The 72,089-nt window shown below is 41.5% G+C and overlaps 4 protein-coding genes across 4 annotated transcripts in view; 2 read left to right on the top strand and 2 right to left on the bottom strand.

The window, feature by feature from the left end:
• The window catches only part of atp8b3 (ATPase phospholipid transporting 8B3), a 21,200-nt gene extending 9,049 nt beyond the window's left edge, over positions 1-12,151 (bottom strand). Inside the window, exons 1-14 of the mRNA XM_047342988.1 lie at positions 12,018-12,151; positions 11,693-11,784; positions 11,415-11,528; positions 9,413-9,511; positions 8,719-8,780; positions 7,563-7,635; positions 7,391-7,461; positions 6,572-6,663; positions 6,326-6,484; positions 4,618-4,706; positions 4,340-4,524; positions 3,615-3,823; positions 2,090-2,121; positions 1,834-1,990 (exon numbers count right to left, since the gene is read on the bottom strand). Of these exons, the coding sequence (XP_047198944.1) occupies positions 1,834-1,990; positions 2,090-2,121; positions 3,615-3,823; positions 4,340-4,524; positions 4,618-4,706; positions 6,326-6,484; positions 6,572-6,663; positions 7,391-7,461; positions 7,563-7,635; positions 8,719-8,780; positions 9,413-9,511; positions 11,415-11,528; positions 11,693-11,784; positions 12,018-12,129 (1,546 nt within the window). The 5' untranslated portion in view covers positions 12,130-12,151. The remainder of the gene's footprint in view (positions 1-1,833; positions 1,991-2,089; positions 2,122-3,614; positions 3,824-4,339; positions 4,525-4,617; positions 4,707-6,325; positions 6,485-6,571; positions 6,664-7,390; positions 7,462-7,562; positions 7,636-8,718; positions 8,781-9,412; positions 9,512-11,414; positions 11,529-11,692; positions 11,785-12,017) is intronic.
• Positions 12,152-20,002: 7,851 nt separating this feature from the next.
• si:dkey-172o19.2 (NFIL3 like protein) lies at positions 20,003-22,020 on the top strand. Its single transcript, XM_047343170.1, has 2 exons — positions 20,003-20,105; positions 20,720-22,020. The coding sequence occupies exon 2, from the start codon at positions 20,724-20,726 to the stop codon at positions 21,687-21,689; it is 966 nt and encodes a 321-aa protein (XP_047199126.1). The 5' UTR covers positions 20,003-20,105; positions 20,720-20,723; the 3' UTR covers positions 21,690-22,020.
• A 1,935-nt stretch (positions 22,021-23,955) lies between these two features.
• On the top strand, positions 23,956-29,935 carry nfil3-4 (nuclear factor, interleukin 3 regulated, member 4). Its single transcript, XM_047343142.1, has 2 exons — positions 23,956-24,048; positions 27,685-29,935. The coding sequence occupies exon 2, from the start codon at positions 27,719-27,721 to the stop codon at positions 28,403-28,405; it is 687 nt and encodes a 228-aa protein (XP_047199098.1). The 5' UTR covers positions 23,956-24,048; positions 27,685-27,718; the 3' UTR covers positions 28,406-29,935.
• Positions 29,936-36,132: 6,197 nt separating this feature from the next.
• Positions 36,133-71,880, bottom strand: lingo3a (leucine rich repeat and Ig domain containing 3a). The gene is made up of 2 exons (XM_047343217.1): positions 71,263-71,880; positions 36,133-40,462 (listed from the first exon to the last, which is right to left on the bottom strand). The coding sequence occupies exon 2, from the start codon at positions 40,399-40,401 to the stop codon at positions 38,575-38,577; it is 1,827 nt and encodes a 608-aa protein (XP_047199173.1). The 5' UTR covers positions 40,402-40,462; positions 71,263-71,880; the 3' UTR covers positions 36,133-38,574.
• Between the last annotated feature and the right edge of the window lie 209 nt (positions 71,881-72,089).

The raw sequence follows: 72,089 nt of genomic DNA, 5'->3' as shown, positions 1-72,089 counted from the left end.
AAGAGTCACATACAATAGAGATTTCATGAATTATCCGACCAGTGGTGTCGGCTATCGCCTGAGTTTTGACTATTTCATCGAATGAGGACAACAACTCAGTGACCTCCACGGGGGATTCTATGTTTTTGTCTGCATTTGTTAGTTAGTTAGCAGGATTATTCAAAAACTACTGGACGGATTTATCACAAAACTTGAAGGAAGGATGCTAGAGATGAAACGGTATGTAAATTTTGTGTCAGGATAATAGTGAACAAAATTATCATCAGTTATCGCAGTATTATGGCAGTGTTGTTAAAATGTGCTGTACATGTTTAACCTAATTACTGATACACAATATAGTTTTATATTGACAATATAATATATATCATCAAACAAATGATGATAGTATTTTCATTATTTATCGAAGGTCCACAACTTTTTTATTTAAAGGGGACATATCATGCAAATTCCACTTTGTTAGTGCTTCTACAGGTTAATGTGGGTATCTGGCATGTCTACCAACCCCAAAACTCTGGGAAAAAAACACTTGCGCGTTTTGTTATGGTTCCTCTAAGTCAGAAACGTCATGCTTGAGCGACTCGATTGAGCTTCCTGGGTTTTGTGTCGTAACAAGGCACTGGAAGTCTCCTACATGGCCCCCTGGCCCCGTTCAGCGCTCGCGCTCACTTGTGTTTGACGGCGGTTGCCGCTCCGCTGTTTTCAACGCCACACAGCCAGCAGTGTGGAAGACTTCCGCAGTGTTCAGCGCTACTGTAACACTGGTCAAACACACAGAGCCCCCAACTCGTTACGCCGGGTTTACACGGACGCGGAAGCGCCGCTGCGAGGCAGCGCAGCGCCGTTCTCAGCGCGGCAGCCGCCTGGCTGTTCAGCCGGGACGCGCATTTCTCCGCGCTGGTCAGCCCCATAGACTGTATATATAAGGTCAGCCCGCGATTCTGCTTTCTCCGCTTGTTGTTGTACCCGTTGAATGTCGGGGTTGGGGGTAAATGATGGTCTTCATAGCCCCCCACGCCTCTCTTTCTCTCTCTGTCTGTCTGCTTGTGTGCTTGTAGTGGATGGGCAGAGGGGACATTTAATGTGATTGGGAAAATTAAAACTCCAGGACAACAGAAGGGGAATACAAAGTATGGGATGCATATTTGATAATTTATATCATATAAAATATGTAATTTATATCGTTTAAAATCATGGGGGGAGAGGGGGAGGGGGAGCTGGCTCATTAGCATTTAAAGGAACAGGCACTCAAAACAGGTCACTCTGTGGAGGGCTGTTTTAGACAGGGTAAAAAGGGTGCTGTTTTATATGATCCTTGTGGTATTTTGACCAAAGTATGTTACAGACATTTCATTAAGACCCCAAGGAACCATATCAACTTGTGGTAAAATGGGCATGCTATGTCCCCTTTAATTCAGACGTCGACCCCAAATGTCAGAGTCTGGGAAAAAATATGCAATGTGGCAACAGTGGATGTTAGCATTTGTTAGCTATTGTCAAAGATTACTAACAGTTGTCCTGCTGTTACAGCCCCCACCTGCCTGCTGCTCCTTCTGCCATGTTTTTATAACACACAACACAACACTTGCTTGTACTTCCAACATTGTGAGGACCTTCATTGGCATAATGTGTTCCATAGCCCCTGACCTCTAACCTTAACCATCACAACTAAATGCCCAACCATAACCGTTAACCTAACCCAAAATGTCCTCGATCTGTACAATACACACACACACACACACACACACACACACACACACACACACACACACACACACACACACACACACACACACACACACACACACACACACACACACACACACACTAACTCACCTTCCTTCCACTCTGTCATGACAGTGTGACACAGAGACAGTGCAGTGAGGAACTGTCTGCTGAGCGGACACTGCTCTCCTCTGAGCTTCTCCACCAGGCTCGGAGCGGACATGTGCAGACCACCGCACGAGAACGGGTTCCAGCTCAAGTCCATGGGCTGCAAAAGAATGACAACAAGCATATACGCATGAAAATCGAAAATCTGAAGGAAGATTAGATGAAGAAATGCACAAATTTGAAAGGAATAATATTGTACCTCCACCTCCTCTGCTCTGATTGATGCATCACCTGTGAACGTAAGGAAATTATTGTACTGGTGAAAAAGGATTTAAAATGGACGCAAAGAAAAGAAAGACAGACTGACAGAATGACAGACAGACAGACATGGGGTCTAAAGCAGGAAATGGCTCAGACATACGACATATGGTTGATGTGATTCAGACATGGTTTCAGTTACAGTTGGTCTTCTGTGGGCTGCTGTTAAATATTTAGTAGACAGACTCGTGTCTGTTGAATCTGAACACGTTAAGTGTCTCCTGTTGTCCCTCTCTTGAGAAAAGACTTTCATCTGTGGTTTGTGTCAGGCCGCAACCCCAGAGGGATCCTTGCTCCACTGTCAGCCGGTGAGGAAACTCTGCATATGCTTCATGAATTAATACACACATTCTTGATTAGACACAATCAGTTGCCAAACAAACACTTCATTTAACAAATATCTGAGCGTCTCATTGACACTTGTGTTGTTTTTAAAAAGGACACATTAGTTAGAGCTTTTAATCTTTTGTTGTTATCACAGTAAAGGATTTCTCTTTTATTTATCACTGGAGCAAAGTGTTCAGCCTCTGTCATTCTGTCAAGTATAATAACTGTTATATTATTATATATCTCTGATTAATAATGACTGTTTTAAACATACATATATATAACTTCTTATTTGATTACATCTGGCCTGGGACCACAGAGGAAAATTTGCATATTGGCTTACTGGCATATTTACAGTGTTGTTATTGATATACACTGTCCCTGAAATATAAACCTAATAAATAAATAGAAATAAATGTTATAATAACTGTTACAGGGTTTCTAATTTGAGGGTTTTCACCTCGGCCAAGGTGGTTATGTTTTAATTGCTGTTTGTTCATTTGCTTGCAGGAGGGTTAGGGTCAGATTTTCTTGAAACTCAGTGGAAGGTTGGGCAAACAATGGAAAGGATTCCCTTAAGGGGTCAGAATATTTTTTTTCTCTTCTCAACATGCTTGTGAATTTCTCATGAAATAACACAGAGATCTTTATGAAAACATTTCAGCCACATGAGCATTGCTAAAATCTGCGAACAGGTGTAATTTGGTGCAGATCCGGATAGTGATCCTGATGTTCTCATACTTGTTTATTTAACGTGGTAATAAAGTGGCCAATCAGCCTTGGCGGAGGTATGCGCTCTCTGAGTGCCCTTATAGTTTCAAAGTAGGAAGAATGAAGTCTTGTTATCCATCTCAACTTTATAACTTGCAAACAGACAGACAAACAGCAATGAAAACATGATCTTGTTGGCGGATGTAATAAAAGAGCAGGGGGACGAGGAGAAAACAGGGATTTGATTTTTTATTACAGGGTGAGGTTGTTTAAAAACCTTGGTGGTTGAAACTTTTATCTCTGCCAGCCTGTACTGTGAGGTCAGGCACTTTGTTTTGAGCTGATTATGGGTTGGTGTTTTCTTCAATTGAAATTTCTCATAGAAAATTAACTAATGTTAATTATAACCACTATTTCGTCGTTGTTACCGTAGATCTCCCCTGCTACGCAGCACTGTCTGAAGAGCAGACGGTTCTGAGTTAGCGTCCCGGTTTTGTCACTCAGCAGGTATTCCACTTGGCCGAGCTCCTCGTTCAGCGAGGTGTTCCTGGCCTGGGCCGGTCTGTCCGCCTGCTGCCAATACATCTCTATATCCCAGCCAATAAACAGGCTGTGGAACGTGTGGATCAGCTCAAACCTGTGGACACACGGGCATGGAAGACAAGGCAGTGAACAACGCAAACACAAGTGCGTGCATTAGGTTTAGTACAAAATATCGATACAGCAATATATCATCATCCTAACCCTGACTCATACGATTATCGATATGCCACCACCAAATTTTTATATTTACTAATTATTTGTATATTTTTATATACATATATTGTATGTGTTTTGCCAGTTTATGGTTATTTTACATTGGAATGATGGCAAATGTGGACATTGACAAGTAACAGTGTGTTTGTGTTTGTGATTGTGAAACTGACACCAAATTGCAATGAACAGATTCACAAATCCTGCACTAAACACTTAGACAGATGTTGTGATGTATCGTTATACGATATCGATTATCGCAGAATGGCTGTTTCGAGATTTGATCATAATCGTAATAAGTATCCTATCGTAATGTATTGGGTATCGTATCATAAGTTACACTGCGATCCCCACCCCTGGCATGCATAGTAGATTGTGGAGTATTGCAGATGTAACTAACGAGATGTAGAGGGCTATGGGCATAGCTGGGCTGAGCAGGATGATGTAGCTCCAGTAGGTGAGGAAGCCGGTGTAGACTGGATTGCCGTGAGCCACCAGAACATTTGAGTGGCTCGTGACCCGACTGGAAAACACACCACTGCCGATGGCGAGAAGCAGAGCTGTCAGCAGCACACTCACGACTATCTGGAAACCCAGAATAAAGACAAACACAGTGTATATGAACAGCACACAGCAGCGCTTCACGGTCGTCATCCCTCTCGTCTTTCACTCACTCACCCCGATCACCACGTAGTTGAAAACTTTCTCAGTTTGCGTCGTCTTCACCCTCAGTTTTCCGCAGTTCTTCAGGATCTTGGTGTCCGCGCCTGGTACAGAACAAGGTTGCTATTAGATGTGGGGAGGCCATCCTGCAGCCAGAGGGCGAGAGTTCGTGTTCCAGTGTCAGCGAACATCTGCTGATGTGCCCTTGAGCAGGATGCTGAATCCCTATATCAGCTCTGGGGGTGTGTGACCCCGCTGCTGAGAGGTCAGAGGAAAGAGAGAGTCTCCCTTGCGGGGATCAATAAAGTATTACACTAGGTTTTCTAGTGGTGTTGTCTCAGTATCTCGTAGGCTGCTAGAAGAAAATAAGCTGAACGTGTGAAAATGACAAAACTGAGAATGTGTCACATCGTCAAACTGCTCAAGGACTGAAAACGGACTCAAACTGATGATAACGTGTCAACCTTGTTCAAGCTTCATTTAAAGTAAGCTCAGTCAAGTGTGTGTGTGTGTGTGTGTGTGTGTGTGTGTGTGTGTGTGTGTGTGTGTGTGTGTGTGTGTGTGTGTGTGTGTGTGTGTGTGTGTGTGTGTGTGTGTGTGTGTGTGTGTGTGTGTGTGTGTGAGGAAGGTGAAGAGTTATAATAAGGCTAAACTGGGGTCAGACGTTCTCTTTTGAATGGTAAAACCCATCTCTGGAAGAATTTGATCTATTGATCTGCTTCACCAGAACTGAAAGGGTCACAGCAGTGACACCTCAGCCTGGTTCGGTAATATCCGATCAATGATCACTTAAAGGAGGGGAGGGGCCTGTATCAGCCAGATGTAAGCATGTCCACTCCTGCAAGAGTGAAGTACTGTCCATAATTAGCAGTATAATGTATTCCACATAATAAAATGTGTCATTGAAGGGAGTGGAGGCCACAGTAGGAGGTGAAATGAGGGTGGAAACAGAGCATTTTATTTCTTTAATACACACGTCTCTGGAGCTTTGGGCGGTCAGAGGGATTATGTTTTGGGGTTGTAGGTCCGTTCGTCCAATTCTTTTGAACACGATAGCTCAAGAACGGCTTGAGGGAATTTCTTCAAATTTGATCAAAAATGTTCAATTGGACTCAAAGATGAACTGATTATATTTTAGTGGTCAAAAGTCAAGTTCACAGTGACCTCATGATGTTGTAAACATTATATTTTTGGAACACCCACGGAAGTCTGGCAGAAAAATTCACCCAGACCCAAGGATGACCAGATTATAATTTGATGGTCAAAGGTCAAGGTAACTGTGACCTCACAAAAACATGTTTTTCCTCATGTTAACTTTACCGTGACCCAAGAGTCTTGAATCCCTTCAAATCTTGCACAAATGTTCATGAAGACTCAGAGGTCACAGTGGCCCCAGAAGACATGTTTTTGGCCTCTTGAACATGAAATCTCAAGTCTGCTTGTAGGGAATTTTGACCAGTTGTCACTTGGACTCAAAGATTAATTGATAAGATTACGGTGGTCAAAGGTCACGCTGCCCCCATATGTGTGTAGAAATATTTTTTATGTTGAGAGACTGCAGTAGTTGGTGGAGGCCTATAACCACAGAGTTGTCTTAGTCTTGAACCAAACAGGCCAGATCGAGTGTGGCTCGTATTCACTTTATGAACAAAAATGGTCTCATCCTTCCACTATCTACCATTTCTCGAGCATATTTACACAGAATAAATGATTCTATATGTACCAGTGTATATGGTCAGGCCATAAGCGACCTCTGTGTTGCGTAGGACTGTTCCCCTCAGGAGGATGTGCTCGCTGTCCAGCAGATGACACTCTCCCCGCCAGTGCAGCTCTCCTCTGAAGGTGTACAGGCGATTGTTGGGCTCCTCACACTGCACAACACCTGTGAAATCAGAGGTTATTTCTTCTATTTCTATTGTACTTTAAAATGAGCATATGTGGAATCTGCATTCTTGATAGAAAACACCACCATCGAACGCAGCAAGGGTCTCCTCTACGGGGTGAGAGGTCAGCTCAGAGTGTGTGGCACTGGCCGCCTGCCGGTACTTGAGGTTGGTCTCACTGTGCAGGAAAGAAACAACTGTCAGTTCAATCAACCGGTCAACACTAAAGAGCTGACCCACAAAACTGATATAGCACTGAAAAGTCAAGGCAAGTTAATAATCACACTAAGAGTCTTGTATTCTTAATTTATTGTTTAAGAAGCAAATGAGTAGTTTTCCATCAAGTTAAACAATCCAGAGAAATAATTAATTAGACCCTTTACCTCCTAAAATAAAGGCTTGTATAACTTTCTTTACCGTGCAAAAAAACCAAATCACTCTTTAACATCTCTGACCATTAGGGCAAAAAGAGAAAATCCCATTGAACAAACTGACAGCATTCTTTCACTGATCACGTTTGTTCCTTTGAGGATTACACTGATCAAGTTTTTGCATTGAGACCCAAGAACTACAGACCTCAGGCAGCTAACATAGTATCACCATTATAATCAATTCTTAAAACGTATTCATTATTTGTGCTATTATTTTTAACTATAATATATTTTAATTGTATGAAATATCAAATCGAGAATAAAATTAAGACTGTATTTAGTTTTATTGTATAATCGTTTTTTTTATCTGTTTTATTGCCCAAATGACATGTAATATATCGTTAATACAATCATATAAATAACTTATAGTTATTATCAGATGAATCAAATTCAAAATTGATTGTCAAACAATTTTCAGCAGAATGAGGCATTAATCAGAGTGAACAGATTGATACAGCTGACTGTGATGCTTACCCGTCGATGTCCGCCGTCTCCACATAACACAAACTGTGAGGCTCCGAGCTGTACAGGAGGAGAAGGTCTGCCTGTGAGGAAAGAAAGAAAACACAGCCGAGTAAGACAAACTAACAGTTAATTGATCAGACACTTTGTTTTCCTTCTTGTCTTTGTAAATTAAGCGTCTTACTGGGATGACTTGGTCCTTGTGGATTCGCAGAACGTCTCCCACACACAGGTCCTTCCACTGTGCCGAGTGGAAACTGATGCATAGAACACATGAGCCGTATTTACATTTGAAAATAAAAGGTAATATTTGCTTGTCTCTAAAAGCATAACTACTCTACAAGCACAACACTCGACTTGAAATTGATCAGATTTATCAATTTATTAGAGACAAAGAGACAAATAAAATATCTCCACCACCAGAATTTAAAATGGTGGACTAAACGTTCCCTAAAATGGACAAACACTATTCAATGTCTATGTACATCACAAGTTATAAATAAGATGATGTGATGTGGAAGGTTTGATTTTATCAGTAATGACAGAGGCATTACAACCATAAGAAATCCTGGTTGTAATGACAGAGGCAAAGCAGACCTATATTTACCTATATTCAAAGAGCTGATGTTTTCGCCCCTGTCTGTTGGTTAGTTTGTTTGATTTTCAGTAGAAGTAAGAAAAACCTCCAGAGCAGATTTACATAAAACTTGGAGGAAGGATGGGACAAGGGCCAAGAGAGAACCCATCAAATTTTGGCCTGGATCGGATCCAGGAATTTTTTTATCACAATTCTTTTTATCACTTTCTTTAACTTTGTGAGACCGGGCGTTTTATTTTCAACTTTTCACTAATTCACTGACAGGGAATAATTCATGGATCTGGATGAAAAAACAGGCCCATTAAGACGACTGATTTGTGTTGGCAAAAGTATGTGATTTACTGAGTTAAAATGATGAAAAGTTCAGAAACACATATGAGCTTCTTTTCAATATAAAAGCAAACTCTCTTTGTCTAATATTATGAAAACAATGCACTTCCCCTGCAGTTACGGCACAGTGGAGGTTAGCGTGTAAATTCCTCTCTGTAAATGACAGCTCACAGGAAAACATCAGAAATCAAGCTCAGTCAGAAACATAATGGAGTAAATATATGTAAATATGTCATCAAGAAACTGGTCACCGTGCAGACAATCCTAAACAGTGTGTTATTGTCCTGCTTTATTGCACAAAGGGACCATCTAGGGATTCACTCATTCACACTTCATTAGAGCTTCATTAGAGGGCCGTTTCAAACGGAAACTGCAGCGAGTCCTGAGAGAATAACACTGTCTTTGTCCTCACCTCTGGTAGATGAGTATGTCACAGGGTCGGGAGTTAATCTTAGAGTCACTGCGTCTCCTTGCCTGGACCAGAGATGGAGGGAGAAGAGAGGGAGAAAGACAGACGGAAAGAGGGAGAAGGAGAGAAGGAGATGGATTAAGCAGTGTGTCGAGGATGGAGGAGGAATAAGAGTGATAGACAGGGAGTGTGTGAGAGGAGGAGAGAGGGTGGCCGTGAAAGGTTGGACAGGAGAGAGGAGAGAGGAGTAACGCCATTACGGGGCTCTACAGTGACACCAGCTGGGAGATTTACACCCTCACCTAAATGATTAGTCAATAGAGAGGGGTCAAGCAAGCGTTTCACCCAGAGCTGTTAACGACCGTAACTCAGTGATGCACTTAACCAGAGAATTCTCCATGCAAAACATCACGCCTGCATTTAAAAGGAAAAGCTTTAATGATAGCAGGGAAAATTAATGCTGCTGGGATGACTGGTTTTGTCAATGTGGAGAGGACAAGGAGTCAATGAGGACAATGAAGGAGAGAAAAGAGTGCACGTAAGTGCCAGGTGCATAAATGCCTGCTTGTGGCCGGTCGTATGTGTTTAAGATCATGCATTTGTGTGTGTGTGAGCATGTGCATTCATCGTGGAGGGATAGTCCATCTCCCAGACCCCCCCCCCCTGAAAAACAAGTGTGAGTGAGTGGCGTGCTCACCATGTCATTGCTGAGGTCTTTGATGCCTCGCACGGTCAGCACGAGGAGCAGCGGTATGATGGTGATGTACCACGGCACGGATGCTATGGCAGGGATACACTGCAAACGAGGTGTAGGCACAAACACACAGAGGAGGAGAAAGAAAAAAGTAACCATACACATTGTATAAACCACACACACACACACACACACACACACACACACACACACACACACACACACACACACACACACACTTTCAATTACAAAATTAGTTTTAACATCAGCTGTGATTATAAATACCAAATATTAATTTATTTCCAGTATAACCCTTTAAATGTAATTCAACCATTTTTTAATATTAAAAAACACAAAAATTTATTTTGTTCCATATCCTACATGATAATGAGGTGATGGGAGGGTTGACACAGAACCGGGATTTGTCACTGATAAGCAACATTGTAACATTTCATTACATTAATGTATTTGTGTCGTTTACAAAAATGGATTCCAGTTTTTAAACATAATTCCACAGTTTATGTTTAAAAAACAACACAAAAAAATGAATAGTTTTCCATTTACTACAGGATAATGAGAGTTACTGAACACAGCCTGGGATATGTCACTGATTAGCAATAACATTTTTTTGCTTTATTATTGTGTCTTCTTTATTTTTTTTAAGCACCTTACAGAACTCCCTGAAACTGGTATGAAACATTATATTTCAATTTAACTCAAAAAAACGTTTTATTTTTCAAACTTCATCAAACAAATGTTATGTGTAATGTGGTCTCTTAACAGTTGTCCGGTTTAAGTGACTATAGCAGGCTGGTAAATCCATCCTGTGGGAGACATGTATTGGGTTAAGAAGGTTTTTCCTTCAAGATGAAGCCCTGAGGCTGCGGCACAGAGACTTAATGTGGGCTGTGGATGAGCAGCTTTTGATGGTCTGTGCGTGCAAAACAAAACTCATCGTCTTTATCTCAGCTTACATTTTATGAATTAACTTTATGATCTTATTATATTATATAAATATAATAGAGGCCCCCGTCTTGGCTGATCGCTGCAGTTATTTGTTTAGGTGTTGCTCTGTCTTACTGCCATCATATTTCATCAATTTAAATTTTTTTACTTTTTTCTTGTAAGGCTGTTCTTGCACCGAGGATGATTTTCATATGTAACTGTTTTTTCTCTTTATACGGATTTGTTCTAATGGTCTTTTGATGTGGTCTCCTTGCACTTTGTTCCCTGAATCAGTATTATGCCAGCTACTAGTATCACATCATAATTTAATCTAAACGAACAGAGCATGTGGAAGGATGAGGTCACAGCATTACTCCTGTGACATCAGATTGTCTGTGAAGTCAGAGAAAATCCTGTTTTCTATAAAAAATCCAGACACGGTACAACTTAGATTGGCTTTTCATTTTTTTCTTTTACCTCCACCAAGGAGTATGTTTTCTTCTGTGTTTGTTTGTTTGTTACCAGGATTACACACAAATTACTTGATTGCCAGGAAACTTGGTGGAAGGATGTGATATGGGTCAGTGGAGAACCCTCTATGTTTGGTGCGAATCCAGATCAGGGGGCTGATTCAGGGTTTATTCCAATTTCTTCAATTTTTTTTGTGAATTTATCAAGAAACAATAATTTATCAAGAAATAATGCAGAGTTAGTTCAGAAAATAATCCAACATCTGGTGCTTATATTTATGCACAGGATTGATCTGGAGATTGATCTGGATTTTGTGAATGTAGATATGTATTTTTTGGTTACTGTACAGTAACAAATTATTTCAACTATATCAGAGAATGGATGTGTTGCCCATGTTTAATGTAAACATTTTGAAGAAAATTTCTGTGTACATATATGTATATATGTATCTGATGCAATACATGTGCCCTTCTAGTTCGAATAGAGTCAGCATCAGACAGTAAATGTTGCAACTTTGCTCATTAGACCACGGGTCAGATTTTTGAGTGCCAACATGAACAGAGAGAGAACAACTGAGACCTTATCTGACCTGTATCACCACCATGAGAAGGAAATAGAGATTGGCCGCCCGCTGGAACTGTTCAAACAGCGTCAGGGGCAGAAAGGTCAGGGGGGAGTACTTGTAGCTGCGCAGTACATTGTCCTGACGACCAACGATAGAGCAACCGAAAGAGAGAGAGAGAGAGAAGCACAAGGGAAACACAACATACGCATCAACACATTAACCTGCATCTCGATGCACCATCCTGTCAACAGGTGTTAGGGTGGCATGTGGAGGAGAGGAAGGCTCGTGCAGCTCTGACTCACCGCGTATCGCCCCCAACGGAAGCCCAACAAGGATTTCTTCTGGTTGTGTTTGTGAAAGTGGCGGCTGTTTGCCCTCACCTCCCATGAGAGGCCTGTTAGTCACACGGCAGTCAGAATATCAGTCCATCTCCAATTGCACACAGTGATTTCATGTATCATTTTCCTCAGCAGACAACAGATGGATGTTCGTTTCATATAAAAAATATTGAACTTCTTTCTCTCTTACACGTACATCTCAGTAGATTCAGTGAGATAGAGAGACAGTGTGAAACAGCAGATGAAGAAATAAAGGGAATATAAATGATTAACATAAAAAGTGACGTACCAGATTCAAAACTCTCCTTGGCCATGACGACGGGCGAACGTTTGCAGACTCTTATTTCACTACTAGAGGGAGACGGCACAGTAAAACAGCTGCTTAGGTCCCATTCTAACATGTCCTAAACACTCTTGTAACTCATTACACTGTGTTACCATGCTCACCTGCGGCATCGTTCAACACAGACAGGAGGTTACAAAACACTGCTGATCTAAACAGACCCCCCCCTGCCTCAGCCATCCTCCACTGACCACGTTATTACACTTGTCGGATGTTACAAAAGTTATTTATACGAAATTCTAAGTCAACTCTAGCCTTTTTTTGTGTATATGATGAAATACAGAGAAATATTGTACCGACTTCTCCGGATGAATCTCTGCTGTGGGCTGGAGGAGGGATCCTGGTGAAAGGGAACTGAGGCTGCTCTGATCCGAGTGTCGGCATCAAACCTGCGACACAACACACAAGCACACACACACAGCCACCTGTTTCATCCATCACCCTCCTCTCTCTTTGTCCAGACCGGCCCCGCCTCGCTCCTCCTCCTCCTCCTCCTCCTCCCAGGTAAAGGCTCCGGTGTCACAGCCTACTCCCCATGCACCTTACCTGAGGAGAGACAGAGGAATGGAGGAGGGGCGACAGACCCATTAGAGTACAGACATATCAAATCACTGTTTGGTTTGACTGGTTCTTGCAGCTGTTTAAACAGTGAGAATGTAAATGATTTTAGTATTTGGGGATAAACTACCACAATCCAGACCCAGAAATATTGTATATATAATAACTGGATGATTTAGGAAGTAACCTAAACAGGAAGTCTCTGTGACTGTATGGTAATGGTGCTTTTGTACCATGACAACAGTGGGAGTATTGGTTTACAGGAATGTGAAGGCAGTAAGACTTTGCATTCACACTGGGCCAACACCCCCAGTACTCCAGTACTCATTCACTGCACTTCTTCTTGTTTGGTTTCTCACATAATCTCGTTACATATACAGAAATATAAATCATTATTTGTGTTTTGTCCTAAATAGAAATAACATTAGATTACATGCATGCGTTTTTACATCATAGTTAATATAATACAATTGTTTTTGCATTTATATTTATATTTGTATGTTTATATATATATATTATAGTATTATATGTAATATAATAATAAAGTAGTAGAATAGAGTCTTGACCTATTATGATAAATAAATCACATATATACTGATTAAAATTAAATATTTAACACAATTTCTTTTAAATCACAGCAGTGTTCTTTTATATGTTATCAGTGTTTCTATAAAGAGGAAATGAATGTGCAGAAGTTAGTTAAAAGAAAAACACTAATCTCTATGTATAGATTTGGGATTAACATCAGTCGATCTCTGCATCATTTATTTAAAAGTCTTCAAGATAATCATTGTGTCTTTTTATGTATCTCATGCCACCTGGTGGAGGTAAGCTCCCACTGCAGTTAATCCTCCTGAGGAGGGTCAATAAGGGTGAGATTGTAAACAATGGCACCTCTGAACAAAAGCCAGTTCCCTGCATTTATATCCCCACTCAGTGTCAGTTACATGTACATGTGTGGTTTCATATCTCTTTGTCCCATATCTCTTCCCCTGTGTACGAGAGTTCGTCCCCACAGAGGCCACACGCCAGCGCCTGAACGTGTATTAATCTTACGTCTTACATGTGTGGATATGAGAGTGTGTGTGTGTGTGTGATTCCTATCTATTTTCACAGCTGGGCTAAACTTGAGAGTGGTTAGGCTGATGTGGCATAGACGCTCCTCAAGGCCTCCACCAACGATGACAGTCCACAGGCCAGGCTCCTTTCTCCACCACAGTTTAACCGTTGCTCGGCCGCCTCGCAACCAGAAAGACACGGACGAGTAGAATTCTCATTCTTCAAATATGTAGGTAAGAGCAGCGGGCTATAGAAAGATGGTAGGATGTCACAAATTATAGTCAAAGTTACCAAACTGTCTAAAATCATCTAAATATTACACAAAACTAAAGGTACCATTAAATCAAAATGCATAACATATACCTCCAAACATTATCTATTGTGTGCAAGTATGGGCAAACACAAACAGGAGTAAGCCCTAAGTCAGTCCATCTGGTTTTCTGGTCCAACTAACACTTTTTTTTACTGTTTTAAGTTGTATAGCCTAAGATTTTATGATTTATTCGTGCCAACTTCTGCTTAGTAAATTACAAAGCATATCATAACTTACTCCCACATGGTATTCGGAATTTGAAAAAAAAATCTAATAACTAACTAAGGTGACAATTTGCATGGTTCCAAATTGTTGAGTAAATCCCAAGATACATTTATTGTTAGACTAACACAATTATTTTTGTACAACAAACAGGATTACATTTTTCCTTTAAAAACTCAATTAAGGTGAATCAAATACATTTTGATGAAAGAGGTTTGGTAATATTAAGTGGTCAAATTATTTAATTTAATCTATTCTACCTTCTTTACATTACTTGATTTCTACTCTGGAATGTCCTTCAGATGTAGCAAGTTATTTAGGGGAATAGGAATAAGAAAACAAGGGTAAGGACAAATATAAGAAAATAGATTTGTAAAAGTAAACGTTTGGAATAAATATAATGAGGAACTAAAAACATATAGCTAACTTTGCAAGTTAACATTTTTTTTAATATAATTATTTTAATTATATTTATATAAAAACTATTGACTTCATCACAGTCACATCAATGTGTCCACTCCTCGAGAGATGATGGTCATGTCTTCTTTGCTGATATATGATCAGGCTGTTAAATACAGTATCTCTGCACATTTCACTGATGTCATGTTGATGCCACGTGTATTTTTATTGTAAGCTTCGAAGTATTTATGCCAATAGTAGTTTTATAAAAATGCTTTATTCTTGTTTTATTAAATCTGTTCTTACTTTCACTTGTATCTGCTGGTACAGGTCATGCTCAGCAAAAACATTCATCACCTACAAGGTGAAGATTTTAAAGAAGGGCTGAACAATCCAATAATTGTTAATCTGTGGTTTGACCATATGTGCTTACTGCTGGCTACTCAACTACTTGTACTGAAACCTGGAACATTGTTTGTTGTATTGGTTTTTGCTCTATTTATATGTATTTATTTATTTTATTCTATTGCTCTATTGTTTCCTACTAAATTTATTGCCGACATTAAATATGCAGACCAAAATAAACAGAATGAATGAATATTTGAAAGTAACATTTCAAAAATTCAATAAATACATAAATCGCCCCCTGCTAGAGATACAAAAATATGTAAATAACTTAACAACGTGAATTCATGTAGCTTCACAAAATCAAAAGAAAAGAAACCAAAGCCTGCCATCATTATTGCAACTTGTAATTTACTTTTACAGCTTTAGTGTTGTAGGAACTGAACAGCTGACAAATGTGTCATTTATTAAATGTATCAAAGATTTAGAGCTTAGATTACATGACATAACATTCTCACCACAGAGTGAAGAAGTGAAGAGGAGAAATGGCACTTCCTTTTTTTTTGTCGATAGAAAATGGAACAAACTCTGCAGAAACAAAGATGCTACATGTCGGAAAAGATTTATAAAAGAAAAAGGTCACTGTGTCGAATCACTCTGCTGTGTGTGTGTGTGTGTGTGTGTGTGTGTGTGTGTGTGTGTGTGTGTGTGTGTGTGTGTGTGTGTGCATACTCTATGCTGCTTTGTTATTGTCGCTATTACTATGCCTGTGTGTGGCATATGCTGTATGTTTTCATAAGGCACACTGTTTGTAATGAAATGTGCTGTATAAATGAAGTTGCCTTACCTTCATGTTTAATGTGAGCATGTTCTCATCCTACTCTGTATCTCTGAATGTGTTTTCTGTCTCCTGTGAGGAAACCCTGGGCTGAGGGGAGCTTCTCATTGCTTTCTGCCTGTGCCTAATATATCACCTCATACATTACGACTGTAAACTCTTCATGTAAGTCTGTACAAAAGTCATACAGCAGCAATGAAGAGGTGATGTGTCCTCCGAGCTCGCTGGGGCTCAGCTTCCTGTAAAAAGTGGTTAGCAGCTCAGCCATGAGGCGAGGAGAAGGAGTCAGGCCAGCAGACAACAATAGATCACACGAAAGGCCTCCATGTGAGAGAAATCATGTTTGACAGGACTCACACGCAGGTGATCAACAGGCTGAGGAGATGCCAAAAACAAAGCGGAGGTGTTTCCAGTGAGACAGGGCTTTCAGTGCACAGAGGTCAGCAGCCTGTTGAGGAAGATTGTGGTGGGGGAGTGGGGTGGGGGGTTTACAGGAATATATTCATTAGATTAAATCCCCAAATAATGAGTCACCTGTTTGGCGTCAGAGACATGTGTGGGTGCAGACTCAAACTCGTCAGTGTTTACAAAAACTGTGGTTTAGAGGGTAAACAGTAGCTTTACCTGAAATGCAACATTATTGGGCCAAATGTGAAGAATATATTAGCGCCCCAGTTTTAGATCTGAGAACAGTGTTTGCTTTAATACTATATGATAGAAAAATGTACATATTATCTTTAATTGTTGACACACTGTAGTTTGGATTTACTACAGAACCGTGAGCGAGACCAGACCAAACAAAACGCGCACCCCGATCACAGGTTGCAACTAGAAGTGCACTCAGTGACATTTATACCTCCACCAAGGCCAACTAGTCCCCTAAACCCCTATACAACCATATTTAAATCCACACAAAGTTGCACACACTCATCGATACCAGATTTTTTCATCAAGATTCACACATAATTCTCTGACCAATCAAATGGTGAAAATCACCCTTACCTCGCAATGTTAAGGAATCTGAAAAATCGGGATCTGCACCAAAACTTAATGGGTTCTGGCCTGGGCCATTAAAGATCGTTCCACCAAGTTTTGAGATAATCCATGCAGTATTTTTACGTAATCCTGCTAACTAACCAACAATAAGTACAGATGAAAACAACCTCCATGGCGGAGTACTAGTACAACTGATCACATGTAACAACTTCAGCTTCATTCAAAGACTTGCTGCAGACAATGCCTAGAAAACCATTAAAATGAACTAATGACATCAGAATGAAAGCAGCTTGTTTGTGGTCACCTTAAGTAAAGGCGAGTAAGAACAAAAAACGCAAATACGAAACTCAAAGAAACTCCTGATTTATTGCTGAACAGTTTGTTGGGTTTTGCGCAAAAAAAACAAAAAACAACCTTCAACACAAACACATAGGATTTACACTAGGTGCTGACAGTACAATAGATTAAGATTAAATGCTGGTTTAAAAAGCAGATAACTGTCATTGTTTAAATTACACAAAAGTGTCAATGGAACAAAATCTTATCATCGACGTTTTCGCCTACACCGAGTGAGAGGAGTCAACACATTTACATCTACGACTTGTGAAAGTAGTAGTTTGCTGTTTCTGTGTGTTTTTGTTGAAATTGAATAACATCAACCTCATCCTGTTACGGCGAGGAAGGTCCACTGTCTCCATATTATGGGAAACAGGCACAGCTACAAACAGCGCTGCGCTACAATCAGCTGGTCGTGGCTTTTATGTGATTGTCAGAACTGTATCGCTGTCAAACACATTCAAGAGATATTCTGTTGCAAACAGATCGTTGACGTGAAGAGAAATCATCTGCAGCTCTGCAGTCAGGATGTGGGTGTTACCACACAATGAGAAAGTGGCAGTACTGACGATCAAGGCCCACTACGATGTATCTGCTTTCGGAGCGTGTTCGTCATCTGTGCTGTACAATAACTTCTGTCTAAAAAAAACTCAAATATCAGTTATGAATGTATTGGATTTACTAATGTACATTGACTTGAATTTTACATTTATACTGGACTGGACGGCATTCAGAAACATTTTAACATTTGGTGCTACAACAGGGTGTTAAGTTGGGGGCCGTCATTTGTGAGCGTGTGTGCGTGTATGTGCACATGCCCATGTCTAATTGCTAATCAAAGCTATCAGATTGAGCAGCAGAAATCAATACTTTCTCTAACCCTTATTACATCATTATCATTTACATAATTCTAACTGCTTTATGTTTTATTCTGTGTATTCTCATTATCTGGGGACCATCTTCTTACCGAAAGAATAACCTCACTGTTGGAACATGGCAGACTGTGGCCTCTGTGGTCACCGTGAGTCAGAAACAAACATCTTTCTGAGTTCTATACAAGCAGAGCTGTTAGCTCAGAGGACCAGGGATCGCAGGTGATATGCATTGCAGTCGAAAGCCAGAGATGATACTGTGAGAAAACAAAACTTTAAACTTTCATGTAGCTTCATCTGTAGGCCCACTGCCTTGTGAGGACAAGCAACCTGCTAAAATGTAACATGTTGGCATGAAGGTGGCAGCTTTCTGCAAAATAACTACCGATGCCTAAAAAGTTTCAGCTTCACCCAAAACCTCTCCAACATTGGCTGTGAGGGGCTGCGTCCATAAACACGCCCGTCAGACACTGGTTTAGTGCATCTATCCCTTTCCAATACCAACATACACACCCACTCTGACAGTGACTGACCATTTGTGTGCAGAGACTCAGTTTATAGATCACATCGCAGAATGAACTCTTTCCAAGCAAGCCACAGATATGCACTGATCAGTTTTCCACAAGAGACTGTCTGAAAATGTGCTCCATTATCCCTGTGTCAAAATGATAAAGTGACTGTTGGCTTTTCACGCTGCCTTCGATTTTGGCCTTTCAGAAAACAATACATCTTTTGATGTGGTCAGATCACACTTCATACAAACACAGCAGCATTTCAAGGGACTTTGGGGGCCTCAGGCAAAAGGGACCTGGGGGCCCTACATTCTAGTCTTCAACCAAATCTGTCAAATTACATATCTTTTGGCAGAAATGTGGCATGGGGTCTCATTAGGGGGTCTCTAACCATGGTGTTGTTTCAGTCTCCTGTAAGTAGTCAATTTAAGGAGTTTCGTTGCTGTGGACTAATGTAATCAGCTGTTCTCAGTCTCAGCTCGGGGCCTTTACTATGTTGCAATGTTTATGTATAAACTTATTATTTTTCTACTTTCAAAATGTTGGTGTAGCTGACTGTAAGTACCAAAAAACTAAAAGTACGGGTCATGTGAAGTACCTATAATCCATTTGAACATGTGTTTTTCCAAATGCCCTGAGGGTCTTTCACAAAACTGGGAAAGTGTCACCAAAAACCTAGTGGTGTCAACCTAGTAGGTCAAACAGTGACCTACGTGGGATTTGACTAATGTTCATAATGTTGAAAAAACCAAGAGCACAACACATAGTGAACTCGATAAAGTTTTTAGGGACTTCAGAGTTTGGATTCTCATCTCGCAATACCCTCACAGAGGTTGTTCTCAAATTCATTCTGAAGCATCATAACAACCCTAAACACACAGCCAGAGTCCTAAAGAAGGAACTTCCGTGACAAGAAGAACAGAGAGTCCTGCAACAGGTGGTCTGATCTCAACATCATGGAGTCAGTCTGGGGGTCACATAAAATGAAGAGAAGACATGGAGACAGCTTCAGTTGACTGCAGAGAGTTCACCGGGAGATTTGGGACAACCTACCTGCAGAGTACCTTAGATAGGATCCACTGTATATTGAGGGGGTGTCAGTGTTATGGTGCAAAAGGTTCATTCCTCTTTAAGGTCACATTACAAATCAAACACCAATGCAAACTTGAAAACAGCCTCTTTGTGTGATGTATCTATCTTATTGCAATCATTTCCCACCAATACATTTTATTACTCACATTTCCACGTGCATATTTCATTTTTTATGGCTTAGTTTATCTGTACATCTATACGTCTGTGTATGATGCCTTTTTCGGGTAAGTGTACTTGCCACAACAGAAAAAGACATATCAGTGCCTCGCTCCCCACGTGAAGTTGGCTCATCAGTCTCTATACGCAGACAAGAGGAAGCGACGTGATCGGCTGTGATTGACAGGTCAGAGCAGCAGATGTGTAACTTCCACAGACCTGAGAGAGAAACTCACTGAGTGAAGATCTGAGCTGTGTGACGGAGCCCGGGCGCTGCTGCGAGTTCACTGCTCAACTGAAGCCGATCATCTCACAGGTGTCAACTTTTCACTGCAGGTCAGTTTCACTTTGTAATCTTCGGGTTTGAATACGTTTGTAGACAATGGAAAACATTGGATCTATTAATTCATTCACTCTTAACGTTCATTTTCATCGAAAACAAATCTTAAAATACTTCAAAGACAAATGTCAAAGACAAACGCAACACTTCACTGTTGTTAGCTGTTATAGAATGATGATGTTCAGATCCAGTACATCTTACCACCGCGTAAAACATTTCATCACGAGCAGCCAAGAAGTCCTGGGTTCAAAACTGTCAGCAAAATGGGGTAATTTGGGTTTAAAAAGTGCCTGCAGAATCGCAAATATATTATTATTATTATTATTGTTGCGTCAATTTAACGCTGTGGCTGAGACACATTTTGCATTCGTTAAGTACGTTACTATTGACTTATTTTCACCATCACATATATTAAATATCTGTCACTCCACTACATTGTACGAACCATTACGTTACATTGTTTTTTTTTAGGCAATCAAAAACTAAAGTGGAATCGGTCAACTGAAACCAGTTGTACTTTTACATAGGACATTGTTTGATACTTCCTGCACCACTAAGAGAGGTAGAAGATCAACTTTGAGATTGACTGATTGATTATTCACCACTATAGTGCCATGTCCACATTATGGAGCCCTGGTGTTGCAGGGGCAGGTTCTTCCTCATGCTCGCCCTCCTCCTCCTCGTCCTCCTCCACGGACCCTGCTGCAGAAGACCCTGGTCACCAGCACCTGTTCTCGGTGTCCAGCTCCTCTTCCCGTCAGGCTCGACATCTCCTGCAGCGACCTCTCCTGCGCTTACGGACCTTCAGCAGCTCCGTGAGACGCCGCCGGAGGGAGATGACCCCCGACGACATGAAGGACTCCAACTACTGGGACAAGCGACGAAAGAACAACGAGGCGGCGAAGCGGTCCAGGGAGAGGAGGAGGCTGAGCGACCTGGTGCTGGAGGGCCGGCTGCTGGCCCTGAGCCGGGAGAACGCACAGCTGCGCGCCCATGTGCTCAGTCTGCAGTACCAGAGTCTGAGAGCAGGGGAGGCCGAAGCTGCGGCTGCTGCAGCCTCCACCTGGTCCTCTTCACCCGCTCTCACCCCTGCTCACCTCCCGCCAGGACTTTGCATGAGCACCCCTGGGTTTCCTGTCCTGGGTGCGAGGCATCAGGAAACAGCCAGTCACCCCTTCCCTTGTTTCGGCTCCAATAAAGGTGCTGCTGCTTTTAGTCCACCGGGGTCAGCTGAGGCAGAGATGGATGCCCGGCGTCAGGGCCAGGTCTCCTCCAGCGAGGACATCCCCACCTCCAGCCACGACTCCGCCACCCGCGCGCATGGCGCCCTGCACCGAGCCTCCACCCCGTCACACACACCTGTCGACAGGCTACTGCCCCACCCGAGTCCCTCTGCCAAGTGTGATTGTCTGCTGCTGCCCTGGTGGTCCTACTACGGACCACGGCCCCCCCTCTACCACCAGCAGAGACAGGGCCAGGGCGCCGGGGTGGAGGCGGACTTTAGGAGCCGGGTCAGCAGCGCTGCAGCGGGGCTGTCTCAAGTCGTAATGCACCTCAGTCCTGATGGACGCTATTATTGATGTCGAAGTAATATTTAGTATTATCAACTAAAATCAAAGAGGATTTCTAATTTGATACGAACGGATGCAAACCTGTTCACTTGCCATAATGAAAACAAGTAAAGAAAACAACACGAGTATATTACATTGTAAATTTACTCCATTTAACTTTATAACAACAAGACTGTCATAATGATATTTTGACAATAAATGATAAAAAATATATTTTCCTGATCTGTCCTTGTCATGATTGTCAAGGGACTTTGAGGAGATAAATCTAATCACAGCTGGATTTCTACCATTTATCTGAGCCCTGCGGTGAAACTGGCTGTTTGTTGGTATTTCCCTTTATTCCCCCTGTGTGATTCTCCAGCACATCTCCACTGAATGGAAAATAAAGGGTTGAAGTCTTTTTAGACATCTCGCTCTACTGCATCTTGTTGTTGTGCTCATTTTTTGTTAAAGGCAGCAATATTAAACAAACAAGAGCAAAGTGCGTGGATCTGGAGGAGCCTGTTTCTACTTTTGAAATAAAAACGTGCATGTTAGGTATTTTTCCCCTTTGATGGGAAATGTATCTGGTCACTGATCATATATCAGGAGGCTCAACAACCTTCATATCAAACCGGAAAAATAAAGGGGTGAAAGTAAATAGAAAGACAAATGCAGAATAAAGGGATAGCGTGATCCTACGTAAAAAATGGTTTCAATAACATGGAAAAATAAAGTTTAAGGCCCCACAGGATAATACATTAAATGAAATAATAATAATAATAATAATAATAATAATAATAATAATAGACACAATTTTTACATTTTATGTCTTTTTAGTAGAATTTACAACAATAACATAATTGTATAATATATCTAGTTATGAATCATAATCTCTAGTTATGACTCTAAAAAGGCTTCTGAAAATAATCAAGTAAAACCGGTGGTAGTTAAATTAAATTAAGGAAAGCCACAATCATCCATAACTATACACTGACAAAAGCATGACAGCAGCAGTGGATGTACCCGAAGACACCGACAGAGGGCGCTAGAAGATAAACAATGTGGCAGATGTAAAACGTTGGATGCTCAATTCAAATCAGCAGCAAAACTGTTTCCTGAAAAATATGTTTTTAAATGATTTCTGCCTCTAGTGTGAGGCAAACAATTGATTTGTAATCATCATTTACACTGATTTTAAATAAAAGAAAATGTCTTAGAACCGAGGTATTATTTTATAGGTGCATTGATGAGACTTCCGTATATTTCTGACCAGTTTTAAAACTAAGTCAACGTCTTTCAAAAAAGTCTTTTACATCACAATTGATATGTTTTGTGCACAAGCATTGTTTTACTGTTAAAATCGAGAATCCAATAAATCAACAACTCTGGGTCAAGCTCACAAACATAGTAAAAAAAATCATCGTCTAAAAACTGGAACCTAACAATTTAAGTTCTAGATGTGCCTCGGCTGAAATGTATGACGACAGTAACATGATCTCATGGGCCTCTGGTGGATATTAACGTCCTAAGTGCATCACAACAGGAAGCAAAAATCGTACTTGTCTTCATGTGACAGCTTCTATACAAAGAAATGGGGGTTGGAGTAAAATGACCAAAGCAAATGTTGAAACTCCAAAGTTGGTTTTAATTAGTTTGGTTATGATAAATTGTGGTTCTGTAGTGAGCACAGTCTCAGATTTATGAGAGAATATTACGATATTAAACGTGGGAACAAATCGTCGGCACTTTGACACGGATGACAAACACTCTCTTTTTTCTGTGAATCTGAGGTTCTGATGATTTATTTATCACCCAGAGGGAAACACTTCAGTCACTTCACTTTTCTGCTCCGTACACTCAGATCATATCTGGGGGTTGTGGCTTTGTCTCTTATACTACTGCTTCTACTGCTATTACTAGGCTACTATGGCTATTACCTCTAGTACTGCTGTTACTAGATCCATTTTTTTCCTGGAAAGACTATTTGTAAAATGTCTAAACTGTGACATGTTTGTGCCGTTGCAACAGGTAAAAAACTACACATAATGATTCGGCACATATCACACACCAAACACAACGAAACAGCAAATACAATTAAATTCAACAGCACTGATTTACTTACATTGACAAAAGAGATGGACCGCCAGAGTAACAGAAAACAACACAGAAAAGAGTGAGATAGAAAAGAAGAGAGAGAAGAGAGAGAAGAGAGAGAAGGTAGGACTGAAAGGTGAGGAGCCACCTTCTGCTTTCAAGTGCATCAATCGCATGACACACAGTTCAGTGTATATCAGTTGTATATGAGTAGTGGATGAGGGCGTCATATCTCTGCATTAGTTCCCAGGCACCTCAGCAGCAGTGGACTTTCTGCACGCAGCAGTTGAAGGTAAGGCCACCGGCTCTTTTTGAACTGATTTGGGACAGTATGTGTGTCTAGGCAGGTTTAACCCCAGGTTTATGACTGAAGGCTTTTATACATGCACTATCAGTATGTATGTGTATATATCGACACATAAATATATACTATCAAGTAAAATGAATTTATTTGTAGCCTATTACCTGAAAATGTTGCCGTGTTATCTGGCAAGAAACCGTTTGAGAAAGAGGAAGAGTTGCTTGTGAAAAGTCAAATTTGACAGACTACAGATTTGTCTGTTTGTATTTCTGTCGGGTTTCTTTTGTGAGTCCACCTTACAATAGGATGTTGGTCATTTTTCATGAACTCACTTAGGCTCCATGTAATTAATCGAACCTTTCAATAGTTTCAATGTTACTTGAAAAATAATCTCACGGTCATATTCATAAGAAATAAAAAACTCAAGTGTTATTGTTATTATTATTATGTGAAGAGGAAACATTTTCTAAAGTTGTAAATATATGTGAAATAAGTCAGAGTGTCATCAGTGTACAGTGGGATTAGATGGTGTTTAATGGATGATTGTTTTAAATTAGATAGTTTACACATTACTTTGAAACATGATCTCAAGTCACCTCAATCCATTTGGAGATGACTGTACGTCCGGATGATCCAAAACAAAGCTAATTGGAATAAACAGTTTGTGTCGTTGTAAGTGCACCATCAATATCTGACTTTGCTGTTTTAACACAGAGCGAAAACCGAGAACTATAAGTTTCTGTTCCATATGAAACCTTTCAGCCCTTTACGAAAAAGTTCATATCAAGGGTTTTCATTGTATCATGTCTCATCTGTATTTTTTAAATACAAATCTAGAGGTTTAGGTTTATGTTGTATGTGCTCTCAAAAGTAAAACACCATATCTTTTTTATCATGGTAAAAGACAGAATTTATCTAAATATTGCTCATTTATCTTGTGTTCATCTATTACACCACCTCTGTTGCTCTGCAAGAACAGTGAGAATATTGTGGTCAATGCCATACATACCTTTATTGAATGGCACTATGAGTTATTTACACTGTCCTTCGGGGATGCATTAACAGAGAACTGTGCCAGTTTCCCCAAGAGGGCATTCATTCACTTGAATTACCCCGATGGCAGTTTGGGAAAGACCACTATTTTTACAATGGGTGGCAGAGTGCACAGCAGTGAGTGTGAGAAAAGAAGAAGTTTGAGAGTTCATTACTAAAAGGCTAACAGGCTAAAATTAGTCAGTGTGAAACAGGTGCATATGTGCAGCAGCAGAGTAGTGAGCAGTGTCCCTGTATAATTATTGTTCTCTCTTCCTGCTGTGCTGCATATACCAGTGCATCACACACTGGTACATGCAGTGTGCACGTTCTCACACAGAGATACAAATATGTGGTCTTACAGGAGTTTTGTTCTCGCTGGGCACAGGCCTGAATATTTTTAACCTTGTGTACGTCCGCACCACAGCACACAGGGCGCACGGTCTCTTTGAATCTTCTGTTTTGATGCCTATGGCTCAGTCTCACTGGCACATCAAAGTATGACAGTAGATGATCAGCGAGGGGAAAGATGCTTTAAGAAGATTACACAGGAAACTATGTGATCATTAATGAGGTAATGGCCTGTGAGGTTCTGGTTTGTGCTAAAGTTCTAAATGTGTGAAATCCTAAGTGACACTTTATTTTGCAGCTCATTCACGAGGTGTGACATGCATCAAGTATTTTGTTATGTCTGATTAGAAATGAACACATCCGCTATCACCTATTCTGCATGATATAAGGAGCGAGGGGCACATGACGTGTGGGTCAGTCTGTGTGCGTTTCTGTCAGGTGGCCGCTGGGGTTTTATTACAATGTTCAAGCAAACAACCCACAAACCCAAGTGAAATAATCAATTTTAAGCTGCATTTATTTCTCTGTCTGGTTTTTCAAAACTGGTTTTGTCAGGATTACAAAATGGACAAACCCTGTATGGTTGCCTTTACGTCCCCAGAATGCATATGAAGTGAAACAAGTCGATAGAAGAGGTGGAAAGGGGAAGTGATGACAGGGTGGATACTTAGATCAGAGACGAGGGTGGGGGAGACAGAAACGCACAACACTGTCAGTCTCACAGTCGAACAAAGAGATGGCTGTTTTTAAATCTGGGTCCATGCGTGGTTGAGAGTTGAATTTATATAATTTATATATAACGAGCACAATTAACTGCATCTCCACTCAACTGGAACAAATTTCTGCACAACAAAACCTTGTCGAAAAGAAATTTCTCTGTTGGAACAAAAAGGTTTGTGCATCATTATCAGTTAATATTATGTTTTGCTTGTTTGAATACGACACAATATCATTAATATGTAATTTAGCAAACATCTAATATGTCAGATTATCTGTACAAACTATAGCGAACTCTCAACAATGTGTGAATCAGACCAGTGGCTGATGTTGGAAATATAAATGATATCATTGCTGCTGTATGCACACTGATGCTCAGACGCATTAGTTGTTGTTCTTCAGTCGAACAGATGTTTCCTGACACCTCATCTCATGTGGTCGAGTTAGGTGGGAGGTGACGTTGGGTGGTGGGTTTGAATGTTGGAGTGAGACAGAGTTGCATGCAAAAGAGTCATGTTGTCAGTAATTGTGTTCATAAACACTGAATATGAAAAGCAACATTTATGCCAGCTGAATCATAGACAATACGATGCTATAATCTTAGGCATTGTTTATCTGAGGCCACATTAAATTCTCAGACACACATTGGTGCTAGTTACTCCTTTCTAGCTCTATTTGTTACCATAAAGTGGCTGAGAAAAGCCTTCACATGTACAAAGCTACATTTAAATCCACCAAGTCGCGACTTTCAGTTTCAGAGTTCTTTCATAATCAGTTTTTTGTATAATCTTGCTCACAAACCAACCAACAAACAGACAGTAGTGAAAACATAACCTCCTTGGTGGACATGACAAGTCAATGTCAATGTTGTGGTTTTTCTCTCAAGCTGGCGAACCTGCAAGATTTTCAAAAATGCTTCTCCACCTCAACATATCTATACAACAGATTTTTGTTTTCTTTGGGAGTGAAGACTGTATCACAGTGAAACCAACCAATTAAATTCACAGCAGGTCACAGGTCTACATTAGATATTTCTGCCACTTGTAGTAATCTATGTCAAACTACTCATGTAGTGTTATGTTGTCGCATTTTTCAAAGAAACAAGTCCATGAAAACAGTAACTGAAGGTCAAGGGGCCCTTCGACGGGGACCAGACAGACAACACTTCAGAAATACTGTGAGAGGTCTAAGGAAAACCGTAGAATTTGATATGCTGAGACAATACAACTGTGATAGTGAAATGACATTCATTTGAAAAGAAAAAGAAAAGAATTGGGTTATGGGCTCCCTCCTGGGTGAGTACAGAGCCTAGTTCCGCCCCCCTACCTGTGGTTTTGTGTTGTTCTCATAATGAATAAACCTCAACATCAGACTAATCTATTCTACTATTAAACTTCAGTGATGAACAAACCAACATACAGCAGGATGAGGTAAAACATTAGATAAGGTTACACAAGAATGAAGTGGCTGTATCACTCAGGCTCCGACACCAGACTAAAAAGCTTCCTCTGTTCTTTTTGATTTCAGGTCACTGTTGTTTGTTACTAATATTTCGACGACCATGGAGCATCTCTCGGTAGCTTTTCACAGAGGCCATGACAGCCATGTTTCACAAGTGGAAAATGAGCTGGTGAATAAAGGACCCCGTCGCAAAAGGGAGTTCATACCTGAGGAGAAGAAGGATGCCCTCTACTGGGAGAAACGTCAAAAGAACAACGAGGCAGCCAAACGGTCCCGGGTGAAGAGAAGGATACACGACTACGTGCTGGAGACTCATTTCATGGCCCTGAAAGAAGAAAATGCCAGACTCAGTGCTGAATTAATGGCCATCAAGCTCCACTTTGGCCTGGTTCGCCCTGCAGCACACACTGTTCACCAGAACAACCCACTGCAACACCACGTCAACAGCAGTAGCCACCACGTGCCCCTGCAGAGGGACTACTACAGGGGTGTCAGAGACTCTTCCTTTGTGCCTTCTCACCCCCTTTTCATTCCTGCATATGCCCTCCATACCATGAGAGGTTATCCATACTTAAACACATGTGGCGGTAGTAGCAGCTCTGGCCTTGTCGCTCCCCTCGTTCTCTCGCCCACCCATTCAACCCAGCTGGGAGCTTCTCTGCTGAAACCCATCGCCAGGAGAGTCACCTCAGATGAAGAGGAGCAGCAGGTCCCTGGGGTGCTGTCCACGTCATGCTCCACTCCACCTCAAAAAATCGCCAGCAAACATATAAACACCTCTGACTGACTGTCCAATCTGCTGCTTGTTGGATTGATGGATTGAGAGATGTAAAGTTAATTTCTCTTCATTTCCCGTTAAATATTCCTGTGGATGCAGAAAGTTTAAGAGGTTTATTTTTGTAAATTGATGGCACATGTATGCTGTTTTTAAAGAAGCACTGCACAAAGCGATTCAACCTCCACACAATCCTTGTTTTGTGTCGTAGCAAACATATACAACTGGCATTAAAACACATTTTGGATGATTCGACTGCAGTCGGACAGGAGTACATGCACCCAAGATGCATTGAGGCCATATTGTGATCTGATTGACCTCTGAAGTTCACAGTTCTACATTCGGATCATTCACACTACAACCAAACAAACAACATATTGCCGTCCCAAAAAGTCAGTAAGCATTTACAGCACGCTGTGCTACGTCCCGAAAACAGAGCTTTGTTAAAGCAGGTGTGGAGATGTGGATTTTGAATGAGGTCACAGTAACCACAGATCTCAGCTCAACATTCTCACTTTGGAGGACTGCAAATAATCAAGCCACATCAAGCAGCAAAACAAGCCTCACGCCCAGTTGTGGAGGAACTACTCAACTTAACTTTTCTACTTGAGTAATAATTAAGTACTTAGTCTTAAATATAATAAATTATTAAAAGTGAAAGTACTTAAAATACTAGCAGTCTACTAGATCATTTTGAGGCTCAGTCTCTTCTGAATCCATTTCAGGTGTTTCTTCTTCACCAGTGATGCTGCTGCGGCAGGAGGCGGGGTCTAATGTTATGTGTCTGATCTGATTGGGTCAGTGGATCAATTCATCTCTCTTTATCAATTACTTATTTATATATATATATAAAAGAATCTGAACATGAAACATTCTACTGCATCTTACAGTGTAGTGAATAGAACAGATATTTGCTGATATATGTTGTGGAATATAAGTGACAGTTACTTGAAAATAAATCTCCTTAAGTAAAGTACAGATACATGAAAAACTTAATTACAGTAATGAAGTAAAAGTACAGTGTTACATTCCACCACTGCTCAGGCCTTTTCTTTGTTTTTACATATGTAGATCAGAACTGTCAGTTTAATCAGGATTGACTTTTTTTTTTTTGATGGACCTACGTGCTAATGTGAACCAGCAGTGATATGAGAGACGTTCTTATATGTACTTTGTGACTTTATGTATAAAGCTTTCTGACACAATAAGTGGGGTTGATCTGCTTTTCTGATGTGAAGCCCCCCCACAGACACATTCTGACCAACAGGATTGTTGCAACAAGGTTGGCAATTGTTCTGAGCTCTCAGCTCTGAGCTGAGCCCAAAGAACGTCTGGTTACATTAGTCCACAGTAATTGTGTATGGCTCCCCCGGGTCCCTTTTACCGGGGGTCCCCAAAATACCTTGAAACACCCCTGCTGACCAGTATGTTATGTGTGAGAGGCTGCTATAGATGCCTTTACCGTCTGACCTCTCATCTCACTCTGTCACCCAACACAGATCCATGTAGATATGTAATGTGTACAATAAACGTTCAAAGAGATATTGTGTCTTAGCGTCTGGAATCATTTAACACCTGACCAGTAAGATGATTTTACCATGAATTAACAAAACTTTAGTTTTGACTGGGTTATTGTAGAATGAAGTATTTCTCTTTCATAGACTGAAAAGCAATATTGAAAACATGTCGCTCAATTATTTTAACATTTTTATATATTGACATTTATAAGGCTTCACCTGGGAAGTGGTTGCAACCCTCCTCTAAATGGAAACACTGAAGCATGATGTCGTTTTCCTGTGTGGGCAGATATAGTCAGCTTCTACCGTAATGTGACAACAGTGTGTTAAATCTTTTAATAGGCTAGAGGCACAGAATGGCCCCTTAGATTTAGGCTCCACACAGTTACCTAAATGCATCTGATTTTTGTATTTATTTAATGGCTTCATCCCTGACTTTTACTGCAGCCTCCCACCAAGTTTCATGGAAACATATTCATTGTTTTTGTGTAATCTTGCTAACAAAAAAAAAAACACCCCAACCAACAAACAGATAGGGTTGTGTAAAGTTATTCATACACAAAAAGCTGTGCCCAGATACAGAGACCAACTCCTACAGAGCTGAAGCTTCAGACTACAGAGAGACCCAAAGTAAAACATGACAGAAACAGCAGCCAACTAGTCTATTTGTCTAGTTAACATTTTTTTAACTCGACAGTGCCAGTCCTCCTGGGTCAAAGCCAAAGCCTCAGGGCCAAACACTACACTAATGATGACTACTGAGTACTAACTACTTTTTTTCTAACACTACTTTTTACAGAAATGCAATAACTTATCAGCTGCTGAGGGTTTGACTATGAAGCATAGCCAAGAAAGCTTTAACAGCAGTTTTTTTTAAAGTGTCCATAAGCCAATCAATGCCAAATTTAAGTCTAACTAAATAATTAGATTTTATGAATTATGGCACATTTGAATACAAAAGGAGTCAATTAAATATATGCATATGTTTCCTTATATGCTAATCTAGGCATTGAGCATTAAAAAATTATTAATCTGAACATTTGAGCCGATACATCATTTATTTGTGTCATGTAGCTGCAATTTTCTTAAGTGGATTTATTTACTTTTCACTTTTACTCAGCTACATATGTCAGCAAATATCTGTCGGACAACTTTCTGTACTGATGACTGGACAACGGAGGAATCAGGCAAAACTCATACAGAGGTCACACATGGGAAGAAGAAGATTACAGGGAATCCAACAAGTCAAAAACCAGAACAAGGCACCAAAACTTACAGGGTAATGGTCATACACAGGAGGGCTACACAAGGAAGTACAAGTACAGTACACCGAGAATCTGGCAGGGAAGAGATGTGTGAGCAGGTGTGTGTATACTGGGTGAGTGATTGGCGATGAGGTGCAGGTCGTCACAGGAATTTCCCATTAGGATCCAATCAGAGTGGGAAGGTAACATTAGAATAAGATTCAATTAGATTTAGAAGAGGGTCAGGGTTAGGGTTATAAATCATCATAAATCATGAATAGTAATAATGAATAGTCTTTTCAGCAGCATAATCTGCAGCATTCTTCATTAATATAATAAACTCTGTACTATTTGTGTATGACAGCATTAGGGAGGAGGCTATACTTAGCAAGAGCTTTGACTTTTAATACTTTAAATACATTTAAAAGCAAGTACTAAGTTACTTTTAAGTGGGACTTCAACTCGTACTTGAGCAAATTACTTTCTATTTATTTGCATTTTCACTGAAGTTAAATGTTTGAGTTTTCAGTTTACAGCTCTCAGCTGCTGTAACAACTTCAAAATGATCATCAGAGCTCAAGGGGTTGAAATTATCGGCCAGTTCAAAGTTAGCTGTTTTACAAACAGCAGAACAGAAACTGACTTTACAGTAATGTTACTATATTTTTCCTAGTGACTCAAGAAACCTAAATTCTTGGTAAATGTTTTATTTCAGCTTATCTTCTGATCTGCAGGTCAATTGTTTGTTCAACACCTACTAACCACTATAATTCCAAATAGACACCACGTCTCAACACCGGTGCGACACGAAATGTGTCATCACACACACACTGTTTGTACGTCTATCTTAGTGAGGACACTAAATGCGTAACCAAAGCCCTAACCCAAACCCTTACATAAACTTAATTCTAAACCTAACCCTAAAACCAAGTCTTAACCCCCAGACAGTCCATTAAAGGTGGGTCAGAAAGTGAGGACCGGCCAAAATGTCCTCATTCGTAGGTTGTAGGCTCAAATTGGTCCTCACAAAGATATGAGTACAAGAGTAAACACACACACACACCCCATTGCAGTCACCTATCAGACTTAACATCATGTAGATGGAAATACCTTTGTTAAAGAAGAAGTTAAGTGTCAGTACATTTAGTCTCTTAAGCAAATATAAGAGCTCCTTGAAGGGAGGGTTTCAGAGCACTGTGCATTTTACCACTGCTATATATAGTGTTAAAGTACAAATAAATTAAAATAAATTAAATGAATAACATGTAGGGCAGACCCATGTGATTAATATCCTAATTTCACAGTCTGACAGTGTCTGTCAGTGTGTTATGCTTGGTTGATGACACCTCATGTGAAATGCATAGGTCACAGTCAACTCTTGATACACAGAACAAAGAAAAAGGGAATAGAGAGTCATTTCCCAGTAACATGTGTTTTGCTAAAGGTCTAATTTGAATTTCACAGGAAGAACCTGGTGTCAATTTCAGTAAGTAAAGTTTAATGAGGGTAACATTAACATTATTGTTTGATAAACATGTTTATGCAAAGCTATTTATAAATCTTTACTCTTGCTACTCGTGTTTTGATGAATGCATACAAATGAAAAATAATAACCTTATATGGAGTAAATATGCTTTTCATTAACTTAAGTGAAACATTAAGAGGAAAAGCTGTGAGCAGGGTAATTCAAAAAAAAAAGTATCTGTCTGAGTCACATCATGTTGTTTCAAAGCAGCTTTCAAGACATTCTTGTCACTATCCTTTTCTTCTCCGATTACCAGAAATTTTAATGAGTAAAATATGAGAAGGACATGACACAGTAAAGAGTTAGAGCTGTGAAAAGGAGAAGAAAACCTGAAGGAATGAGTGGAGACACATGAACGCAGACGCCTCATCTTATCATTCCATCAGATAAAAATGCTGAGCAGGGGCGAGTGATTTAGATTTTGGATCAAGACAACAAGAAGGGAAACAGCTTAGCGACTTATTACGAAACCAACATGTGTATTTAAAAGCCATCAGCCATAAGTACAGTACATAGCAACAGAGGTTTGGAGCCCATTTCATATCAAGGGCCACTATAATATTCTTCAAAGACACAAGTCACACAAACCTCTTCAATGTTATGGTTGGAATGGCTTCTCTTTGGTGTGGCTTCTGGTGTCACATGGTAGTGATGGCGATGCTACTTCCAGATGGTTTTCTGCATTGCGATCAGTCAGTCGTGAAAGTCTTGAAGATAATTTTAAAAGCTCTACTTAAACAAACCTGAAAACACATTTCACATGACCATTCCGCCTGCAGGTATCAATAGTAAGCAGAGCGTCTACTTTTATTTGCTGAGTTGCAGAAAATACCGGCTTTGCAAGAGTCCTGCTCACAGTTGTAGGCTGTTCCAAACAATTTCTAACCTCAGGTTAGTGTTGTAGCACATCCACTAGTTTTATTTGAACTCGCTCAAACAAATATGTGCAGCTCTTTTTGTTTGCTTTTCACGTCGTCAAATTATTCATTAAGTTCCTGGAGGAGTCCCAGGAGGTCACACTTGCTCTTGTCATTGCATGCTTGTTAGCACAGACAATTTCTCCCACGTCAAAAGTGATCCATGCATAAAAATGATGAGTCCGGATGTGTTCTGTATAATCACAGACCAGAGAGGAAATTTGAATTTTTTTTTGCAGTGTCTTGAAGTGTCCTTTCAATACCTCATTCTATATCAATAATCTGCTCAGTGATAGTTCTTCAAAACAAAATGATGTGATAAATCGGGGAAGACGAGGTTGTGACTGAAAAGACCCAATCAGCAAGCGATCGTGAGTGTCCATGTCTCCAAACATTTCAGTGTTTCCAGCTGTAAGGACGCTCGTCTTTTTCATCAACCCACAAGCCCATTTGCTGGTTTTTAATATTTCTTCTTCCAAATCTTGGTTCATGTGTTTTGTTCACCTTGAGTGTGACCTCACAGGCAATGACACCACCCTGAAGTCCACTATTTTCTTATAATACAGTATTTGCTTTCAGGAGAATTTTGTGTGTGTTTGAGTTTCTGAGTTGCATATATGTATTTGTCTCCTGGGCCAGATCAGACTGTCTTGTGGTCCTCCTCCAGTCTGGAAGCCCCCCACCCCTGATGTAGTCAGATGAGTCAGACATGTTTTTAACAGGTGTAAATCCTTGAGCCCTGTTACTTTGGTACTCTTAGTTATTCATCATTCAACTCATATGATTAAACATGAACTTTTTTGTTTTTGCATTTATAGGAATGGTGTTCATGTCATTTCCTGATCTGTGTTATAGGAGCACTGACGCTGTATTGAAGACTCGTGGGATTCAAACAAGCTACATGTTTAGGTCATGTTTTTCTTGGTCTTAATAAAGAAGATGATTATTCTTCCTTTTATAACTAGGTTTGCTAGTTAGCGTGGATGTGTTAATGTCTTCTTGTGTCTTTAATGTGCTGTATAGATCTGTATCTCCCAGGCCTATATTGGTCTTGACTTCAGGTTAGTCACCCTGATGAGGGCCAGGGGCATTTTTTTTAATATCTTTGCCATGCTTTCGCCACACTAACATAGACTTTTTTATTTTTCCACAGCAGGAGTGCCTTTCTTTTTTCTATCAAAATGTATTCCCCCAGCACCAGAGGACCTTATGGTATTTCTTCACACACCTTTTTTACCTTTCTGTACTAACATGTCTTTTTAGAGTGCAGGACTTCATGGCCTGTTTGAACAATAGAAAATATTTCAAAGATCTAATGCAGACATGTTTTAAGACATATAAGAATACTCTGTACTTTCACAGAAAAGTTTGGTGCACAAAAACTTATATATCACAAACCATGAATATCTGTTAATGTGCTCAACTCACCAGGTCACATATTTCACGGTCTACGGGAATGTCTGTTCTTAGCTTATGTAAACTAGAGGTTTCAAGTGTCTAATTCACACGTTGATTTTTGCATAACCCTAGAGATTATTTTGTGTGTGTGTATATATACATATAAATAAATCAAACTCCAATTTCAGCACATATTTAAAAAAAATAATATAAAACAGCCTCCTGGAGTCAAACAAAAAAACAGTGTGACAAGTAACACTTTTGAATAGAAGGGGCTAATGAAGAAGATATTTTGATAAATATACATAAATATACTGGGTGCTGAACATCTTCCTGCCGCATGCTCTACTTCCTCCTTAAGGCGTCCCTGAAGTGCACACCACTTCTTATTTATCTTTGACTTCAGCAGTTACAAGTCATAAGTTAAGTATGAATTCAGTTACCCAGTGATGAGGCTCAGTTTAGTTTAACAAGTTACAATGTATTAAAACACTCAATGACACTCTTCTAATATCCAGGGGACCCCCCTATACATGTCCCTTGGGATAACTAGAAATAGCCTCTTTTTTTTACATTTCTTCTGAGTTATGTGAAAAAACAAAACTGGATAAATAGTTTAGAAAGATATTAGAACTGTATTGAAAATATTCTCACCATGTCAGCACAGAATACCTATATCATGATCATTTTAATGAGTGAAGGTGGAAACTTTGAGACATTTGAATATCACTGAATATAGTCATAACAGCAAAATGGTTAAATGGTTGTGATGTAGAAAGCCAACAACAAATACATGCAACTTAATTGTAAATATTTGTACCAGTTTACAGAAATGTTATATATTTTTTTATCTTGTGTTTTGATGAATACACAAAATGAGCAATAACTCTTCTCAATCATTGTTGTGTATCAGGGCAGGAACTTGTTATTTTGAGCACTTAATATTTATGTGTAGTGTAGATAACACATCCTTCATTCATCTGAATCAACTGTTTTTTAAAAAATGTTTTAAATATGACAAACCTGGGGAAAAACATACCATAAAAATCTGCAACACAGAATCTCACAGTGAGAGGTTTACCATGAGGGTGGGGAGATCAGACAGCAGCTGTAAAAGAAATGGGACAGGACATCATCATAGCATATAATATAGCATGCTTTATAAACAGTGTGCTTCCTTTTTATAAAACAGTACAATACAAAACAGTCTAGCACTTCCAGACACAATGGCTTCCATATTTACAGGAGGAGTTCATCATTAGAAGAATTAAAAATACATCAGAGTTGTTAATCACAGAGAGGAAGCTTAACTGATGTCAGATCAGTCCAGGAACATATTCACAGTTGGTTAATAATAACTTCTTGTGCAGTATATGTGAGCGAACATGGAATCACGCTCCACCACTCTGTTTCCAGTTTCTACGCTTTGTTTGCTGCGTGAGGAATGTTACTTAGGTTATTCCACAAAATGAGTTTTCACTTTCAATACTGCACAAATATACAGGTTGAGAAAGTCATTATTCAGTCTTTTGCTGATGATTGTATGACTAGTATGTTTGATTTGATGAGATTGTAAAGCAATTTGTAACGTAAAGTTTGAAAATGGTTACGAAAATCTAATTATTATTATTGCCATTTTTTGCCAACAGAGGGCAGCAGAGTAACAGTTTTAAAAGTTGAATGGCAGAACCTAAGCAGCTGATCTCACAACTGGTGCTATTGGTTTATAGGACAAAAGATCAAGAGCATTTTTGAATTATATATGCAGCTGATCTGTGTTCTCACGCTCTCAAAATAATGTCTGAGGTGATGAGGAAAAGTGGATTTAATGACTCCAGTTTCTGGGTTTCTACATATACTGAAGTGTGGTATAGAAAGTACTACACATTTTCATTGTCCATGGACATGACTGCAAATTCATGTGAAACGACAATGTATCATATTCTCAAATACAAACTGTATTCCTCAAGTATAAATATTACCTCTGATTTCTATGTGAGGGCAACTAGCAATTAATAATGACATCTTATTGAATTTCACCTTTAGAACCGAATCTATTCAAACTCCTACAAAAACGTTGCACACCTCCCTTTTGTGGCCTGTTGTTGTGACCCCAGCACCGAGCCCTTTGTTGTTAGTGTCTGTGTCTTCCTAAAATACCCAAACTCCCCCTCCTCACTGCCTCTGTTTCATTATGACCTCTGTTCCAGTTTGCTAGGTCTATACCGCATTAGCATTTTTCTCTACGCGTCTAAAAACAGATCGAGATCCCGATCAGAGTCCACTTAACTCCTTCCCCTGGTGGTCAGCCAAACGCCTCCCGTATCACACTGGACAGGAATAGGCCGACGAACGAAAACCCGATATGGACGCCCCCTGTGATTTGTGTTGTGAGCTCAAGGAGCGAGCAGATCTGATGATGTGATACAATGAGAGAGTACAATTTCTGTTTATGACCGGACTAGATATCAATGATTTTGAAAAAGAGACGTTAACAGTACAATTACAGTAGGACAGTAAAATCTGATCAGTCAACATTACTATAAACAACGACAGGGATGTCAGTGATTACAAAATATATAATACAATCTCATACAGTATCATCTATTCAACATTGGGATAAACGCATCCCGGCAAATGTTCAATTTACAAATAATTCACATTATTCAAAGAAAGAAGCCAACGTTCATCTTTACACAGGAGTTTCAGATTAACAGGGCAAGAGTCTTGTACAGTGTGACAGTGGACAAACAAAATTGTGCATGTTTTGATTTACAAGTGCACATGACCTGTCTGAGTCCCACTTTTGTATTAAATCACCCTCGACCAACTTACATCCAATGAAAACGTCTCTCTCCCCCATCTTTGCACTGACAGTGATATTAGATGGTGCTTTATGGTCAAATTGGCAGTGTTGCAGAGTAGTAGTCGTTTCGTATAATTCGTATTTTCTGTACGAACCCATCAGCGGCTCAGAAAGCAGAGCCTCTACATATTAATGCTCTAAAGTTCTGATTGTAGTGTAAATATGCAGTATTATAGCTCAAACTAGTCAAATACATGTTGGCAAGTCCTTGGCAATCATTGAGCACCACCCAGCTGTTATGTATTCATGAGTTCAGAGACAGAGAGCTCGAGTCACCACAGACGGAGCAGAGAGGTGAGGTCCTTTACAGATGAAGAGAGACAGGGATCCTGGTGGGGAAGAGAGCTGGAGTTGGCAAAGAGCTCTGTGGAGGTTAAAGACTGCTGGGACTCTGAGTGCTATTGTTGCTTAGTCTGTTTTTAACAGTCTATTGAAGACATCTTTAAATATAATCCAGATTTCCTCTGCACAATAACAAGGACACGCAATAAAGAGCAGTAGAAATACATTATCTCAAATCCATACCGATTGCCTTTTTTCCCCCCCATACGTCTTTTTTCAAAAACAAAACCTTGTCTCGATAAAACGTCCCATAAATAATTCTAATGTTTTGCAAGCAGGCGCCCACTCCAGTGTTTTTATGTCCCAGCTTGCTACTGCTTGTAAACAGCATCACGGACAGAATACTAAAAAGAAAAAATCGGTCCCACATGATCAAATCATCTTCATGTTGAACTTGCGCGCCCCGCCCTGTCCTCCGCTCGCAGCAGGTCCCTCCACTTTCCTGAAGGAGTATTCCACCGAGAAATTGTTCTTGTGCTGCCCCTTCCCTCGACTCCACACAAACAGCAGGATGAAGCAGAACAGGACCACACCCAGGAACATGATGCAGCCCATAGCTGTGGATATGAGGATGGTCTTGAGGTCCAGGGTAAACTTCAAGAAGACTCTGGTGTCGTTTAGATTAGTGTCATTAAGATCCCCGGCATAGTAAGTGCGGTTGGCCATGAGGGCTGCGTCTAGCGGCAGCCCGCTCACTGTCAGAGTGGCAAAATAGGTGTCATTTCCACCAGCGTTACTGGCTATGCAGATGTAGGTTCCACTGTCTGTCACCTGGGCGTACCGTATTTCTAGCGTGCCTTCTGGTAACACAGTTAAGCGCCCGCTGCTCTTTGTGGTGATGCGGCGGCGCTGAGGGGAGATCCAGAATACCACTGGTATAGGCTCGCCTTCAGCTCTGCATATGAACGACACCACCTGTCCCTCGCGGGCAGTTATCTGCTGCAGTTTCCTGTTGCGGATTTTGGGCTTCTGGCAAGTGAAGTGGTCAAAGAGGGCCGAGTCAGAGAAGGCGTTGAGTGCCCGTCCTTGCACCTCGACAGGCGTCATACACACCGGGGAGGCACCGTCAAAATTAAGGGTCTTCCTGCGCTGGAGGATCCAGAGCAGGCGGCAGTCACAGGCGAGAGGGTTTCCATCCAGACGCAGTGTCTCCAGAGTGTTGACAGATTGAAACGCTCCCTCCTCCAGGGTCACCAGGCTGTTAGTGGAGAGGTTAAGAAGGCGGATCTGCCTTAGACCGCCCAGTGCGTATGGCTGCACTACTACCAGGTTCGTGTTGACCATATGCAGCTCCTTCAGCCTGACAAGGTCCCGCAGCGCCCAGGACTCCAACACAGAGATGGGGTTGTAGGAGAGGTTGAGGCTGGTGAGGTGGGCCAGACTGCGCAGGGCGGAGGTCGGCACAGACGTGATGTTAGTGTGTGTGATAGACAACCAGGACAAGTTAAGCCCCTGCAGGCTGTGAGGGGAAATGTGCTCCAGAAAGGGCCAGTGGTTGATCTCGAGCCCCCTCAGGTTTCCCAGCTTGCGGAAGTTCTGGTCTTCTAAGGCAGAGATGCTGAGGTAGCGGAGCCGCAGAGTCACCAGGTTATGCAGATAAGAGAGAGACTGGCTGGACACAGACGTCAGGTTGCACCTCTCGATGGTCAGCTCCTTCAGCCCCACGAGACCCAGGAAGGCCTTGTTGGAGATATAAACCAGATCATTGTCTCCAACTTCTAAGTTTTTTAGGCTTTTCAGGTCCTGGAAAGTAAAGTCCAAAAGAATCACGATCTTATTCCCACTGAGGTCCAGTGACGTCAGGTTGGAGAGACGTGAGAAAGCCCCCATTGGGACCAGTTTCAGCTGGTTGCCCCTCAGCGACAGCGACTGCAGGTTCTGGAGAGTAGAAAAAGCATTCGGTTCTAGGGCACTAATCATGTTGTCACTCAAGTCCAGCTTTTCAAGGCGGGGATACGAAAGCAGGTCTCCGTGCTCCACCCAGCGGAGTTTGTTTCCACTTAGATCCAGGATCTTGGAGTCCTGTGGGATGCCTTCTGGCAGTGCGGACAGGCGTTTGCCGAAACACGACACGGTCTTGAGCTTCGGGATGCAGTCGCAACGTTGTGGACATCCCTGGCTGTGAATCGGTGACACAGTGATCATCAGCAGCAAGAATAGGAAAGGCAGGAGCCAGTCCTGGTTCAGGTTCAGCCCCATGTCCCTCTTCTCCACTGCTTCCTCCTGCTCCTGTCTGGGGTTGAATCACTGGGCCAGACACCTAAGGGGTAGAATGGGAGGAAGAAAAGGAGAAGAGGATGGTGAATGGAGGGGCGGGAGGTGGGGATGTGAATGAGAGGGAGGGACAAAGAGAGAGACAGTGAGACAAATTAATTACACTCCATTCCCGTTCAACAGCAGCGATCAAACACTCTAAATGAGTGGAATTACAATTACAAACTCTAATTGACCCGGCACAGCAGTGAAATTAAAGCCAGAGCGCAGAGATAATCCTCAAAGGAGCGAGTCCTGTGTTCAGCCGAAAGCAGTTCGGTTCACAATGTTCCACTGTGCTCTGCAGGCACTCCGGCTTTTTAAAATCATATGTCACAATAACTCAGTCAATAACATCATCTGTGTAAGTCTCCGAGGCGTGAGGCTTATCATGAGAGGAGCTCGCTACAGCCTGACCTGCGTACGGCTTTATGGCTTTTATATGAAACACACACACACACACACACACACAAAATTCCCCTCTCCCTCATCCACCCGATGTTTGCAGCAGACTGGTAATCCCTTTGTAAACCCAACGTGAAATACCAACCAGTGGGACAGGTGGCGCTGGATAACATGATCCATAATAATGCAACGTTGCTGCTGATAGTGTGTTAAAACATATCGAAAGGCCAGTGCTGCTTCACTCTCAGTGGTTCACACACTATGAGGGTCCCATCCTGTAATATGTGCTGGTTGTGCTGCTACAATGACACAAACATATTCAGAAAAAAACTGAAAAATCATTGTCCTTAACCCCCTGGAAATAGATATAAGACACATCCATAGCTATACGGACACTCGGAGAGGACATACCTCCACAAGGTTAAAGAATCGGCCTGTTTGAGTAGTTTTTGCAAAGTCTTGCTGACAAAGAAATGCAGACAAAACATAAGCTTTCTTTTGGTGAGCAAAACTAGGGAAAAACTTCTGATCGGATAACCACCCAAAATTCTGTTAAAACTCAAATATCGATCAATCAATCATTTGATCAGTGTTGATAATGTGGCGGATCATAGATGGTGTGTCTGCATGACAGCGCAAATAAAGAGAGAGAGAGAGAGAAGAGAGCAGGTGGAGCAAGGTTGGACTGGATATAAATAATTCAATATAATATATAATAGGTGCAAGTTCATGGGTTTATTTATATAGTTGAGGCGTAGAGACGTATAAAGTGACGTATGTGGGGACACAATGACGTGGCTCTAAGGCGACTCCAGTCCCTGGAAAAGTAAACTGGTTATTAAAAGGTTCCCACGTTGAACCAGCTCCGAACCAGCACTAGCACACTGTTTAGTTTGGTGGAAAAGGGGTATCGAACCCAGGTGGAGGTGCTCTACTGTGTGCAATTCTTGTTCATTTTGTGGGAAACACTGCAAAGACAATTAAAATAAAAATCCTACATCTGCCCATTTATTTAGAATCGCTCCAAAATGTAATGGGTTCTTTATTGAACCATGTCCGACCCCTTCACAAAACTGAATGTAAATCGGTTTGGTAGTTTATGCATAATCCTGCTATCTGACAAACGACCACTGATGAAAACATAACCTCCTTGACAGAGGAAAATGTGACTGTTAAATGCTAATGTTTGGCAAAGTTAGAGAATTTACCAGTCCATAGAAACTAAAGTGAAACACCCAAAAATGCACCTGAGTCACAAGACAGGAGGCGTTTTGGCATTTGGACGAGAACTAACACCGCTGAATGGGTTTTAAATTCCCTCCTGCTGCTGTTGCAGACGGCTTAATAACTCCTTTCATGTCCCTCACCTCTACACATGTTCTCATTTACAATTCACCCAGGTTCAGACATGAATATTGAGTATCAGCCAACCTGCCACTGAATAAATGTAACTGTCTGAAAATGCCAGCAGGACTGTCTGACGGCAGACAGGCTTAAATGAGCAGAACATTGTTTTAAAAAATCATCTAAACCAACTAAATATGAAGATTTCAGACATCTGAGAAGCCATGAGTGGAATTAAAAAAGGAGACGATGGAAGCTGCTGACACCCCAGATATGCATTAATCAGACACAGCGGCCTGACACAGTCCACAGCCCACAAAGTGTGTGTCATTCGCTGTGATCTAAGAAGACACTGAAGCTAAAAGTCTTTTCTGCAGCCAAGGATGGAGCACGACAGCTGATCTGGATCCCTCGACAGATTTCACCTTGAATATCATGGAAATTTATAGATTAATAAATCTGTTGGAAGGACTTTATCCTTTCAAATTTACACTTTCATTACCAACTTAAGATTAAAAGGTTCAGGGGTTGAGAGATGGAGAGTAAGATAGTCTACATGTTAAATACAGAACTGCTCAACATCATTATCTCAACCCCTTTTCTTCACTTCCTGTTCCTAGCAGCTGGATTTAATGGATTCAAACTGGAATCCAGGTTAGTTTTGTGAGCTGATGGTCAAAGTCTAGAGCAGACTTTAAATTTTTTGTGTGTGTTTTTTCTGTTCACGGAAATTATTTGCATTATATTTGTTGATGCTGCAAACAGAATGCACTTCTCTCTCAGTGTATAAACTGTGATTGTGAGGTCACCGTGACCTTGACCTCTGACCACCAGAATCTGATCAGTTCATCCTTGAGTCCGAGTGAATATTTGTACCTAATTTGAAGAAATTCCCTCTACGCATTCTCAATATATCACGTTCACAGGAATGGGACAGGCCACCCGAAAACAGAAGTGATTTTTATGCCTCTGACCACTGGCTGTCGCCGGTGCAGAGGCATAAAAATCACTTGCCGGGACTTTAGGGGCTCTGTAGCACACGGTAGCATTGTGCATTAAATCATCTCTATGTGCTTCTGTTACAAGTGAATTTCCCCAGCGTGGGATCAATTCAGGTCGTGGTTTGAAAATTCTAACGAGAGCGCGGGACAAATGGCATAGTGGACATAATGTTGTCATATAAGACTATGCTCTGCATCGTGTAAACATAAACATAAAACTGAATATTCTATTAGCAACTTGAGTAAACATCAGAATTGGAGTAATGTCTTAATCAGAACAAGATGAATAGTCAGACTACTGGTGTCCATGTAAACTTAGTCACTGACAGAGGATCAGTTCAAATCTGGCTGCTCTCATTAGAGGATAACTAAAACTTTAGTGGTATATGAAACTCTAAACAAGCAGGTGTGTGTTGACCCCTCACAGCACTGACCACAAACCTCCTCCTCCGAACCCCAAACGCTGCCCCCTCCCCACATATGAAAAACGTCTCCAGTTTCCTTGTCAGTCACATTGTCAGTTTTCCAAACCCATATCTGGTGGCAGTCACTTGCTAATAAGCCCGGAGGCCCCAGAGGCAGCCAATGCTCCACGGGTCAACAGCAGGTGGATAGAGCAGTGTTCACTCATCTCCACACAGAGCTGGGAGTCCGAGAGGCTACTGTTACCTGGAGTAAGCCGAGTCAAAAATAACCTTGAGTGCCACATCTCTTTGATTACACAGCAGGAGGACTCTGGTGCTGACCTTCAGCAGATGCTGGTGACAGAGGGCAGAGCTGAGGCTGCTGGGAGGATGAGCTGGTTCTCCTGACAGAGGAGTGACTCACATCCACTTTCACTCAGACTTTATTTTTCATCTGCTTTTTTTTTTAGATAAAAATCTGAATTACCTCATTTACCACCTGGCTGGAAAAGTGATGATAGAAATACTGCACTATACCAACCAGTGCAGTTTCCGTCTACATACTCCCCCCCCAATAAGATCACAGTGACCTTTACCTTCGACCACTGAAATCTTATCAGTTAATTTTTCAGTCCAAGAGAATGTTTGTGAGAAATTTGAAGAAATTCCCATGAGGTGTTCTTGAGATATTGCGTTCACAAGAATGGGACGGCCTCTCTAACATACTCAGGGACAGTTCCTGCCTGTAGCCTCACATCCCACTTATTCGCTTCGGCGGCACAGGGAGCACATACTGCCCCCGAGCAGAAGCAAAAGACATGGGCTGCGGTCGGAAACCCAAGTTAGGAAACCTTCAAAAGCAAAATGTACTATTTGAAGGCACCCCGGAACTCTCCCGGTTGTATGTCATAACATGAATAAAATGCCTGGTTCAGATAAACAGGATGTTCAGTCTGTAAAGTCAGGGGATGTTCACCAAACTGAACTACACGGAGCAGAATCAATATGCAGCTCTGAGATAAACTGCAATGCTCCCATCGGCTTCGAACGGACAACGCTGTAGGTGTTTCACGTTGTCATGGTAACGGTTGCACCATCTCCATCTACCCTACTGCTTCAAATTCTCTTCCTCGGCTGCTAGTTTTCAATCCTGATTGAAACATACCTGTCCACTAGACGTCCTAAGCGAGGTTCCTGCCTCCGTGTGCTGCTGACCTCACCTGAACGTCTCGGCCACCTGCTTGTGCAACTTCTTGTTGGTTTGCAGTGAATACATTCTATTTCTGCATCGAGGCTTTCTTTCCTTCCTCTTACCTGCAGATGATTTTCTGTGTTACCTGTTGTGTCTGTGCTTAGTGCTTGTTGCTTGTTATTTGCAACACAATCTTAGTAGTTGTCTGTCACTGTTATATATATATATTAATAAAATATGAAATCATTAGCAGTAAAAGTTGTTCATGCAACATCAGTACATTTTCTTTATCTTACTGTTTTTGTTGCCAGGCAACATTTACTAATCCAGTATTATATATTAGAACCAACTTCACTGCCTGAAGTGATGTTCTATTCTGGAAATGGTTCAATATTTATACACGAGGGGAGTGAAAAAATTTGAAACATCTATTTTTTGTTTCTGTGGAGAGTGTTACGCTGTCGGCTGTACCAGCTTTACATATTTGTCATCAGACTGTAAAACCCTATGAGATAACTCTAGAAGGCCAAAGGGCATATAGAGACATGGTCATCATCACTAGTGAGTTTGCTGTGGCCTGGAAGTGTTTAGCAGATTTTTCCTTTCAAAGGCGAATAATGTATTCTTATTGAGATGTTACTTCTAACTTTAATAATGGCTCTGTTCTATTTAGAAGCCTCAGTAATTCAGGACAGTCAGTCTGCATGATGATGGGACATGAACCAGAACTAAAAAGTCCAAGTATTGTTATAATGTTTTCTATAATTTTAGGGAATTTCAAAATAAGTTTGTGTTAAATTAGTTATTTGATTATGAAGTGAAATATTATGATTGACAGCTAAGACTGACTTGTGATTGGTCGAGTGCTTGTATCGGCAGGACCTTGATACCACGGCTCCAATCCACGATCACTAATGCACAGATTTTGGCTCTGAATTATGTCACAAAGAACAAGAGGGTGGCGTCTGTATCTGGAATATTTCAGCGTTGTTAATCTTTGTATTATACCTGTGCTTTTTATACCGTGACCTTGTAGGAAAACCAGATGTATAGGTCAGATCCCAAAACAGAGTCTGTGGAAGCAAATCAGCCTGATTATGCATTCCAGCACAATGGCCACATTTTACAACCCCAGTCTCGGTTTTAGAGTCCCTTTGGAGATAAAATGCCTGAATCCTCCTAAAGATGTCTTAATCCTGTCCTACCCTTCAAATCGAAGCTTTAAACTGCAGCTCACGCTCGGATTGTGATGCCAAAAAGAACTTTGTGTAGCCTGAATCATCCACATGATAACAAAGGTTATGTTTCTGACTTAATGAAAGCCACTGTGCTGTCAGTGTCTGCTGAACTATACGGCTTCAGTCAAACATTCTTTCAGCCCCCGTTCTCATTTCCATATAACAACTTAGCAAATTTTTTCCCAATTGCTTACGTTCACAGGTAAAACACCACCTCATGAAAGAGTCATGCATCCTCAGTCACGCGTGATGGCAGTCACATACAGACAGTTATGCCATCAGCTGTAAGCAGCATTAAGTCAGGAGCTGGCAAAAGCAACTGGGAATATGAAGTTCTTAAAATTTTATTAAAAGACTTTTGAAGAGGAGCCGCCCTGTCACTTTCATGATCTTTCCAAAAGTACATAACAGTTCGGCGGCTTCTGATGAAAACAGAGGTGCTGATTGGTTGTCTGTATCACATCTGTCCATTCTTGTACACGTCCCTGAATGTCCCCTGTCGTCTAGATTAAAGTTCAGTGGAGCCAAGAGGACATTCCTGAGCTCCCCTGGGTTAATCATGGAACTAACCCAATTCATTTGTTAGGCAGCTCAGAGTCAATATCTATTTACTTCAGAACTGAGTGATTTCACCTAAAGGCACAGACAGGTCCTCCAAGTTTGCAAATGATCACCTAAAACAGAAAATGTATTTTATTACCTGCGTCAAGGTGTTTTATGTTTCTACTATCTGTTTGTTTGTCAGCAGGATTACAATAAATAAACTCCGAGAATTTGCAAACGAAAGAAACTATAGATTTTGGTGCTGAAATGAACAAAGCAGAGTGGATCCAGTGTTTCTTTTATCTCGATAGTACATTGTTTTTTGACATTTTCACAAATTTCTCAGGGAATAATCAGGCATATGTAAGTGACTGATATCTAAGAGTGTGTGAAATTTGGTGTAGATCCAAATAAAAATCCATTCTACCATATTTAAATTTGGTTTAATATGGGTTAGGCTCTGCTGTACAGAAACAAACCTGTAACTACAACCAATGTGTAGCTGAGACACAGTGGATTCAATAAGGAATCAACAGTTTATATGTATCTTCAATTTAGAAACTATGTCCAAACCAACATGAATGATAAAGTCAAGATAAATTGTATCTACTACACATTGTGACATTCATAAGAGCTTAAGTTTAAGATAATTAAATGTACAATATGCACCTTTGGCCACTAGGGGTCCCTTTCAAAACAATAACAAAAGATCTAGTTTGATGATGTTGTGAAGCAGTGTGGGATCATGGGAGTTGTTGTCTTCACCACCATTGCAGATGAGGATAAGGTCATGTATTAAAGTGTTCACATTTTGACCAATACAAACAGTGGAAGGGAAAAAACTGCCATCTGTCTAACTAGCTAGCATTGTTCGATCGGACAAAGCAAATATGACGTAATTGAAAGGCGACCAAAATGAAATGTCCCTTTATCTTGAATAAATTTGGAGAGTTTGAATACTGTTAACATAAACATTTACATATTATATCTCTAAGCTAAACTAAATTTGTATCAGTATTTTCTTGTTTTTGTTGACATACTTATGTACAAAGCTGTGATATTGAAGTCTTTTAAATTAAAGCTGTAAGTGTATTCAGCTCAAGTGTTACGCCAAACAATTACAGCTCCTCAGGTTTCCATGTGGCCCCTCTCTCTCTCTCAGCTGCCTCAGAACTCATGTGTTCTCTGACCACAGGCCAATTACCATCCGAACACTGCAGCTACATGCCCAGTGAGAGAGGGAGGGAGACGAATGGCTTTTAAGTAAAAAAAAAAAAAATCAAGTGCAGGTTAGCTAGCAACAGAGCCAGATTTAGACATTGAGGTGGGCTGTGAAACTGCAGGGGCAGGGGGGCTCCGTGAGATGTTCTGCCACCTCTCTACCTCCTCCTCCTCCTCCTCTTCCTCCTCCTCCTCTTCTCACCACCGCTTCCTGTGCAAAACAGCTGCATGATTCATTTGTGGGACTGCACCTTTACTGCAGCCTCACATCCTCTCCCATCTCGATTTGTTTAAACAGAAGCAATTGGGGCTTGAAAGACAGCAAATTAAGCTAATAGGCCTTATGCAAACGCTGTCCTTCTCTGCTCTTGAAAATAATAGATGGGGACGGCCCCACATGTTTCAACATGAGGACATTAGGACGGGATCAGACAGAGGGCACTGCTGATGCTCGGCTAAATCGCGCACATTAAACACGCTCACACTCCATTAATGTATGTGCAAAGCCTCTATAACCAGCCAAAAAGTGTGTGTGTGTGTGTGTGTGTGTGCGCGCGCGTGCGTGCGTGCGTGCGTGCGTGTGCGTGCGTGCGTGCGCGCGCGAGAAACAGTGAGACAAGAGAAAATGCAGCCTGGGCATGTATAAGCTTATGCAGAGCTCTATGTGTCATAGCCTATACAATTTTAAGATGTGAGATGTTAAAGGATATATATATATATATATATATATATATATATATATATATATAAATAAAACTAAACTGTTTTGGAAATGTTTCCTAAAAAGTTCCCCACTGAACAGTCAAGTCGTGACTGTCAAGACTCAGTCAGGAAGCGACTGCATTATTGTTTCCAAATGTCCCAGTTTCTGCTTTTCCAAACTAAAATGCAGCCACGAGGTTTTCAAAATAAAAATGGGGCCAGCATCATTCCCAAAGTTTTTTATGGGCTTGAAAAACCTGCACGTAGCAGATGTGATGAATTTTAAACATACTAGTGTGGATGTAGTCTTGGTCTTTCTCATAATACAACTTCAGCAGTTTGTACCTGTGTTCCTATAGACTTTTCACTCTTTCATTCATTTTCAGGGCTAACTCATTTCCCAAAATAGTGGAAAATAGTGTAGCTTTAGTAAAAGGGACTATTGTCAGGGGCGGAACTGTGTTGCGGTGCTTAGCACTGTCGTCTCACAATGGTTCCCAGTTTGGATCCCTGTTTGGGGGTCTTTCTTTGTGGAGTTTGCATGTTCTCTCCGTGTCTGCGTGGGTTTGCTCCAGCTTCCTCCTACAGTCCAAGACGTGCAGATTGGGGTTAGATTATTTGGAGGCTAATGAATTAATTGTCCATAAATTTGAATGGTTGTTTGTCTCATTGTGTCGGCCCTTCGATACACTGGCGACCTGTCCAGGGTTTGCCCCCCCCTCTTACCCAATGTCAGCTGGGATCGGCTCCAGCTCCCCCCACCACCCTCAAAGGACAAGCCGTATAGATAATGGATGGACTATTGTCAGCCACAGATTAATACTCACTTGACTCTGAGTATTTGCTGCAACATTTATGCCCATGGGATTCACCCAAAATAAACGGTGGCCATGTTCATCTCAATGACAGAACCTGTCACACAATGCAATGGTGTGAATCACTAATGTCTATTAATAGTTCATCACCAGATAATATAAGACAAGTATGAGATCACCACATCTTTTGACACCATGGAAAGAGATGCTAAATCTAAAAAATCCCCATGATGTCCTGGTACAGCTCCACAAGAGCTGTTATTATGTTATACATGTCTATAGAAAAGCAAATAGCAAAATCGAGGGAGAGAGAACACTGTTCCACCAATAATCCTGCTGCAGGTGTAACACACAGCTGACAAATGAGCAGGAAGCGTGTTGCAGAGTGTGTAGGTGTAGCCGAGCGCTCTGCGGAACACCGCACCGGCCCATGCATAACATCCACAAAAGCTACCGAAATGGCTGCGCTCGCACTGATTTCTATGCCCACTCATCATGCTTTACATAAGCACAACTCGCTGTGTGTGCGTGTGTGCATGTGATTGTACTATTTGTTTAGAGTCCCGGGGAGAAAACACATTACTCATTTGCACTGAGAGAAACCATCGTCCGTGTCCTTCAGTCTGTGAAGGGAAACCCTGACGCCCCTGGCAGTGCACGATCCAGGGAGCGCACGCACACACACACCACACACACACACACACACACACACACACACACACACACACACACACACACACACACCTGATGAGAGAGAAAGAACCCAGAGAGAGAAAAAAAGACTAGACTTGCTTGTTCCCATTTATGTCCCTGACACTTCCACCTTGCAGTGCGGTGATGGATTGTTATTACTGGCAGGGTCGTGTCACCCACCACAGGCAAGGACAACAGTCGCTGAGTGGAGGGAAGAAAGCTGTGGGTGCTGGTGTGGAGTATGAGCACCTGCTCTCTATGTATACATGTGAGCAGGCACAGTTGTGAAGTCAGGAAGAAGAATTCCTGTGCTCTTGAGTGTACATGTAGAAGTATTTGACCACACGGGGGTCCATCGAGCAGCTGCGGACACTGAGGTGACAGGAGAAGTCAGAAGAAGATGGATGATGTGCACACAGTGCTCTTGTCTAATGTGGTGTAGTCCTCATGCTGCTCATTATAATAATTATGCAGTTAAATGATCATATATATTGGAAATTTCCATTCCACCTCAGCACCGAATGCAGATTGATATAAGACACTAGCTTAAAGATGTCAAATAGGATTTTCATTATAATAATGCATCACACTGAGTTTCTTCAATTGCACTTCTGTCCTATGCAAAGCATGAACAGTGAATCCAAAGGACACAATGAGGGGATAAAGAATCTTGCCATGTGTCATGAATCTTTAATAGGAGAGAACTGTTTCAGGGCTTATTGACCTAAAGCCTTCTACGAAGAGAAGCTAAATAATTGACGATGTTATGCTACATGGTGGTGACCCACTGACATGGAAAATTTGACCTTAACTGGAACTGCAATGGCCACATATTGTATTCAAAGACAGAGGGACAAACATGATACGGCCACACCACCAAGAACTGCACTGACAGTAGCATGACTGATGGTATATATACGCTCCTCGGTCCTGCAGTGACACGTGAACAGTCATCAAACTATAAGTAAATATGTTTTACTGCTTTCAGACATGCACTGAAGTCTGGATATTTTCCTGAAAGATTCTGGAGGCGCTGTATGTGAGAACGCACCTTGGGTATCGTGGACATTTTCCAGAACTTTTCCTGTCAATCCACCCCCAAGTAAAATGTCCAGAAAATATCTGAGTGAGCCCATGTGAGAATACAGCAGGAAAATTTCAGTGAAGTTAACAAGCAAGTGGTTGAGTTGATGATGTTTCTAACATGCCATGGAACCACACCCGGAAAAAAAAAAAGAATACAAATGTAAACAAAATCAAACACACAAGACAAACGTTTTTGGCGATTCTGGCGTTCAAGTGCTATCTCCGCAACAGAATCTATATGTTATGTCCTGCCTCTTCCACTCTCCACCCTGGTTCCACCCCTCGCCTGAATAAAGTTGAATACTGAACTCAGTACTTTTAGGTACCAACCGTAAATCCATCTGTAAGAAAGAAATCAGAAATCATCTGGGTGTGAGAGCAAGTGGCCTACACATTTGTACTTGTGTGCATTGCTCATATGCAGATGCACTAGAGCAATGCTTAATTTCTGAGAAGGTGCATCTGGCTATGGTGTCGGTAATTGGAGGCAATGGAGAGCAGCAAACCGTGTAAACCGCCACCTACTGTACCTGTTTCTCAATGCATGTTTAACTCCAGGAGGTGAAACTACATTTCCTGGAATTACAGAGAGAGCAAAGTAGCAGGGAAAAAAACACCCTTTGGTTCCGATACTGAATTCCAGGTAATGGAACTGGTACAGAATTAATTAAAATCTGAGCAGTTCCCAACCCTGCGCCTGAAGGTTCAGGACATTTTACAGTTGTTGTGAACATGTCTGACCAGGATTATGTAACTTTAGTTTCAACAAATGTCTGAAAGATAACAGGACAACAGCTCGTCTCTTTATCCATGTGATGTCTTCACTCTCTTTTGGACACAATAAAACTTAAAATAAATCCATATCCTAAAACATTATGCAAATACTTCATTAAAAAGAAAGCAGTGGGCTGCCCAATGTCTCACATTTTCATCTTATCAGCATGACGTTCTAAAAATAACATCTCTTCTAATGAGGCCATCTATCACTCATTAATGTGAATGTGTAATACAAGGGCAATGTTGATATGAAAGTCCCATCTTTTAAGCACTTAGACGATAGAGTCATAAAAGGTTCGTTTTAATCCTTATTAATTTAGAGTTGTAAGTAGCAACAGTGCTTTAAAATATAATTCGATCAGCTGATCCTCAAAGTGAACTTGGAGTTGAAATGTTCAAGATCAAAATTATTAGACAACAGGTCTGAAGAGAGACAGTCTATGGTATATTTATCTGTTTCTCTCTTTTAAATAAAACTTGGATGAGACCAGATCTTCTGAATCCATAAAGTGCATCTAGAGTTCAAAAAATCCATATCTACCGCATTTATACTGTTGGAGATAAATAAATTACTGCTAGGATTTCATTGGTCTGACGTGGTTTCTTTTTTGTGTTAACAGCTGAAGGTTAAAATGAATATTAGGCTTGCTACACAAACGCTCCCACACAAACACAGAGCCTCCGAGCACAGTCAGTTTGAGTTAACACAAAGGGATCCGTGGCTCAAAAGAACATTAAGTTCGATGCCACTCTCTGATGGGCCACAGGCCGTCACTGTAATGCAGGGTGACACATCTTACCCTGGTCGCATACACACACTCTGTGATGCAAGACGAGGCTTATAAAACCCTCAGCTTTGCCTTCCTATCAACACACACACACACACACACACACACACACACACACACACACACACACACACACACACACACACACACACACACACACACACACACACACACACACACACACACACACACACACACACACACACACACACACACACACACTTTCATTAGAGACGTTCTGTAACAGTAATTTGTAAGGTGGGACTATTACATGGGTGGCAGACTCATTTATCCTCTGTTTGTTTATTTCAAGGCCTCATGAGACTCGAGAGCTTTCACTGAAAAGACTGATAATTTAAAAAGCACCTAATTAAAGTCAATTAATTATCAATTTTTATATTTCCTGTTTTAGCAGTAAATTCTTTCCAATAAGACAACAGTCATTACTCTTTTTATTGTTACTCATTCATTTGGAAAAAAAAAACAGTTTGTTTTATGTGCAGAATTAAACCATTCTAAACAAGCCCAGTCAGCCCAATGGTTCCTGTTACCTGTCAGAAAGGCTTAAAGAGAAATTGAAGATGTTCGAACAAGGGTTTGATATGACTCATGTCTGTATGGTAAATACATAGCATAAAGAGTGGTAACATGGGGCTAGCTGTGTACCATAGGTTGTATATGCTGCTCCCCAAAAGAGAAGCAAAAATCATCTTGATCACCCCCTGATGGCTGGCTGCATTATGGTTCATACACCCTGCCTCCTCCATGTTAGCGGATCAGACATGGACCAAGCTAAAAAGTAAAAATACATATGAAAAAATATATAAATTCAAAGATGGTTGGTGTCATTTTAGATTGTTCTTACCGTGTTCTGCACAGGTCCAGTTTTGCAAGTTCGCACCTGCCCTCATCCGCAAAGCTCCACACAGGACCTGACCCATTACCCGCCATTATCAACAAATCTAATCCAGACCCAACCGCACCCGTATTCATGATATTTAAGCTTTACATGTACACAAAGGGAGGAAGAGGATATGCATCTTCATATATACAGTCTATGCTATGTGTGAGGATACAAAAATGAACATATCAACACCTCTTGTTAATATGTTGTATCCTGCTTGTTTACAAGAGTAGTATCAATCTTCTTTTCTACATCTCTGCAAGAAAGCAAAGAAGCACATTTCCCTAAATGAACTATGAAAATCTTCTTTAAAGTTTCCCACTCTTCTTTTCTAAACAGCAAACATGTCTTCAATTTTTCTATATTTATAAAGTGTATGTGTCACTTTCTTAAATGCCATAAAACTATATAAAAAAAAAAACATACTGATGGCAGTATAGGGGAACGCTTGAGTATTCGCTGTCCTTTGCTTATGAACACAACAGTGGAACAACGACACCTGTCAGTCACTATTCAGCCAGCTTGTCACGTGGAAACGCTGCCACTGGCTGCTAGCCTATCAAACGACCATCCTCACTTTAAGTCCCTGTGATCAGTGTGTGTCAATCAAGCAACAGTTCCCATCCCCTGTGGGAGCTTCTCCGGCGACTTAAACGACTTCAGCAGGGATGAGATGTGACAGACCACCAGAAAAGGGAGAACATAATTGGGGGAATTAGGAGGAAGGACAGATTGTTTGTGCTCAGTGAACAGATCAAAACGTTCACTGTCCCTTGTCCAAATCCTTTGTGGCCATTTTTGTTTAAAAAATTGTATCTGGCAATTACTGAGAAGTTGATAGAATAGAACAATCGCAATAGATCCATCTAGACATCAGGTGCCATTTAAATTGGTGTCTTTGAAAGCTTCCTGATCAAATTCCAAATGTAATTATTTGGAGACATCCAGTTCTTTGTGACTTTCCATAACTTCAGAGTCCTTCAGAATCCTTCAGAGGCTGCATTTGAAGACCAATTGCGTCACAGCGGCACGGCAAGACTGTCTCATTTCGAAAGCTCCTCCAAATGTGTCCTTCTATCCTCGAGAAACAGAGGATCCATCTTTCAGGACACTCACTCAACTGGACTCAGCCTCATAACTAACCTGGTTGGATCCATCTGAACCAGAGACTCTGAAGATTCCTAGTGTTGATTCATACATTGTGTTTAACGACTTATGCATTAAAACTTTTAAATCTACTTCCCGTCTCTGCCTGTGTTCTGCAATTAGAGTCCAGACATTTCCCTAAATCCTAACAGCATCACTGTATAATACTCTCTTCTGTCTCCATTATGTTGATGAAATATAGAACTGGGGCCAATTTAACACTTCTGTTGTTTTCCCAACTTTTCTAATTAATTACATACAACAGATACCGAAGGCCCCAGCGGTCGTATATTTGTACAAACAGTGGCAATTCATCATGTGGCCTCAGTGCTTGTGACAAAATAAACAAATACCAGGTGATTTCAGCACAGTTCTCCAATACAGCATTTAGTTAGAAGTAATAAATAAAGAAGGCTCCAGCCTCCATTACCCAAAGAGGTACTGAGGTTAATGAGAATCCTTGGCACAAGCTTGAATGAATAGCTGCCATGTTCGCAGCCAACATTAATTCCAGGAAACAAAGTGGAGCCCTAAATTCAAGAGTGACTTAATTTGATCTAATTTCCCCCATAAATGCAAACATACAGGTGTTTGTCAGCCTCACCAATGCACGTTTTAAATGGCAGTGACATGAGGGCCAGAAAGACTAAGGCATGAAGTGGTGGAGGTGAGTGTGATCAGTCTCCCTGCCGCAGTGTATTTCCTGCCTCGCCTGCCTGTCCGCTGTGTCACCAGCCATCACTTCAACCCGGGCTGCTTCCATGCCAATTGGCTCGACTCTTCGTCGCTCCCACACTCGCTGCCACATCCAGAGAGGCAGAGACGGGGCATATTAGGCCAGCATCACACACACACACACTCATAGTTCTTTCTTTGCACTTCACATCATCTCACTCACACACACACACACACACACACACACACACACACACACACACACACACACACACACACACACACACACACACACACACACACACACACACACACACACACACACACACACACACACACACACACACACAAATTTACACTTGAAAACGGATGAATGCACAGAGAAACAGAAATGCATGCATATTAACACATACATACACACACACACACACAGAGAAACAACTACACGTACACACCCACACAGTGTGAGTATGTGAGTTGTCTTTAAAAAGGTTAGTGTCTTGAGGACACTGACCTTTAGAAAACTATTTGTTTACCAACAGCTCTGGATGGAGAGCAACTAAAGATCTAAAGTATAACAGATGAAGGGATATCTACATAACTGTAAACAACACAAAATCTCAGTCCATCTCCCGACTCAGACCCTTCCTTCGTCCTTTTTCGCCCGTCAAGGTTGAGCGACTCGTGGAAGTATCATAAGCCTAAATCTACTGGAGTCGGCTCTAATCCTAGTTGAAGCCTGCAGGCTCTCTGTGTCCTTCTCTTTAGCTTCATTAAAAGTATCCCCGTCCTTTCTACTTCCCTTTCACTGCCTGCTGCCTGCTCATCATCTGGGCCAATTGCAACCAATTATCCGGTGTCAACGAATTTCTGAGAAGGGGTCACACATGCACCGCAGTTTCCTCTTCCTACCAGAAGGAAAGTGAGAAGTGTTGTCTATGTGTTAGAATATATGCCATTAGGGAAGGAGTCAAACACAGGGGCAGCAACTGGATAACACATTGTGTAACAAAATACACTGCACTGAGCATCCATAGCAAATTATTTCTCCAACTTTTTACATGATTGGTGGGGTTAGAGTTTCAGGAGGCAATCTAATACTGCCCTCCAGGTCCCTTGAGAAAGAAGTCTGACTGGCGATGCGCGTCAGCGGGTGAGCAGCAGGAGCGCTGTGCAAATTGAAAGTAATCCTCAGGCCTGGCCGGCGGTGCGGCTGGATTCACTTCTATTCATAATTCATCAGTCGACAGCAGTGAGGTGGAGAAAGTTTTGTCAATGGAATAAACCGGGAAGAGACGTCGCTGTAAGGCCCTGACGGAATTGGGCAGATCAACCTCTGCACTGCTGAAGGTCCCACGTGAGAACTGCACTTGTTACTAGCAGGAGGACAGATGGAGCAGATAGCTGAGAGTGCGTATTTCACATTATATTAGATGCTACAGCTGTCTGTCCACAGTGTTCAAGAGATTAGCTGACTGAGCCACTGTCAAACGCCTAATAAGGCAGATTTCAAGTATCACTAGCTGAGGCTTTTAAAACTGAAACACAAAATTAGATTTGATTTCCTCCATTTCCAGGCATTTAAGATTTTACTCTCGTGATGATTAGGGAGTGAAACTGCTTCTCCTCTGGGGAACCGCACTCTCCACACCAAATGAAATATATGTGAAAATCTATTGAAGCTTAAACCTGCAACATTTAGGGTCAATGGAAACAAACACAAAATTGACATGTTTCCCTTTTTAAGTTGACATGGCGAAATTGTTGGCAACAATTTATTGAAAAACTTCAAACAGCAGTTTCAGACACTTTAATCCCTGTTCACTCAGGAGGACAGAATCATCTCAGTAATATCCACTAAATGTCACTTTGGCTGTGGCTGCATCTGTGACAGAGTTTGAAACAAGTCGATTCAATTATCAGATTTAAAATTAGACGGGACACAGGGACCAGTCGTCCTTTAGCAGGGTGATACGAACATTTTTGGAAGGACAGCTACAGTCATTCACAATGACAGACAAGAAGACAGAGAGACAGCTTATACGAACCACACTCACTCAACTCAGCTAGAAATGCACATGTTTAAGAAAAGTGACTCCTGAAAGTTAAAGACAACTTCACACGGTTATGCCTCATCACGCCTAAGTACACACATTCAAGGGAAGACGTTTTAACCTCCAAAGCACAAGTTCAGTGAAACCTCCTCATGTTAAAATGTGAAACATGCACAGCTTGTCCAGTGACAACACAGACACCGTGGAGGTGACTTTGGTTGTCTGTGGTGTTGCGACAGAACAGCCACCGAAAGTTTGTCACCACACTGACGAAGGTGAGGAGGACGCAGTGGAGGTGAAGAAGAGTAAGGAAGGGAGGGGATGTTTTAAGGTTTAAGCACAAGGATAATGAGGCACGCCGATATGTTGCATAGAAGCACAAATGTCAGCCGGCTACCTTTACCTCATACTTTGCTTTTAGAAGTTTAGACTCTATTCCTCTAAACTTTAGCAGAGAGGGACAGTTTGTGAAACACACAGATGAGAAGACTGATAACACGAACCTGCCCTTCATCGCCTCAAAAGTTCACCACACATTTTATATACTGTTTGTTTAATACATTAAAAACTCACAGACTCCGCCAAGGCCCAACGGTCTCCTTCAATTCAATCTAGTTTTTGTGTAATCTTATTTACAAATGAAGGTAAAATCAACATGTTGCGGTTTCACACGCGGGAGGTTATGTGCCGGAACATTTCTTGGCTTGCTCGCGATCAGTAGCCACAAATTGCAGTTTTCACACAACTCTTGGCAAGAAAGTGAAGTGTATTTTCCGAAATAGTTAAAAGAGAAGTTAAAATATTTATTTGGGTGCGATGAAGCCTAAGTTATAGAAAAGAGTCAGTCAAAGATATGAGAGGAGGTTTCACTGTGGTTATACGGATGCTGCATGTTACCTCCAGTTCACTTGTTCACTGAAACATGTGCCTCGTCAGGTCCGTGCGGACGTGCTTATTACATTTTTCCTTAGTTGGTATTGAGTCTAAAATAGCACAATGTAAAATAAAGCATTTAAGCCCTTGATGAGCAGAAATTTGAAGCTGGCTTCTTCTGTGCCTCATCGCTGTAACATGACGCTGGCTGACATTCCTGACCTCTCCTTCACCCCTCTCATCTTCATCCATCTTCGCTGACTGAACCAAACCGCACAGGCTCAACACTTTGCACAGGGAAACGAGGGAATCACAGTGCGGTGCCGTTTTTGTGTATCATGTCATTTCATGTGGTTCGTCTCGTTATATCCATCCATTATATCACATCTGACTCTCAACAAGCGATCACAATTTAACTTTCAGTTTTCGGCTAATTTCTATATTGTGCTGGTTTCACAATACAATGTGCAGGATCATCCAAATGTCCTATTTTGAATGCTAAAAAACATAAAGACAGTTTTGAATATATTTATCAGATCTCAGCTGAAGCTGGGAGGAAGTGGAGTTGCGTCGTTCATCTTTATTATACAGTCTATGGTTTACACTACAAAACATTTGTGGTCACATTTGCATAGACAACTTTCTCTCCCAGCTTTCTTGCATTTCTATAATAGATATAACCATATAAATTAAAGTTACAAAAACTAAAACAAAAAAAAGGAGAATATGTATAGATTTTTTTCTTTGTAGCTCTAATGTGTCATGTCTTTGTTTCCTAAAATGCAGACAAACATCCGAACAGACTCACATATCTGACATGAGCACAATAATCTCACACTAAAATACAATTTCTGTCTTGTGATTCTGCGTCAAGGTGGAAACAGAAATATCCTCAAGTGTCCTTGACCAGTAATTATCCCTGCCTGACACACATGTAGTCCATGGATTACAGCATAATAACAACATGCTGATGAAATGTACTGGGACATCCAGACCTGTCTATATATGGTCTCTTGTCCATATTTTAGCTGAGCTTGTTTGTATGGCCTACTTCACTGTCCCACCCTCTAATCCTGTGCCGCCACGAACTGCCACGCTGCCCGGTCCACTTTCCAGCTCTCCTCCACTCGGCTTTAATCTCGCCCCAGCCAAGATAGAGAGAGAGACAGAGAGAGAGCGATCTGAATTTGGGACAGCTGAGAGTCGGAAACCGCCTCGGCTGAAATGTGAATTTGTACGTGATGAACAGAAATAATACTGATGTGCAAATTACCTTTTATTTAGCATATTACTTATGGCCTTCAAGACATTATCCATCTGTACTACTAAAACGATCTCTGTCCACAAGACAATTTTGGATCTATATCAGTTTTAATCCCCCGTCCATACCATTATCAAAATTATCAGCGATTACTCCAATAACAGCTAGTTAGTTGCAGCTTTGTAATATGAAGAATTTAACTTTAAAAACAATAACGCCTGTAATTGATCATCAATGTTGCATTCAACACTGATAGCTGAGGCTGGTGTCATTTGTTTTCCTACAGAAAGGGATCATGTGATATGAGCCTGACCAATCGTGACCGAGAAGACTCAATCAGCAAGCAAAGTGTCTACGTCATTGTTTACAAACATTTGTGCCGGTCCAGACTAAAACACTGCCCTGGAGTTTTCAAACTAAAAATGTAGCCAGCAGCATTTCAGTTTTAGTGGCTCTAAAACTCTTGAGTCGTGTGGACAGGCGTACCCGTAGCAGTTGATGAGTTGATACGTTTTCAAGTGTTAACATAGGAATGTGGATATAGCCTCAGTGACACACTTCCGACGACGCTGAGTCTAATAATGTCAGAGTAGCGAGGTCTGGGATCCGATGGTAATTATCCAAGAGTGTTAATTACAGGAAGAATTCTGAGGCAATTACTGATCTGCACTGACGGCACAGAGAGACAGAAAAGAGTCTCCCAGCACCATCACACCACAGCAGCTAATTGTTGATTAATCTTCTAACGTTGATATCACTGTCAGCACCCAGCATTCACACACGCAAAAAAAAAACGACTGCACACAAAATCCAGGGAGATAAGCATTCATTTGTTAAATCACAAATTTATTAGTTCTCCCCTGCTTTCCCTGTTGGCCTCAGTTGAATAATGAGGCGATGCTTGTCTGGAAAGCAGCGCCTGTTTATAGCTACGAGCTGAAGTCGGGGAAGTAGTAAATCCTGTATCTGTGCCACGTCTTCTGAGAGATTAGCTAATGCAACAATGAGCTTCTTAGTAAAAGGTGGCACGAAGTCAAGCATCTGAAGAGAGGGAGAGGGGAGCGGGCGAGAAGGAGTCCACCAAATGACAAAGAAAAGGAGTCAACAAAATAGGAAAATAAAGAAAAGAACATCTTCAAACATACGTTAGACCTGAAAGAGCTGGGCCTTGTGCAACATAAAGTAAGAAGGAACAGGGAATGACAGATGAAAAACAGGAAGCAGACAAGTGAGATGGTTTAGGGAAGGCGATGGGGGATTACACATCGTGAAAGAACCATGGAGGGAGGAGAGCCTGAAATGTATTTGTCAAAAATGAGGCACTTCAGAGAAACAGACTGTAACCGTGTGTGTCATTGGATGGTTGGTTGACAGCCACACTCTCTTATCTCTCTGGCGTAAATCTCAACTGGAGACAGATTCCACCACAGTGTTTCAGCTGCTGCTGCTCTGGTCCGTTCTACAACTCTAACAGCAGCGCCTAATACGGGGACATGCACAATGACAGTAAAACCACAAATATGCATCCATGAATCCAGTTAAATGCAGAAAAAAACCCCACATGCACTCTCATCTGAGGCTCTGCAGGGAGTTAACCGTGAACCTTGGCGATTGACACAGGTTGTCAGCTCCTGTGACGGGGGCTTACTGCAAGAGAACAGAAGGAAGGTGGAGGAAGACGAGCAGGAGCAGATTGACGATGAGGAGAGGGAGGAGAGAGTGACTCAGCTGTCCTCCCCGAAGGAGAAAAGAGAAGGAAAAGAGGGATGGAGAGGCGCTGAAGAGGAGGGGTGCTAAAGCTCCCTCTGCTAGACACAGATTCGTCTCAAATTTTCGGAAATAAAAGAGAAGTCAAGTCGGGGGCTTAACCCTTCAGTGGGAAATTCATCCCCAAAGCAAACAACAAATGTCCGTGATGCCAGCGCAAGGGATATGAGCAATCAGTGTCCATAGAGGGGATCACCATGCCACGCTATCTCCCCAACCAAGTCTGAGGCAGATTATGACATCATGGCCTTTTTATCTGGCATAACTCAGCATTGGATATACAGGGATTAAACAGCATGCGGGATGGAGGTAGAAGTACGCTCCACCGCACCAAAAACAACAAGAAGCCCCATCCATGCAAACAGCTACATCCTGACATACGAATTATTCACTGGCTCTTTTGAAAATGTTTAGTCTGACAAGCAGACGCTGCCTTCCTTGCATGGAGACAGCTGAGAGACTCATCGCAAGTGGCTCTGATGAAATTTTCAATGTGAGACAAAGGCAAGAGAAAAGAGGCAGGGTGAACGGGAAATTCTTTGAAAGAGAGCAACGGGTGCGGGAAGAGGAAAGCGCGTCTGTCTTTGAGAGAGAGGAGGTAAGCTTTGACAGTGTACTGTCATACAGGCCGTCTGTCATGCAAGTGGCCCGGTCGCTGATTCAGTGATCAATGTTTGTTTTTTTTTTCTGAGAAAGAAATAAGAAACGATGAATAATTCATCCCTGACTGATGACAGGCTTGTGAGGATGACTAAAGCATTAGCTCCATGCGACACTGTCCCACTGTTGCTCCTCCGGCTCCCATGATAAATTCATAGGGTCCCACCTGATGTCGAGAAGCAGCTTGTCCTCTTCACCTCAAAGTGTGGCCAACCGTACAGTTTACAAAGAACACCAGTCAAACCGAAGGAATGTGACAGGAAGACATTTAATAGACACAGACTTGTTTGTGTACATATGTATGAGCACAGTGGCGAGCAGAGATATTCATAGACGCGCACATCCACAGATTGTGATCTATACTGACAAATATAACCCCTTACTTCTCAGAAGCAGCATGTCGCCCGCCTCCACATATAAAAATGGGCTGAGTACACACACACAGTGCTCCAGTTATTTCACCAGTCGAGTATAGACTCTATAATGCCCCCAAACAACGGAGGAGAAACTTGCCACAGCTGCGATTCAGTTCAAAGCAGGGATCCTCAGCAGACTCGTTTTGATCAAACACTTCTGACAGGCGAGCCGAATCCATATGTTCCCAAAGAAAGACAGGAAGACGAGAAGAAGGAGGCGAAGGAGGACGAGCAGCCAAGGTCTGTTAAGCGCAACCCCATCACACCCATCTGTCACGGCTACACATGGACACATACAGCTGCAGATTTATTTGTTCAAATGATGCAGAGACAAAACAAGGGAGAGATTTTCTTCCTGGCTTGAAAAGGCTGAAAAAGGGCTTGTGCCTAAAAGGGCTGAAGAGACGAACTCATACACTACATGGAAAATAAAAATTGGCCTCTGTTCAAACTGGACCGGTGCAATTATGAAATGACCTATAACCAATATCATTTCCAATCTTAAAGAGAACCCGAATCTGACACATTTTTCCCACAGGTTCCATAAGATGAAATAACCAGAGAGAAAACACTTACGTTTCTTGTCAAACTAAAAAGGTCACTTGGAAATAGCAGCTCAGCTTAAATTAACATCCCCATAATGAAGTCATGTGTTACATTTTTGTGTCAGCTGGCAGATGGTCTTAACACCTTCAAGCTACAAGCTCAAAAGCACTAATGAACAAAGTGAGTTCAACAGGACATGTCTGACCTCGCTGTAAAACCAACATCATTTAGACCTATATTAAGGAGGACGTAAAGTGTAATCCCTCTGGTGATCAAATTCTCCATTGTCTCTGACATGCATTCAGTGAGCAGAAGTTCTTTTTGTGTATATTGTATATTGTGTATAGCAACCTGTCAGCTGATTGTCCAAAAATTTGAAAATGTATTGATGTAAAGAAAAGATCATTTGCAATGTACAGCTGATAAAAGAAAATAAAAATGTAGGTGATGATGTTCCCTACAAGGCAAGATGGACGATGCAACTCCACTTCCTCCCACTATCCAGAAATGAAGCCAAACTATCCTGATATGAAATCTGCCATCTTGCACATTTGAAGCCTGAGTATGTGCAGAAGCAATCGGGTGATGGAGCCACAGTATTTAGGTTTCGCCGATACACACACTCGACCAATAGCTTGTCAGACTTATAGCTGACAATCATGATGTTTCACCCCTTTTTTGGTAGCATCAAATTACTAATTAAAAACACACAATAAATACATATGCCAGGCTAGATGTTTAGCTTAGCTTAGCTATTTCTGTATGCTAGGCTAAGTTAACTGGCTGCTGGATGTAGCTTCTCACATGACACAAGAACAATTATATTCTTCTGATTTTACTCTCCTTTAATGGCGAACTGCACATTTAAACAATGAACTAACTTGGAATCACCCATCGAGAGGCTTCAAATCCCAGCTTGTACTTTCGCACTTCACGCCTCTCCTCTCTCAAGCATCAAACCAAAGTGACCAAGGACACAACACATAAAGCAACACACAAACACAAACGGAGAAAACAGCCTCACTGAGCGGCTCCAGCTCACACCTCTGTTCTACTGATCTCCACTTGAGGAAAAGTTTTGATCAGCCGATTATCTGATTCATGTTCAAGGCAGAGAAAAAGATCAAAGTTTGCTTTAGCTGACGGTGTGATGCAGAGAGCGGAGCGGAGCGTTGGGGTTTATGGACCGATGTGAAGATGCATAGAGGCGTGAATCTTTAATCTTCATTTATACCGACGGCTCACTGGGACATTTAAAACAGGTTCAGCGGGTTTAAACGCCAATTTCTTAACGAGCGCGAGTACAGGAAGAGCGAGGGAATCAGACAAACGGCTCCATAAACACAAACACAGAGTAGATCTCAGGTGCAGGAATTTCTATTTTTGCACAACTAATCACATTAATCTTGATCTAAATGCATCATCATCAGCTGGCAAACAGCCGATAGTTCAGAGCCCAGCTGAGTCAGACACACTGTTGACGACAGGACCCATTTGAAGAATGATTAATTAATCCACTGCTTAATACCCTTGCACAGTGTTAAGTGTGCCTGACCACAATACGTAAAGATCTCATTAGAGTTGAAGTCATTAGTCCGTTCAGGACTGTGGGGAGAAGATGACAAAAGAAAAATGCTACTTTTCAGGCACTTAAAAATCAATTTAGGAGGTAATGAGTGTGTGTGTGTGTGCGTGTGTGTGTGTAGGTGGAGCTACAGGCATCTGAATTTAATTAGCTATATCAATCTAATCACATGATGTTTTGTTTTTTTTAAATGGAGAATTGTGTGTGTGTTTGTGTGCATGTGTGTGTTGATCTAATCTTGTTCATAACTACATAATTGAAGAGAGCTGATTAAAGAGCAGTCTCGTGTGTGAGGTCCGTGGAGAGACGATATGAAAGATGTAACCCGAGTCAGCGCACGGGACACAGGTGGTTCGATGCAGCAGTTCAAAACACAGTAAGACCTCCATGTTTGTCCGGCTCGGCTGCTTCACATGTGCTTAATAACACAGGAAATTGGAATGATTCCACGTCAAGCATAAAGCAAAAATATCACAATAATCTAACACTTGATTAATCAACCTAAACAAGGCATATAATGACAAATAATGGCATAAAATTACACTTTTATCCACAAGTGATCATTCATCAAGTGGGGTATTTCCCCATGTTTCACTCCCCCTTCATCAGGGGGAGTGAAACATTTCTGAAAACAGTCTGCAAAAGAAGAACACACTCTTGTCTCTCTTTAGACAAACTCTTGAAGATTTCCCTGTGAGGACGAAAACAGCCTAGTGCCCTTCAGTGCTCTGTGTTTCCAACTGTTATGAGATACAGAGGCGAGGTAAGGTTATATATAATTGAATCATATTATATGGATTTGCTGATGCAGCCACAGTTTGCCTGGGGACGATTTTGCTTTGGATCAAATGTTGTTATTGTCATATAGATATATGCAGTGTATTGGTGCAGATAATTCTGAATGTAACTAGAATCACTGAAGCTCTGGGTTTGCATGTAAACGGATATACTGCAGTATAATAAATGCACTTTTCCCCGATTATCTGCCTCCTCAAGCTCACAGTTCGTCAGCGGTCTGTATCTCAGGCTGAAGAGGACATTTAGGGACACAGCAGAGTGCACAGTACTGACACGTCAGGAAGGTTTGATCAGGCTGTTGAACCAAGGAAACATCTTTCCAGACAACAATAATTTTTGTGTTTTCTAAAGCTTTTTTTCTGTTTTTGGGGCCATTCATGTACAACCCAAGATACATATACATTATTGATTGAACTGATACAAACCAATCAGAACTGTACCAATGAAAATCATGGGGCCATTATAGCCAATAACTCAAGACTCAACTATATGATAAAAAGGTACAGATATCTATACGGATAGAAATTTTAAACTGCTGTCTACAACGCTGCTCCACTTTTGTCTCATCACTCGTTTGTTGCAGCCAGAACATTTTGACTCTGAGCCGCCCTCTAGTGAATGCAATTGCTTAACATTCATGCCTTTGGAAAGTGTGCAAGGAAGTATGTGGGCAGTTACATCATTTAAAATGCACGCATCCATTTTCATATGTAAACGGAGCATGAAATAGCCTTAAGAGAAACCAACACTTACCATCAGACTGAAGTGGACACTTAGCTGCATCAATTTTATTAAATTCATTTTAAAGTTTATAAATTCAACACTTTCTATGAACGAGGAACAGCAATTGTGTTAAGTTTTACCAGCAGTAAATGTTAGCAATTCTTTTAATATACACAGTATTATCCATACAAACCAATGGGTCACATGATAGGAGTGTGATGAATATGCGCAATTGTTAAGTCTCCGTTTCAGCCGGTCCAGACGTAAATACAAGCCCGAAGTTTTCAAAATAAGATTAGGCCTGTGCATTTCTAAAAATCGACATTTTAGGTGTAGTGTGGATGCCAAATGTTGCCAATTGATGTGCTTTAAAAGTTAACCATATTAAAGTGGATGTAGCCTAAAAGAGATTATTTATGAGAAAGTGCTGCCCATGTATTACCCACAGCTCAGAGAGCGGAGGATGCTGCCTGAGTTACAGTTATAAGGAAATGTTAATTCTACTTGACAAATGAATCAATCAATCACTCGAATAATTGTCTGAGCACTAACAATGCTATCTATATGTAATCCTCAGACTCCTTTTTATACAATGACTTGTTCTTATGCTGAAGGTTCCAGTCAGAGCTCAGGAGCTTTGAACTCAATTTTCTCCTTCAATCTCCGTCATGATGGTCGATCCACAACGGAGAATATTGTTTTATGGCTGGCCAGTCGCAGCACTTCAAGCTGCCAGGGGCAATAGAAATACATAAAAAGAAATGAGCCATAGAGACGACAAGTATATAAACTCCCCAAATACCTGCTCTTCATCCCATAACACAACTCACAGCTGGAGCCATTTTGCTCTCTGTTACATTCAAAGACACAAGAATTCAAATATCGGCTTGCTTACTCCCAAGGTTTGAATTATAGAACATTCAAGTTGGCTTCAGCTCAAATGAACATAAACAGTCTCTTATGTTTTGCAGATCAGTTCAGTGAGATATAAAGTTTAGAGTTAAAAACCACCATCTGCTGAAAGGCAATAACATTAGTCGGGAAAAATAACTCCATGCCCAAAGCATTAGCCGCAGCGAAGTCTCTGAGCTCCTGTTAAAGTGTGAAAGCACTGTCTACCTGCACTCGTGAGATTCCTTGGCCTCCCTTTAAGCATGAAACGCCAGAGCCATTTCATCACACGTTCTTTCATCCAGAGACCTCAAGATAATATAAAATATGCAGCATAGTAAGAGCTGAAACCCTTCTCTTCACACCATCCCTTCCTCCCGTTATCTCTTCTGTACTGTGGTTCCAGTCCTCCTGAGCTGGTCCAGTGAAGTCGCACAGGCACTGTCAATGTTAACGAGACAGTTTTGCGAAGAGATGAAGAGACGACTGAGAAAAATAATTCATAAATTTAAAAAAACTACATTTGAAACGCGTGTGGTCTACATAAATGGACACTGCTTGGATAAGTGCCTGGATGGTATTATAAACATATTAAGTAAAATAAAGTATGCTATACAGTTTTAAAATACAGACAAATACATTTCCTAATTGGACATGGGCATAATTTGCATCCCCTCCAATATTCTCTGAAGACAAATTGCCCACCTGATGTCAGAGCACTTTTATTACTCTGCTGCATTGTAGTGGGTTGACCTATTGTTTGGGCTTTTATCATGTTGGCGTCAAAAAACAAAGAGCCCTGTAGTTACAAAGGGTTCCATTACAGTCATTGAAATAAATGGCATTACAGTGACAAAGTGCCATGTGCAGGGCTTCATTACTCCCCCAGCTCATTAACTTGACAAGGAAGTGGTTGATAAATGCTTGACATTAAGTACAAATAATGAAAAAATTGTTGGAACGGCTACAGGTATGATGAATAATAAATATCTGTCAGATGGCTAATGGACAAATGATTGAAAAAGCTCAAACTTCAACTGTGTAAAAAGTTGTTGTTGTTTTAATAGTAGAAAGAAAATTCGAAAGTCTGCAGCAGAGGGAGCTTCTCTGCCCAACAGAAAACACTGCTCCTGAGACACCTCGTCAGTAGGCCGGCCGTTACTTACTGGCTATTGTGGTGGTAAATGGTCTGTATTTATGTAGCACTTTTTCTAGTCTTGATGACCACTCAAAGTGCTTTACATTACAGGTGATGCCATTCACCCAGTGGGCAGCACTATGGGGTTCAGGGATTCAGTATCTTGCCCAAGGACATCTCCGCATGCAAGATACTGAGACCGGCTCGTCTTGCACAGTCCAACAAAGCCAGTTAAAGCAAGAGCAGAGGCCGACATTTCCAACATGCTCTGAAATTGGTTGAGCAATCACAACAGAGCGGGCCAGCTGGCCAATCAGGGGAGTCTGGGCATTATCAGGAGGGGGGTCTATAAGATACAGGAGCCAAAATTAAGCGTTTCAGACAGAGGCCGAAAAGAGGAGCTGCAGCAATGGACAGAATGAGGAAAGTGATGCGTTTTCTGAACATTAGAGCATGTGAACCTTTTCCAGTAATAACCCTAATAACATTTTAAAATATGAGCATATGTCGCCATCAAAGAACTAACTTGACCTAAATGTTTTTAGACAAATTGCATAAAAATGTCTGTAGCATCTATAATTGTATTCACTTGTTTTTTTAAATTGTATATGAAATCTGTTCAGATGAACATACAGAGCATGGTGGCGTGGACAAAGAGGTACAGTTTACAGTTGACAGAGCTGTTTGACTGAACCTGAGGTAACAGGGTCAGCGAGGCTTTGCTGCTGCGACACATGAAGCAATAATGTTTTGAAATAAAAGATTTGTAAATCCCTGAGTCCCTCTAAGCTCTGCATCAAGGTTAAAGCCCTGTCTGAATGACAAAAATTGCATTAGAGTAGTCAGGGAGTCGGAGAACAGCACACACATGCCCGTCATTGTTCCATGTCACAGCTGACATGTTCCTGCGGGGAGCTGACAGCTTCTCATAGGGCCGCTCTCTACTTTTCCTCCTGCATTCCTCCACCACTTCATCCCTCCGCCCTTTCTTTCCCTCCACCTCGCTCTGCACGGCTCTCTCTGTCAGAGCAGCAATGCACTCATCACGCAGACAGCGGATGCATCCCATTACTGCCCCCATAAATACTTAGGAGTTGGAAACAATCAGGCCGGGCTTTGGCAGTAGGTAGTGTCACTATTGAGCGCGGCTGACAGTTTTATGTGCGACCGAAAGCGACAAAATGAGAAGGTAAGTGTGGGCGTAGTAATGGACGGGGCCAACAGGCCTGAATCAACAATGCCCTGTGAGGAGCGCACGGACCCGTCAGCACACATTTCATTACTGACTCATGAATCCGTCAAACAGGGGGAATGGGGGGCTAAGTGGCACCTCGAGCACCATCAAGTGCTGTTACATAATTATTTTCACCTGAATGCGGCTTCTATGGCTACTGTACAAGCAGGATGAAACCATAGACTGTATTTAAAGATGGACGACATGACTGCTCCCCGAAGGTAGAGCCAAAGTGCCTTGTTCGCCTGTGTTGGTTGGCTACACTATAGGTTTTAAATCCTGCCTCTACCATGTTATTGGATGGGACATGGACCAAATTAAATAGTACAGAGTTCTCAAAGATGGTTTCTCTCATTCCAGGTAGTTCTTATCACACCAGTGGAGGTTTAAGAGCTTATTATCTCTGCCAGGGAGTTTTTACATTTTTTTTTATCAGTGATGAAACTCTAAAGGTTTTACGCAAAAAAAAGCAGGAGAATGCAAAAAACTTCTGAACAGTTTTCTATGAAATGTTGTGGATGGGTGGGGCTTGACCCAAAGAAGGTCCCAATAAATGGAGCAGATCTGCATAAATAGATGGATCCAGGATTTTGTTATTCACTTTCTGTAACATGGTGAGATTGGCGGAGGTATGTTCCCTCTGCTTGCCCTTCAAGTTTTTCCAGCAAGCTTGGTTTTAATTAGTTATTTGATGCGATAACAATGGGTTGAAATGCTATGATATACAACAGCTGAAACTGACTTGATATTGGTCAAGTCATTTTCTTACTACCGCAGCTCCGTCCTTTGATCACTCCTGCACAGACTCAATCACGCAAGATGGCGGCGTTTATATCGAGGATATCTTGGCTTTAGTTCTGTATAGTGGCCGGTGGTGGATCCACAGGATCGAAATCCACAGGACGAGTGACAAATGATGTAGGTCAAGAAAAATACAACTCCGTATATATAGATTTGATGAGACACTGCACTTATTTAGACCCGTTCTCCCTTGGTGCAATGGTCTTTTGATTGATGTCATTCCACATTTCAGTCTCCCCTATACTTTCCTGCCAACTCTGTTTAAGGCCCTACAAATACTTCAGTTAAAAGAGGGGGGGGGAAACATACACTCTGGTCATGATAACATAAAAAGCTACTTTTCAATGATCTTGTAAATACAAAAACATATGCAATTACAATTATAATATGCAGTTTGCTCCATATTTAAATGTGCAACGTGTCAGTTGAAAAACAAATCAAAAGCAAGCAGACCTTCCTTATAAATAAAAACATGTGATTTCCACAACTGCCCTTTAGAAAGTGAATAGAGGCACAATAAAGGCAGGAGGAGAGCGGAGAAGGCTGAGCAAACACAAGGCAGAAGCTTCCGATGTGTCACACTGACAACAGGCACCGGGCCCCTCACACTGAGGACGACTGCAGGGATCGATCAGAGGATGCATCCCCCCTTTCTACCCCACGTTTAAACCATTAAAACCTAATTGAGGGCTGGTAACAGAAGAGATAAACACACACACACACACACACACACACACACACACACACACACACACACACACAGTCACACACAAACAGTGGCTGTGCTTGGATGGATACACAAGCACTGTGTATTTCAAGGGTGACTACAGAAACGCACAGGCAGTGTGAAATAATGAGACCAGACGTCCGTGTGAGCAAAGCTACAAATGGATCAGAAGGGACTGCACCATGAGAGGATGGACACTGACCACAGGTGAATCCTGCGCTCACCAGGTCATCTGTGCAGGTGAGAGCTGACCACAGAGAAGTGGGTGTGAAAGAAGAAGGCATAGCAGAGGAGAGGAAAACCAAAACACCCCCAAAAAACATGTGCATGACAGAGGTGTCACAGGGGATCAGATGGACCATTACGCGTGTGTGCGTAAAATAAGGGAAGTTGGCTCACCCAGGACTAGACCTTGCGCACCGCTCCATCCACATCTGCAAACCTGGAGGCTCTCTGATCACTGCTGCTCTGCCTGGATCTCTGGATCTTTGCGGGGCGATTTTTTTTTTTTTGTTGCTCCTCCTGCCTCTTCAGCCTCTTCAGCCTCTGCACCTGCTCCTCCTCCTCCTTCTCCAGCAGCGAAAGCAGCAGCAACAGCAACTGGACTGGGCTGCATTCACTCACCTTCCCTCCCCTCTGTTTCCCCCCCTCCTTCTTCCCAGTATATCTATATCTGCCTCACAAGCCCGGCTCCTCTCCTCCACTCTGCTCCTTTGTGCTGTGGAAGCAGCAGCAGCAGAAGATCGTCTCCAGGCGGGCTCCCAGCTCCGTGTCTCTGCATGTGAGGAGCCAGTGGCAGCGGCAGGCAGCTCCGTCTGATGGTGCTGTCGGTGCTGGATTGTGTGTGTGTGTGTGTGTGTAGAAGTGTCCTGGCATTTGTGTATGTGTGTGTATGCATGTGTGTGTGTGCGAGTGTGTTTGTTTCAAAGAAGACCCGGCTGCTGCTCATTGGGGCTCATCTGCGCTCTCGCTCTCTCTCTCGCTCTCTCTCTCCCTCGTACTCTGGCTGTGCTGCGCTGCGTTCACGTCCTGTGGGAGAAAAGGAAAGACGAGATCCCTGCTTTAAAATTCCGCCTCGCTTTAGCTCTCAGGTGGTGGATACTCAAAAATACTCTGCGGGGACAGCAGGGGCTGTGCAGAAATCCACGTGGAGCGTAAAATAAATAAACACAGGGAACTGAATACACAAGCAGATGAATAATTGTAATAAAACATTACATGAACAG

This window comes from Hippoglossus stenolepis, chromosome 14, assembly GCF_022539355.2.
Source record: "Hippoglossus stenolepis isolate QCI-W04-F060 chromosome 14, HSTE1.2, whole genome shotgun sequence".
NCBI lineage: Eukaryota > Metazoa > Chordata > Actinopteri > Pleuronectiformes > Pleuronectidae > Hippoglossus > Hippoglossus stenolepis.
This window is presented reverse-complemented; position numbering and strand designations above follow the sequence as displayed.

Bases quoted from the DNA above. Each gene is read 5' to 3' on its own strand.
- si:dkey-172o19.2 (XM_047343170.1), top strand. From the start codon at position 20,724: ATGTCCACATTATGGAGCCCTGGTGTTGCAGGGGCAGGTTCTTCCTCA.
- nfil3-4 (XM_047343142.1), top strand. From the start codon at position 27,719: ATGGAGCATCTCTCGGTAGCTTTTCACAGAGGCCATGACAGCCATGTT.
- lingo3a (XM_047343217.1), bottom strand. From the start codon at position 40,401: ATGGGGCTGAACCTGAACCAGGACTGGCTCCTGCCTTTCCTATTCTTG.